A 70,460-nucleotide genomic window follows, 5' to 3' on the forward strand; every position below is an offset into this window, starting at 1 on the left:
GTGGGTGCTGCAATCAGACCCACAAACTTATGAAGAGGTTTCCACAGTGGTATTGAGGTTTTGTGCTCTATAGCAAATGACTAAAGAACTTACATTTGTACCAAAGCTGATGCCACGCAAAAGCCAGGTTTGACAATCCTTGCTACAGGGGCCCAAACTGCTACGGACAGAGGGCCAGTTACAAAGGTGTCTAATCTGAAGTGCTTCAAATGTGGTGAGACAGGCCACTTAAGGCAGAGTGTCCTAAACTACAGGAACCCATGAACTGTTCCGTGGCACATATTGGGCCTGCATTTCCAAGCTGTTTTACCATGAGTCCCACATCAGGACGTCCTTGTTTGTTCCGGATGACGGTGCTAATCAAACAAAACCTCGTCTTGGCCTTGGTTGACTCTGATAGTGAACTTTCCTTGATTTTCAGCTCTGCCTTACCCGAAATCATAACTAATTGGTTGCCCAAGATGAAGGTCCTTTGCGTACATGGGACGACAGAGGAGTATGAGAGAATACGTCTGCCAGTCACACTCAAAAACCAAACAGTTATGGTGGTAGCTGCCATTAGACCTAAACTGCCATATTCACTCATTTTGGGGTGAGATTTTCCACTGTTTAATGAGGTCCTCGGTGAGCGGGTCCGACTGGACATGCCAGCAACTGATGCAACGATCGGATGCCCAGTCATAAAGGAGCTGACTAAGAATCCTCAACATCTGGACCTCGATATTTGGGAACCGCCAAACCAGAATGCCATCCTGGGAGTCACAGCAGGAGTTCCACAAAAGTATCCACCTGCGGGGAAACATGGATAGACCAAGCTAGCATTGGCTGGTGATGTCGTGGATGAGCCCACCCCGCCTGTCAGTGAGGATACGGACTGGTCCACAATACTAATTTTGTTTCCCCCGCAGGACTTTGCTCGGGACCAACTTATCAATGCCACTTTGAAACATGCTTTTAAAAGTGTGACTGAGGTATTTTTATTGTCAAAAATAATTTTCTGCTATTGTACAGGGTGAAAAAGTAGAAAAATTAATGGTTCCTCAGATCCATATACCCCTAGTGTTAAAAGCAGCGCACACACGTTTGTGGGGGACATCTGGGAAAAATAAAACATGGGAACGAGTTCTGCTCAGGTTTTACTAGCCCGATGTACACATGGCAGTGAAAAAGTATTGCCGGTTCTGTCCCATTTGTCAGAGAACTTTTCCCAAACCCATATACAGGGCACATCTCATTCCAATACCCATAGTGGGCAACAATATATACTAGTGGTGCTTGACTATGCAACAAGATATCCAGAGGAAATTCCCGTATGATACATAAACTCCAGCACCACAGCTAGAGAACGTGTATAGGACTAGGTGGCAGAACCCCTTTTGGGAGGGCTTACCTTGGACGTCTGCGCTTGGTTTGTGTGTTGTGAGGGCTGTTGCTGCCGTTACGGGTTTTCGGGGTGTTCCAGTTCCCGTGATTCTTGGTTGTTTCTTTGTTTCTGCCGTGGCGCAACCTGTAATGGGAATAAAAATTGGGGGGGCGGAATACGAGACAGTGTACACGATACAACCAAAATATTAGGGCTGCTGGTGTGATTAATGTTTATAGCTTAGTTTGCTAATTTTGAGTCTATAGCTCTTTTGCTGCATCTATAGCTCTATTGTGGTGTATACTGTGGTGGTGGCGATTTTGTTATGGGTGTTTGTTATTTAAGGTGAGCAGGGGGTAAGCTGGCCCTGTTTATAGTTCAATGTTTATAGTTTTGCAGCATTTGGCTGCTTTTTGCTTTAAGGTTTTTCGTTTATAGCACACAAATGTTTATGCTCTCGCCCACAGGGGAGGGTGTATGCTGGTAGTAATGTCTATAGCTCAGGACAGTGGTCTATCGGCTTTCAGGTGATGGAGTGAATATTCTTGGTAGATATGTGTTTATCAGGTGGGGTTTTAAATGTAGGTTGAGAATGTATATGGGATAGGTGTTGTCAGTTAATGAAGGGATGTATTGCAGTCTATGTGGTGCAGTTATGTATATATGTATCTGCTGCTGATGGCTCTGAGGTGGTGTGTGTATCGATATGTATTGCTGTATACTAGGTATAGTTATCTTTGCTCTTTTGCTCCTAGAAGAGCAGTTGTGGGTATGGTTCCTTTAGGTAAATTGCCTGGGGAAAATACCTTGGTAGGATCGGTGGAGGCTTGGTTGTAGCGCTGGTCGAGCGGTCTGAGTGGCTGCAGCCGCGCGTTTTTTTCTCGCTGTGCCTCACTTCCGGTTTGTGACTTGGAATGCACAGGTGCCTGTGCGTTCCACTGCAGAGTCGGGGTTCTCCGCTTCTGTCTGTTTTGCCTCTGGGTGTGTGGAGCTTGGCGTGGGGTGGGTCGAGGCTTCGGTGAAAGCTTCTGCGTTCTTTACGTGTCTTTAGGGGGGATGTCTCCAACGCGTTTCGTCCGGAGACTTCGTCAGGGAGAACGTGTATTGATGTTTACACGCTTGGGAATACCCAAGGAAATTCTCATAGACCAGGGCACCCCGTTCATGTCCAAAGTGATGAAGGACATGTGTCAGTTGTTAGGGGTGATGGCTCTTCACACCTCCATGTACCATGCACAAACAGACGACTTGTTGGAATGCTTTAACCACACATTAAAGCACATGCTCAGGAAAGCTGTGGCTCTAGAGGAAAAAGATTGGGACACTCTTATTCCCTATTTGATGTTTGCCATCCGTGAGGTACCTCAAGCTTTGACAGGGTTTAGTCCCTTTGAGTTATTGTTTGGGAGACAGCCCAGGCGTATCTTGGATATGTTAAAGGAAGACTGGGAGCAGCAAGGTCCCAGGGAGCCAAATCTGGTACAAATTGTGTCCCACATGTATGAGAGACTAGGAAAGATAGGGCCCATTGTACAACAACATGTAAAAGAGGCTCAGAAACGACAGAAGAAAAGTTATGACAAAAGTGCTGTTGTTCGATCTTTCAAGCCTGGGGACAAGGTTCTAGTCCTGGTTCCTACCCAGGAAAGCAAACTTTTCGCCCATCGGCACAGTCCATATGAAGTTCTAAAGGCTGTTGATCCTGACAATTACAGGGTCCGCCAGTTAGGTAGGAGAAGGGGGGAGAAAATATACCATGTTAATATCTTTAAACCTTGGCATGATGAGGAAACCTCTCCTCGGGTAGTGAGTACTGCCATTGAAAAGTCTGAAGTGCCGATAGAGCCAGCTTTGTCTATTAAGCAGAGACAACAGACTGAAGAAATGATTCGCCGGAACAGGGAAATCTTCTCTTCCATTCCTGGGCGCACTACCTTAATCGAACACAACGTTGCCACTCTGCCAGGAGTCATTGTTATACAGAAGCCCAGGGCCGATGCAGGGGTTCTTGGCGCCCTAGACAAAATTTCAAAATACTACCCCCCACCCATCTCAATGTTCCCCAACAACACACCATCCCCCCGAATCACAATGTCCCTTCACCAGCACACTGCCACCCCCAGATCTCAATGACCCCCCCCAGCACATTGCCCCCCTGGATCTCAATGTCCCCCTTGGATCTCAATGTCCCCTCCCTGTAGCATACCAATGCCCCCCTCCATTCTTTTTCCTTACATGAAACTTGTCTTCATGAAGCTGCTCCTCTCTGCCGGGCTCCTCACTGAGGGGACGGAGAGACAATGCGCCCCATCGGCTGTTGGAGGGGAGGGCGGCGGTGGCAATCAATAGCCCCTCCCTGCAAATCTATCGAAAGCTGTGCGGCGGCCGTGTAAGGTATGCTCAGAGTGGTCACCATACAGTATTACTGAATGTATTTAACCTCTGTGGAGCTCACTAAAGCCCGGCGCCCTAATTAGCTGCCTAATGCTGCCTAATGGTAGCGCTGGGCCTGCAGAAGCCGTATCGCCATACGGACTTGAAGTGTCCATTAGTGAGTGGAATAGTCCCATTGTGCTTGTCCCAAAACCCAATGGGACAATTAGGTTCTGCAATGACTTTAGGCGCCTAAACAGTATGTCGCAGTTTGATGCCTATCCGATGCCACGTGTGGATGAACTAGTGGAAAATCTTGCTGCTAGTACTATATGAATACTCTTGATTTAATAAAGGGTTATTAGCAAGTTCCCCTGACTTCCACAGCCAAGCCAAAGACTGCATTTTCCACCCCTGATGGTAAAGTCCTACCATTTGGGCTGCAGGGGGCCCCTGCCACCTTCCAAAGGGCCTTCAATAAATTGCTATGACTTCACACAGTTTATGCAGCCACTTATTTGGACAATATAGTGATTTATACCCCAGACTGGGGATCACATCTAACCAAAGTCGAGGCAGTCTTAGCTTCATTAAGGTCTGCAGGACTAACAGCTAACCCAGAGAAATGTGCCATAGCCATGAGAGAAGCCAAGTATTTGGGGTATATTGTTGGGCGAGGGTGTGTAAAACCCCAGCTAGACAAAGTGGAGGCAGACAAAAATTGGCCAAAACCAGAGAAAATAAAATCACAGTTAAGAACCTTCCTAGGCTTAGTAGATTACTATAGGCTGTTCGTAAGCTCAGGGCCGTCTTTTCCACTGGGCCCGATGAGCAGGTGCAAGGGGGCCCCATAGACAGGGCTCTTAATTATCTGCAAAAAAAACGTACCTTTTGCGGCCACACGGTCAGGTCAGGTGGCGATCCGGCTCCCTCCCTGTCCCCTTCCTCCGTGCTGTGCTCGCACTGAATGTCATCACGCCCGACATTTTTATTGAGGAGTGCAGCATGGAAGAGCCACGACGCGAGAAGAAGCAACAGCAAGGATTCAAAGAAGCAGAAGACGCAGAATAAGAAAAAAGAAGAGAAGGAGGGGTTGCAATCGGAGAACAGGGTGATTGAAAAGTAAGTGAAGGGGGATTTGATTTTTTAGATGCTGTATTTCAAGGGTCACTGAGTGAGTACATTTAAAATATAAGTTATATATATATATATATATATATATATATATATATATATATATGTAGGAGCCTTGGTGCACTGCTTTGCCCGGTAGCCCATAATGTTGACTGTTGTTAAGATGGCCCTATGTAAGCCACTTTGCCACTAGAGCTGTTCCACTTACAGACATGTTAAAAAAAAAAAGTTGTCTGGATAGATTAATCTGGTCTGACTCTGCAGGAGCCGCCTGGTCAGATCTTTGCTTAGCTCTTTGTTCCTCTCCAATTCTACAAGCACCGGACTTTACCCGGAGGTTCTTTCTTCAAACTGATGCCTCTGATGTCGGCTTAGGTGCAGTCTTGTCACAGGAGAAGGATGGAGTAGAAAAGCCTGTCCTGTACCCAGTGTCGTACTGTGGGCATGAAGGGCCCACCGGGGGACTGCAATGCTAGCAGCCCACCAGAGGTGGTGTGGCCAGCCATAATAGAGGCGAGACCAGACACTAGAGGGGGAGTGGTCAGCCCACGCAGGACAGCTAGCACCATAGTGTAGTATATAAAGAATGCAGTGTGTATATAAAGAGTACACAGTCTTGACCTGCCCCTTAGATTGGTCAGAACAGTCACCAAAAATCGAGATTGTCCCACTAGAATCAAAACATTTGACAGACTATCCTGCTCTCTCTCCTACCTGTTCTTGCCACTTTCACCACCTGTGGCTGCTGGTTTCTTTAATTGTGGCTTGCCTGGAACGTTGGGGGCCCTATTTGGGAAACAAAATGGGTACATTTAAAAAATTCCAACCAGCCCCGGCGCTAATTCAATAGGACCCATGATAAATACTTAGGCCTGCCTCCGGCCACAACATTAAAATAATAGTATTCCCTTTCAATAAATAAACCTATTTCCCTCCCTCCAAACAGCCCAGCAATAAATTAATAGCATTTACGTATAATAAATATACCTATTTCCCACAACCGTCACTGCCATTAAATAATTCATATTCACATTTAATAAATAGACCTCATGCTCCTCATACTTAGCCTCACATTCAATTAATAGCCCCCAAACCACCTCATCTTAAATTAATAGTCCCCACTATAAAATTAAAGTGCCCCACCATCACCCCACAAACAAAATAGCACCCATTAGTTAGCCACCACCTACCACACACACACATTACATTGACATAAGCCTGAAGTGCCATCACACACACACATTACTGTGCTTCTTCATCACCATGCTGTGCCCCCTTATGATCACACTACGCCCTCCATGCTGCTTTTGCCCCCCCCTTCATCACTCTGTGCCATGCTGCTTTTGCTCACCTTCATCACACTCTGCCATGCTGCTTTGGCCCCTTTTCATCACACTCTGCAATGCTGCTTTGGCCCCTCTTCATCACACTCTGCCGTGCTGCTTTGGCACCCTTCACACTCTGCCATGCTGCCTTTGCAAGCCCTCCACACTCTGCCATGCTGCCTTTGCTCCCCCTTACTTCAGTTCCTTCACTTACCTTTTCTATCGGCTTCTTTCTTCTCTTTTTTTTCTTCTTTCTTGCTTTCTCCTCTCTGCACCGCTCCTCACTGAATGTTGGGCGTGGCGTGATGACATCACGCCCGACATTCAGTGTGAACGGAGCAGAGAGGAGGGGGAGGGGCGCGGGTGCCGCAATCACATGAGTATTTTTTATTATTATTATTTATTTATTTTTAAGCTTCCCCCACCAACGAAGAGGGGAGCCATCAGGGTCGGGGCCTACCGCTCCCTGGCAGAACAGTCCTACCTTGTCTGTACGACAGTCCAACCCTGTAAGTCGTAAGTTACTTCCAACGGAACAAAAATATGCCACCATGGAGAAAGAATATCTCACCATTAAATGGGCCATATAAGCTCTGTGTTATGATCTCCTAGGCAGAGAATTCACCTTAATAACAGACCATGCACATTGCGATGGATGCAGAACAACCGGGAAGTAAATGCCAAGGTAATCCGTTGGCACTGTAATCTTTTAAGTTCTCAGCAGAAGATAGACCCGGGATTCTGCATAAAAATGCAGATGCGGTGTCATGAAAGTTTTCACTCCTTGCGAAGTCCACATCCCCCTACTTGGGGAGGGGGGGGGGATACGTAATAAAGGGAGGCATTTAGGTGGCAAAATGCAGAGAAAACATAGAAGCAACAATGCACCTAGTTTAAAGACTTATGTGTGACAAATAATAGTTCAACTTACATAGTTTGAAATGTCCCACAGCAAAAGAGACAGGGTGTGTCTGTGTCAGAGCAATCAGAACCACTAATGGGCTGTGGGAGGAGTGTCATGTATAAAACCTTGCTTGTTTCATTGTTCAGGGAGACTAATGCTGGGGAATCTTGCTGGTTTTAGAGAGCTGGGTGTAAATGTATTAAGGTCCGATTTTTTCAATGTTTTAAAATCGTGGCAAATCGCGGATGATAACCCGCGATATTAGTCCCCAAGTCGCCAGATGTATTAACTTGCTAGTTAATTTTTACTCTGATCTTAAAAATCACTGGTCATCTCTGGCAATTTGCTGAGATGTCAAACACTCCCGTGTTTAGCTAACTCTCCTGTGCTTACTAATCTCGCAACTAGATGTGGAAAACATATCACTGTTACACTGCCCTGTCTATACAGCCGGAGGTCCGGCAGCTTTCAAATGTTTAAAAATAGATAAAAGTTGTTTTTTTTAAAAAAAAAGTGTGGAGTCCCCCCGCCTGACCACTATTAATGTTAGTGCTGCCACGGTAGTGCTGGTGATATGAAAATCGGGGAAATAACTTGTGTGGGGTCCCCCCGATTTTCACATAACCAGCACTAGGCAAAACAGCCAAGCTGGGTGGCACTATAGCAGGGGGACACGCGTCAGGGGTCCACCTGCCATAATGACAAATGAACCCCAGGCTGTTCAGCGCTGGGTGGGGTTTCCTAGGGAGTGGGGACCGCCGCAAAAAACGAGCTGGTCCCCCCTCTAGGAATAGCCAGCCCAGTGCTGAAAGCACTAGGGCTCTTCCTACCGCCATGGGCTGTGGGTAGTGGGGTAATAACGCCGAAAATAATGTAAAATAACAAACAGATGCCATTTTGTATTGTGGAACTACAAGTCCCAGCCAGTCTGGGCAAACCTAATCAGTCTGGGCATACCAATGGCAGCCAGGGCATGCTGGCACTTGCAGAGCCACAACTGCCAACATGCCCTGACACCCATGGGTGGCTGCAACCTGTAGTTCCACAAAAGAAAATGTTAAATAAACCACAACTCCCTGTTTACAACCAGACACTTTTAAAAAAATAATAAAACCCCAATAAAAACAATACACACCCTCATTCATACCACATACATTTATTAAAAATAAGAAAACCCCAAAATACTCACCAGATTTCTTCTTCTTTTATCAGCAGTTTTTAATCTAAAAATGTTTGAAAACCAAGTCCAAAATAAATTTGTATCCAAAGTCCCTTCTTGAAAAAATCTTCAGTTCTTCTGGCCAGGAGGGCCCCTTTGTTGAATGCAGTCTTCATATCTTCAGCCCAGGAGCTGCCCCATATTTGTATCCCACTCTGGAACATGCTTTCAGCACTGGGCTGGTTATTCCTAGAGGGGGGGGCCCGCTTGTTTTTTTGGGAATCCAGCCCAGCGCTGAACAGGATTGGTTTGTCGTTATGGCAGGTGGGCCCCTGCCGCGTGTTCCCCTGCTATAGTGCCACCTACCTCGGATGGATTGCCTAGTACTGTTTGCAGTGAAATTGGAGGGACCCACACTTTTTTTTTCAATTTCGCCATAACCAGCAGTAGGCTGGCAGCAATAGGGTTACAAGTATTTATAGGGGGGACCCCATGCTTTTTTTTTAATTCATCTGATTTTTACTAAATACAGCCGGCTTCTGTTTAGCCGCCAGACCTGCTCACATTGTCCCCTCAATGCCGGCAGTATGACTGTTGGAATTTTCAGTGTTAGCAATTACACTGTATATGTGTCAGCATTTCTTACATAGGTTTTTATGGTGTCAGGATTTATAGACTGTCACTGCTTCTAACGTTTGGTATTTCTTAATTGTCACTATTTTATGTGTCGGGATTTATCATTGTTACTGGTGTCTGCATTTTAGTTATAGCAATTATGACTGCCACCAATGGCCACGGCTGCCAGAAGGAAAACAATACTAGTCAGCTTTGGGCTGGTACTCTGTAGATAAAGTGACCAATCATTTTTTTCACACTCCTCCTGTGTGTAGGCTGGGCTGTTAGATAACCCAAGGGAGGGAACACAGTATGTGGTTTGAGCTATGTCGCCTGTCCTAACACTTCAGTATCTGCTACTTGACAAATGGGACAGTTAGTACAAGGTCTCTTAACCAAAAATGTGGCTGGAAACCTTGTGGTATTGTTTTTTGAGATATGTTGTGCAGTTTTCACTTTCGTAAAGTTAACAAATCAAATCTCATGAAAATCGGTGGCTTGGTTAAACCAGTCTTTAGTAATTCCCCCCCCCCCCCTACCCAGTCTCATATTGGTTACGAATAACAATAGTGACACCCTTTTCCACATATCTTCCATGTATTAAGTTAAATTTCTGATTTTATAATTAATATATCAAATTGGTATTATCATATCTGTGTACACATTTGGTCTTAAAGGGAAATTATTATAAAATCAGAGCCCACCATTGCATTAAACTGAATATATTTAAATAGTTGCCCCAAGACCCAAGGAATATATCTATGCCCCTAGGCTACCTCTGCAAGGCTAGAGCAAAAGGCTGCATTCCATTAAAACAAACTCTTACTAAGGAACAAAAATGTACTGCTCATTTAAATAAATTTGATATGTGTGTTAATTCTATGAGAATGCAGCAGACAAAAAAATTTAAATGGTTTACAAATCCTACAATTTAGCAAATGTGAGTTTTTTTTAAAAAAAAACTTTGTTGGGAATTTTTTTTTTTTTCAATCATCTATTACTATTTTTCTATTCATTTGGTACCATATCCTATAATAATACGTTTGTTTCTGTAACCACTGTGACATAACCTTTCCTAAATTGTTCAATGTTCTCTCAATAAGCAACTGCAGGTGGCATGCCTATCTGTACAACAATTATAAACATGTTACTAGCATAATGTCTAATGTTTTACTTTCCAGTCTCCTTTAAGTTCTTTCAAGCAAGGCCTACATAAACCTTTTACCATATACCTGTATTGTCTGTAATTGTTGTACAATTTTTATACTAGAACGATGTGACATGTTATTATAACAAAGAAAACATATATGATGCAAATACGTATGGTGCCCTCATGTGGTCAAATGTATTTAAGCATGTAAGAAGCATTACTTAACTTACAGCAGTACTACATCCCAAGAGCAAACAGCATTTCCAGTGGGGAAATCGACTCCACTACACCAGAGTGGGGGTATGACTATCGTTTTAGCCACTGGTAGCCATCTCTCCGCTTCAAATACACGGCAATGCTCCCTTCACTGTTAGGTGCACAAAGCTCCCATTTCACGAGCAGAGAAGTGTGAAATGGTATACTCCTCTCGATTATCCCTGCAGTTTGGACAGAGTCCTAACTGTGTAGAAATCGGGATTTCCCCACTAGAAAAAGTACAGTTGTAAGACCATCCTGCAGCTTTCACTAGCTGGTGCTGCTCGTATATTGAGCATTGAGCATATTAGCTGTGTGTGTGTGTATGTATATATATATATATATATATATATATATATACGCGCATACATATATATATATATATATATATATATATATATATATACATACATACATACATATTTATATATATATATATATATATTTTTATACATACATACACATACATATATATATATATATATTTATTTTTATATATATGTGCGCCGACGTCACGGACCCTAATGATGTCACTGCGCATGCACAGACCATCATCGGGCGCCGATATAATGAGAGTATATGTTCGTGGTGTGGTTCTTAAGTAATAAGTAGGCAATACTTGTGGGGCTTTCATAAAAGTGCCCTGGTGAAAGGAATAGTACAATAAACTATAGGTGGAAGTGAGAAGTGCAACTACAAATGTGGGCAATTATCACTATAGGGAAATATGCAGCGGCCATATTGGATGAGGGAAAACCTGAGTTGAACATTTAGAGGATTCCCTGAGCACATCATATGGAGAATACAATATACAAAATCATGGAATTAATAAATGACAGAAGGATATCACATGCAGTAGTATATAAACTAACTATAAAATATATATAAAAACAAAGATACAATGAATAAATATATATACCTTAACGATATGTCACATGATGATATAAAAATATATTAATATAAAAACATATATACATATATATGAATAAAAATATATATAATATGACATATAAAATAGGGAATATATAGACTCCAGATATACCACAAACAGACCACAAGATGAAAATATATCAAAGACAGACCATAGAATGAAAATGCAATGAGAGAGCAATTAACTGAGAACTAAAGGAATGGGGCTATTTCATAGTTGTCATTTAGACCTTGTGGTGTCAAGGTCCCTAGTTCAAAGATCCAAAACATCTCTCTTTTTGAGAGTTTTTTGTCTAGAGCTCTTCCTCTTGGACCTAGTGTAACATGTTCAATTGCTCTGAATTTTAATTCACTCGGATCAGAGTTTTGTTTGTGTAGAAAATGACGTGATACTGAGTGACTCTCTATTTTATTTTTAATATTCCTTATGTGTTCTTGTATTCTCAGCTTTAATGGTCGTTTGGTCTTCCCCACGTATTTAAGACCACAAGTACACTCCAGTAGATAGATCACCGAGGTAGTAAGGCAATTAATAAAATGTTTAGTCTGGTATTCTTTGCTGTTATTAAAATTGTTAAAAATTATTTTTTGCGGGATGGCAAATCTGCAGATATTGCAGTGGTTACATTTGTAAAATCCTTTTATATCTGAGAATGTGTTAGTAGCTGGTTTTTCATTTGTAAGCATACTCGGAGCTAAAATGTCTTTTACATTCTTATTTTTCTTAAAGATAACTACTGGTTAAGCCGGAAGGATATTTTTTAGTATAGGATCCTTTTTAAGAATATTCCAATGTTTATGGCTGGTGGATCTAATTTTTGTTTTGCCACTGTTATATTGGATAATGAATGAAACTGAATCCTTCTTATTCTCATTCTCATGATATTTTAAGAGATCCAGTCTATCAATTGTTTGAGTTTTTTCTATTGCTCCTTTAACCAACTCATCAGGGTAACCTCTCTTTTTGAATCTATCTGCGTAGATTGACAGCTGTTCTCTACAGTTTTCTTCATTACTACAGTTCCTTTTTATTCTTTGCGAGAAAGGGGTATTTGTCTTCCATTTCTTTAAGTGTCCACTTTTAAAATGTAGGTAGCTATTTGTGTCTACTGTTTTAATAAAGTTTTTAGTAGTGACTGTATTGCCTGTGTTCATTAGGATTAGATCTAGGTATTCAACTTGTGAAGTATCAAATTTTGCTGTGAATGTGAGATTGTATTTGTTAGTGTTTAAGTAGGAAAGGAATTGGTTGAGACATTCCGTGTTACCATTCCATACTAATATGATGTCATCAATGCACCTTTTATAAAGGACTATATTTTCTGAATATGGGTTGGGGCTGTAGATGTATTGTTTTTCCCAACTACCCATTACGAGATTCACAAAACTAGGTGTCATGTGCAAACTAATGTTTAGGCATAAATCTGCAAATATATGTTTGTGTATTACTTCCTAGAAATAGTGTGACCTGGTTCTCTTAGAAGCTGTTAGATCAATGGGTTTTGTGGATGTTAAACCACCCAGGGGGGCTGGTAGATAAGGATAGCACCTTATACCATTTATGGCAGGATGGCAAATGTGAATGCCTTTGAGGAGATCTCTTGCAAGACAATGAAATCTCACACATGTTTGGGAGGCCCCAGACAGGCCGACTGCAGAGACTGGGTTGTATGTTAATGACAGATTCAAGCTGAATAAGGGCACAGGAAAAGATCATATCATTTTCTCCAATATCATACATACCAGAGGCATGTGTGGTATGCAGATGAAGGGAAGCTTAGGACCTGTTGTGTGAAGGTAAAATCATGTTCGTAAACCATACTGTTGAAAAGTTAGGACGGTGTAAAGAAAACTTGACTTAGAGGTATTCAAACAGCAAAGTCATAAGACCCTAATTTGCATTCTCCCCTCCTGTTGGTTCTGACCTCACAGGGAAGGGGGCTGGGGGGCCCTGTAGCTTGACTTTAAAACTGTATTGAAAATGTAACTCTGGGTTCTTCTTCTGAGGGAGTAATTGAAGAGGTTCCATTTTTTCCTGCTCCTCCCGGCACCACAAACTTGATTCTAAGTGAGGTATCAATTCTGTGTTTTATCCTTTTTATTTTATAAGAAACAATTGCACTATATTTGTATGTCATTTTATTATCTTTCTATCTTAAGCATTGTGGATGTGTCTTCCATATTAAATTACACTTAATAAGTTCTAGTCTCTGTGTTCTTATGAATTCACGCGACAGTTTGGTCCAGACGCTACCTAATTGAAACTGTGCAAACCTTGTGGTTTAAGTGAACTCTGATTAAAGTAAATTGTGTTGGATTAATGCTAGGGAGAACCGAAGGCTTCCTAAATAAGAGTGTCAGCTCTTATCCGAAAAAACCTTGGTGGTGGTAATTAGTATCGCAAAGCTAGTGTGTGGCATAGATAGGGAAGTATTTAATCATTTTAGACATACCAAGTGGTTGTTGTGTGGTTAACCCTGTGTCACATACGCGTCACGCAGACTCAGGTGAGTGCTGTTCGTGACAAATTGGTGGCAAGCTTGTGGGATATATTTTTAAATTTTTTTTAAGAACTTAAGTGAATTAGGGTTGTGTGATCGCTGAGAGAGGAAATACAGACTAATTCACCAGAGACTGAACTCAATGCTTAAAACATTATAAGACATACAGCAATTGTTTCTTTCCCTCCCCTTCTCTTTTTTATCTTATCTTTTTTTATTTGGCATTAAACTGAGGAAATGGCTGCTGCATATAAACGCTTGACAAAGGAGGCGCTGATTTCAGACTGTGAGGATGGAGGAATTCCCACCAGTGGCAAAAGTAAGGAGCAATTGATTGAAGCTCTTGTGCAGAGGGATCAGCAACTCACAGCTGTGTCCGAGGAAGAGCATAGCCAGGACTCAGAAGCGGACCTGACTGTGGATATTCCTCAAAACCAGGGACTGTTAATTTCGGATGATTCTAATGGTTCATGTGTGGACACTGCTATGGATGTTTATTTGCAAACTGCCCTAAAATATTTGGGCCCAGCGGACATTACAACTAAAATGCAACTCATACAGCAGTTCCAGGAGAAGGAAGCTGCTGACCGTCAGGAGAGGCGTGCTGCTATGGAGGCAGCAGAGAGGCGCGCTGCTATGGAGGCAGCAGAGAGGCACGCTGCTATGGAGGCAGCAGAGAGGCGCGCTGCTATGGAGGCAGCGGAGCGCCAAGCAGAGCGACAGGCAGAAAGAGAATCTGCCGAGCGAGAGGCAGAGAGGAGATATGAGCTGGAGCTTGCCAAGCTCAAACGCCAGCCAGAAGCCAAAGACACTGGTATTAGCAGACCCCGTCCTGAGAATTTCCCTGTATTGGAAAAAGACGGGGATGTAGATGCTTTTTTGCGAGGATTTGAAAAGACTTGCCGACAGTATGGGCTGCCCAAAGATCAGTGGGCACAATATTTAACCCCTGGTTTGCGAGGTAAAGCATTAGAAGCCTTTGCAGATCTTCCACCTGAGATGGACAGAAATTATGAGCCAATCAAAAGTGCCCTGTTGCAACGTTTTAACATCACCCCAGAGGCGCATAGGCAGAAATTCAGAGATTTAAAACGCAGTGCCTCTGACACATATTCAGGACTTGTGGCCCAGCTGTGTGCTTCCTTCAAACAGTGGGTTGGAGGGCTACAGATCACCACCTTTGATGCTCTGCAAGATTTGATGATCCAGGAGCAGTTTCTAACTTTGTGCCCAGCTGATGTGAAGGAATGGGTAGTGGATCGTGACCCTACATCATCTGCGGAAGCAGCTAGACTGGCTGACAAGTACACTGTCACCCGGGCACCTGCAGCTAAAAGAGGAACTTTTGTGCCAGGGCAGTCAGCCTGGAAAGGGGGCCGGCCAGGAGGATCAACGCCACCCCCCTCAACGCCATCATCCACTGTTTCTTCATCTTTTGGGAGGGTTGGGGCAAAGCCTGCTGTGGGAGACACCCGCAGGTGTTTTGTGTGCAACCAGGTGGGGCACATTAGTACCGCTTGTCCAGAGAAGAAGACCAGTTCACCCTCCGCTGGGGGGGTACCTTCCCTGCAATCTTCACCAGCTGTCCTGTGTGTTGCGGGACCAGAAGGGGGCCGGAAGGACAACCTCCAAACAGTCACTGTGGGTGACAAGGTAACTGTGGGGTTAAGAGACACTGGTGCGGATGTTACATTAGTTCATTCAGAACTGGTAGGGTTAGAGGACTTCATTCCAGGAAAATGTATTTCTGTGAAAGGGGTTGGTGGAATTCACCTAACTGTACCTGTAGCCAAAGTTTACCTTGATTGGGGTGCTGGAAGAGGTATAAGGGATGTCGGGGTCTCAGATAATATGCCTATAGATGTGTTACTGGGGACAGATTTAGGAAGAATGTTGTCTCAGTATGTCTGTAATGACGATGTCAATGCCACCCCTGTTACTGTGTCAGAATCAACTGAAAGTACCAAAGTTTGTTCCCAGGTAGCAGGAGGTGACAAGGAAAAGGTCTGTTCAATTGCACCTAAAATGTGTAAACCAGGATGTGACAGGGACAGGGAATGTCTTATTATATCTGATGTAGGTAATGATGCTAATGTCACTGTGTTAGAATCAGCTGAGAATACCAACATTTGTTCCCAGGCAGCAGGGTGTGACAGGGAACGGAAATGCCATATTATACCTGAAGTGTGTAATGATTTTAATGCCGCCCATGTTACAGTACCAGAACCTGCTGAGAGTAACCATGTTTTTTCCCAGGCACCAGGAGGTGACAAGGAAAGAGAATGTATTATTGTACCTAATGCGAATAATGAGGATAATGCCAATAACAGTATTGTGTTAGAATCCAAACCTGTCTTCACACTGACATCTTGTCATGGGATAGGGACAGCGGACATTGTTATTGCAGATATTGGCATTAATACTGGTGTAAATATTATGCTTACTAGAAATGGGACAGATGCCCATGTGATTACTTCTGTTGTGCTAGAGAAAGACAATGTTTCTACCCAGGTAATATGCCCAGAAGATGCTGTACAAGGTAACTGGGAGGGCGGGCAGAGTGAAGATGTATATTCTGTGCCTGAACCAGCTGCACACAGAGCTGGTGAGCATGGGGGGGAGACACCTAGTCCTGACCAACGGGAAATAGCGAGTGTCAGCAATCCTTACCTTGCTGCTGGGACCTGTAGTTCGAATGTTCACGACTCAGATCTACATCTGAGTTCTGACCATTCACTTGAGTTTTCTATAGAGACAGGGGGGTCAGTGGCTAGCCCACTCTCACTTAGCCAGCCGTCTAACAGCTTAGAGGAGGTAGATGAGGGGCCCAAACTCCCTGTTACTCTACACCCCCAGATAGATGAGTCCAAGAGGGAGGGGAGCATCCTGTTCCGTAGCCCCCAAGATAAGAATTGCATAGTGTGTCCCCACCTAGAAGTGCAGTGTCAGGAATCCCAGGCCATTGTTCCCTCAGGCTTTAACTTAGAGGACATGAGAATTAGAGACAAAGTGCACACTGCAACAGGGTTGGTACATGAGAACATGACGCAGGCCCAGACAAGCCAGAAGCAGTGGTATGATCCCCCTGCCAGGATGATAGAGAGAAATTTTCATGATAATCTGTTGAAGGCTCCTAATGACAGTGATGCGTGTGCCCTGACAGTCTGTAGATTGCCAGATGAGGGGAAGAAGGACTTGCCATTGGATCTAGTAGCTGCAGCGCAAGGGATAGGACCCTTTAAGAATACAGAGGTTAGCCCACAGATATTGCCAGACCAGAATTCCCAGCTGTCTGAGATATGTAACCCCTTTTTAACCCTTCTCCCCAGAGAACCTATTGAGACCCGGCTAACAGCTATTCCATTTGAACCAGGTGGGATCTGTGGGAGATGGCTTGGGCTATGACCTGTCAGTCAATTCCTATGCCATCTCTTAAAAAGGGAAGGTGTCATGTGCAAGCTAATGTTTAGGCATAAATCTGCAAATATATGTTTGTGTATTACTTCCTAGAAATAGTGTGACCTGGTTCTCTTAGAAGCTGTTAGATCAATGGGTTTTGTGGATGTTAAACCACCCAGGGGGGCTGGTAGATAAGGATAGCACCTTATACCATTTATGGCAGGATGGCAAATGTGAATGCCTTTGAGGAGATCTCTTGCAAGACAATGAAATCTCACACATGTTTGGGAGGCCCCAGACAGGCCGACTGCAGAGACTGGGTTGTATGTTAATGACAGATTCAAGCTGAATAAGGGCACAGGAAAAGATCATATCATTTTCTCCAATATCATACATACCAGAGGCATGTGTGGTATGCAGATGAAGGGAAGCTTAGGACCTGTTGTGTGAAGGTAAAATCATGTTCGTAAACCATACTGTTGAAAAGTTAGGACGGTGTAAAGAAAACTTGACTTAGAGGTATTCAAACAGCAAAGTCATAAGACCCTAATTTGCATTCTCCCCTCCTGTTGGTTCTGACCTCACAGGGAAGGGGGCTGGGGGGCCCTGTAGCTTGACTTTAAAACTGTATTGAAAATGTAACTCTGGGTTCTTCTTCTGAGGGAGTAATTGAAGAGGTTCCATTTTTTCCTGCTCCTCCCGGCACCACAAACTTGATTCTAAGTGAGGTATCAATTCTGTGTTTTATCCTTTTTATTTTATAAGAAACAATTGCACTATATTTGTATGTCATTTTATTATCTTTCTATCTTAAGCATTGTGGATGTGTCTTCCATATTAAATTACACTTAATAAGTTCTAGTCTCTGTGTTCTTATGAATTCACGCGACAGTTTGGTCCAGACGCTACCTAATTGAAACTGTGCAAACCTTGTGGTTTAAGTGAACTCTGATTAAAGTAAATTGTGTTGGATTAATGCTAGGGAGAACCGAAGGCTTCCTAAATAAGAGTGTCAGCTCTTATACGAAAAAACCTTGGTGGTGGTAATTAGTATCGCAAAGCTAGTGTGTGGCATAGATAGGGAAGTATTTAATCATTTTAGACATACCAAGTGGTTGTTGTGTGGTTAACCCTGTGTCACATACGCGTCACGCAGACTCAGGTGAGTGCTGTTCGTGACACTAGGTGCGAAATTGTGCCCATAGCTGTCCCTACTGTCTGGAGATAGAATTTGTCTAGAATTTGTGTGAGGATGAAAGTCGTCAATTCACAGATCAAAATATTGCGTTCTGTACTAAGGTCAGGGTCTGAATTTAAGTATTCTTTGCAAGCTTCTACTCCTTTCTGGTGTTGGATGGAGGTATACAGGGATTGTACGTCTATTGTAACCCATATATAGTCAGGTTTCCAGTAGAAGGTTTCAGAAATTTGTAGAACACTTGTTGTATCTTTAAGAAAGGATCTAAGGTTATTTACGTACTTATGTAAAAAGATGTCAACATATTCTGATATGTGGGAGGTAAGGGAATCTATGCCCGCTATGATTGGTCTACCAGGAGGGTTTTCAAGATTTTTATGGATTTTGGGTAGAAAGTAGAATATAGGTTTAATCGGATTGTTAATCATGAGGTATTGAAATTCTTCTTTGTCCAGTAGTTTAGTGTAAAACCCTTTTAGTAAGACCTCCCTTAGAAGAGAAACGTATTCATCTGTTGGGTCGTGATTAAGTAATGTATAGGAAACTTGGTCATCAAGAAGTCTCTGTGCTTCTTTAATGTAATTGAATCTATTCGTAAGTACAATTCTCCCTCCCTTATCAGCCTGTTTGATAACCACATCTTTGTTAGTTTGTAAAGTTTTAAGGGCTAATTTTTTATTTTATTTTTTAAATTTTTATGTGTTATATCATTATGTTGATGATTACACAGGTCCTGTATCATAAGTTCCTAAAAAACATCTATGTAGCTACTTTTAGATTCTAGGGGGAAGAATTTCGAAGTAGGTTTTAAACAAGATTTAAATCTATTGTCAAAGTTTGTAATGATAGCCTGATCTTTTTTCGCAAAGTGTCTTTTGAGGGTTAGTTTCCGTGTGAACTTATGGATATCAATATGTAGCTGAAATTTGTTAGGTTTCTGTGTGGGAGCAAATGAAAGACCTTTGCCAAGGATAGATATTTCTGCTTGTGAGAGAGTATGGCCAGAGAGATTGAAAATCCCTTTTTCTTTTATGGTCTTATCATTTAATATACGTGCCTTCTTTTTTGATATGATAGTCCCCCCTCGTTTTCCTCGTCTTCTGTGTATCTTCGTTTTAAGGGGGATGCTCATCTTATATTTTCTCTTAAAGGGTGTTTTGTAGTATGGCAAATCTGTTTCTAGTCTGTGTTTCAAATTTTCTAGAGAGTTTAGGACTATTCCTATATTGGAATGTATTATTTCTCCAGGGGTGTGGAGGTGTGGCTCTATCTGCTGGATATGGGTGCATATATCTCTTTGTATTAGGAGCTTTCTTCCAATTTTTAATGTTTTCCTGTGCATAGTCTTTCTTATCCCTATAAAATGTCCTTTCTTTCCTTTCTGCGTCTACACATACACTCAAAAGAGCGTAAGATCACCTGCACCGCAAACTCCCCACGCAGGGACACATGTGAACTGGATCCCATATTATAGATATTTCCATGGTACAAGTTCGGTCATCTGCCTCTGACACCAGGAGAGGAGCGAAGCTTGGAGCAGATGATCAACCACAGGAGCAGGTAATTAATATGAATATTAATTACAGGTAACATTTAGGCTAGACTCTGTTTCTAGACCTGCAGAGGTGTGGTAATAGCTTCCCGGTATACTGTATATGGATATATATATATATATATATATATATATATATATATATATATACTCACAATTTATATTTGCTATGGCTAGATATCATGAAAGATAAAAGGGGGAACAGGAATAAGAATAAAAAAATAAGATCAAGTAAATCAGGATAGACAGATGAGGTTCCAGGCATCTGGAAAGACAGAATAGAAAGCAGGAATCAAGAATGACAGTAGAGAAAGCAGGAGGAAGAGAATTCAGGAATTTGGAAGAACAGAAGGGGACACAGGAATCAGGAAAGACTGAAGGGCCATGCAGGAATCTGGAAGGACAAAAGTTGTTGCAGGAATCGGGAAAGACACAAGGGGACACAGAAATCGGAAAAGGCAAAAGGGAAAAATAAATCATGAAAGACAGAAAGGCAATGCAGGAGTCCGGAAAGGCAGAAGGAAAGGCAGGAATTGGGAAAGTAACAAAGGAAAGCCGAAATAAGAAAAGAGAAAGGGGTCAAATAAATCAGAAAAAACAGACGAAGTTCCAGGTATCTGGAAAGACAGTATGGGAAGCAGGAATCGGGAAAAACAGCAAGGGACATAGAAATCTGGAAAGACAGAAGGGGACACAGAAATCGTGAATATTGGCCTCACCAAAATGGCTGCCATCACTTTTGTCTCTAGTGTATTATATTTGCAGTTTTCGTTCTTGTGCTCTAGTGTTTTCTGACATAGAAAATACCTGTTATAATCCGCAGTCTGATGTGCAGCACTGGGTAAGTAACTATAACACTCATTTTAATAGTTTTTATTTTAATTGAATGTGAGAGGAGATTAGTTTTGTAGCGTATTATTAATTTGGTTAAATGGTCAGATTTATTTATAGCAGTGTTCACATTAATATACAGCTCACTTTATGTCTCATTCTTTTTTATGTAACATTTTATTATATCTAGGTAGAATTTACTCTTCTAATTCTAGTTTTCATAGCTGAATACAGCACTACTGCCTAATTTCCATTTTGTATGCAATTCTGAATTGTTTTACTATGCTGAATGTGTGGACACTGCACAGTACCACTTCTCTTTATGTAATTTCCATGCTGTACATATATACACTGTACAGTACCACTTCTCTTTATGTCATTTTCAAACAATACATATATATACTGCTCAGTACTACTTCTATTTATGTGATTTTCATGCTATACATATAAACACTACACAGTACCACTTCACTTTATGTAATTTCCATGCTATACATATATACACTGCACAGTACCACTTCACTTTATGTAATTTCCATGCTATACATATATACACTGCACAGTACCACTTCTATTTATGTCATTGTCAAGCTGTACACATATGCACTGCATAGTACCACTTCTCTTTATGTAATTTTCATGTTATCCATATATACACTGCACAGTACCACTTATCTTTATGTCATTTCATGTTATCCATATATACACACTGCTCAGTGCCATTTCTATTTATGTCATATTCATGCTGTAAATATGGACATTCATTGTACCACTTCTCTTTATGCAATTTTTATGCAGACCATACAGACACTGCACATTACCACTCTACTTTACGCAATTTTCTACTGCACATATGAACTCTGCACAGTACCTCTTCTCTTTGCATAATTTTCATGCTGTACAAATGGACACTCCACAATACTACTTCTCTTTATGTCATTCTCATGCTGTACATTTGGGAAAATCTCCCCTGCCCGTGCCCAGCCAAAAGGTAGCCTTTTTTTTTTTTTTAAAAAGTTAAAGTTAAAATATTAAAATTAGATATTAAATTAAATTAGAAAGTTAGAATTATCGGTGTTTTATAAACATTTCCTGATCAGGGTCAAATTTTCAAATGACCTGGAATAAAACCGGCCAGTGGAAAGAGTGGAGCAAACACCTCTCAGTAGCTGCTTCTGCACCAGTTGCTATTAGAATACGTTTTACACTCTTTGAGGGGAATTCAATTGGCTGCGTTACTGCTGAAAGTAACGCAGCCTACACACTAGTACCGCAATAATAACCGTTAGTACGGAAATCTTTAACGCTGAAATCCGGGTTAAATTTACCGTATTAACGGTAATACGTTAATACAGCGTTATTCTGGGGGGAATTGAATTCTCCCTTTGACTCAACCAAAATTCTTATTTACAGTCTAACAATTTAACTACAAATTATTGTCTGTTGCTTCGTTTTGGCTTTTTTCCAAAATCAAACATTTGAAACCCCCCTTCTAGATATCCTGCGTTTGCCCCTGAACGTATCTAATAATTACCAGTTTATTGTTGTAGATTGGTGCTCCTATGAACATTAATATTCATGATTTTCGAAAGCAAAGGAAGGAAATGAAGAATGTTCACATCAGGCCACTCTGACGTCCACCAAAAAATGTTTAATAAAAATTCATAAGCTTTATTAGGAATGGTGAAAATAAATCTCTAACCTAAATACCATGTACAACAAAATACTAAAGACTCAACTGTGAAAAAAAATGTGTTAAGCTATTTCTACCAAATGGTTGTTGTGTGCATTAAAGGATTCAAATTAGTTTTGTATATATTTGTACTTAGTTATTTGGCTGATATATCATATTTGCCAACTCTCCCGCAATGTCCAGGAGACTTCCGAAATTCGGGTAGGTCTCCCGGACTCCCGGAAGAGCTGCAAGTATCCCGCATACTGGAACTTATACCCCAAAATTACGCGATTCGCAGTGAATCGCGTCATTTTGGACCCTCCACCACGCCAAAACGACGGTTTTGTTGTGGGGGTGGGGCCAAAATGACGCTATTCATCAAGCCCCACCCCCTCCCACCCTTCAACCATGCCCTCTGCTCGGGATCTCCCGGAATTCACGTTTTAAAGGGTGGCAAGTAGGTGATGCATTCTAATGGTGAATTCTACAATGGTCCAATTATTAGTTTTTCAAATTGTAGAGATAGGAGGCAGGTATTCACTCTCACATGTAAATAAAGATTTCATGAATGTGTTATATTTAGATTTTTCCCATTCCTAAAATGCATTCACATCCAGAAAAATTATTATAAGTGTAAAGGCCTCCTAGATACCACTAATATGGGACAAGAAGGTTATATCTGTATATTCAACCTAGACCTATTGTATAGGATCTCATGTAAAGTTGGATGTAATATCCCTATTTTACGGTACGCAAATGGACATGTTATAGCTCTAAATGAGGCACATTGGGCCTGATTCATTCAGGAAAGTGAAGCAAAAGTAAGTAGGTAAGACAAAACCATGTTTCATTGGAGGGGAAGGTAAATTTAAAATGTGATGACAAGATTTTTATTTGGGGCAGGGCATTCCCTAGATCAACTTTAAATTTCAATGTACAAATGGACATGTGGAAATATTTCCGCAGTTCCTTAACTAAGCTCTTTCATATTCACAGAGATTGAACATACTGTGGAATATATAACATTCTCTCATGTTCTGTTGCCCTTAATTACCAATCAGATTCTAGTTATCATTTATTTAGTGCATTCTACAAAATGACAGCTAGAATATGATTGGTTGCTATAATCAACATCTCCACTTTTCCAAACCCGCAGTTTAGTAAATATACCCCATACACTAAGGTCCATGCAATCATTGCTATGTTTTGTCAATAACGGTGTTGAGGTAATTCATATGGGCAGTAGTTCCACCCACAAAAAGTTGTAACCTCATATTATCATCTGAATGCATAAAGTTATCTGGCCATATACAAACATTGCTATTTCAATAACCTCACTACAGATGGGGCTGGGAGGGGATGAACCCGTCATGCGCTTTACTTATCAGAGGACTTAGACCCTGGGCGCTTGGCTGCACATGCCTTCTTTTCCCTTCTGCTCTCCTCAATTATTATTATCATTTATTTGTTAGGCGCCACAAGGCAAAGCATGCTGGGACTTGTAGTTTCACAACACCTGGAGTGTCATTGGTTAGCCAACACTGTGTTAGACAATGCTATGCTTCCAACAGTTTGGGAAAGGCCCTTTTCTATTTCAACATGACTGTGTCCCAGTGCACCAAGCAGACTACAAAGAGACGGTTTGATGAGTTCGGTGTGCAAGAACTTGACTGGCCCACGCAGAGCCCTGACCTCAACGCAATTGAACACCCTTTCTATGAACTGGAACGGAGATTGTGAGCCAGGCCTTCTCATCCAACATCAGTGCCTGACCTCATAAATGCTCTGCAGAATGTATGGGCATAAATTCCCACAGAAACACCCCAACATCTTGTGGAAAGCCTTCCAAGAAAAGTGGAAGCTGTTGTTGCTGCAAAAGGGGGACCAACTCCAAATTAAAATATATATATTTGAATAAAATTTCATTACAGGCCCTGTTGGTGTAATGGTCAAGCGTCCAAATACTTTTGTCCATATATACATATTGCAATAAAGGGAGTGGTTTTCCACAGGCCTGTAAGAGGGGAATTAGCTGAAGACTGGGTTACACAAACCGGTTTAGCAGTGCACCTAGGTTCAGAGATATACAGGTCTGAGACATGTGTGACAAATTAGAAGTATAAAACCTAATTTAACTTGCATGCTTTGGAAGTGTCTTTTCCACTACATAAGGCTGATGGGTTGTGTCTGCAGGAAGAAGTATTTACAGAGCAGCCGCAGGGAACTCCTTTGTGAAGGCAAAGTGGGAGTGGCGCCTGTCTGTCAAGCTAAGGCTGTGGGTGGAGTCTCAAGTATAAAAACCTCTATTGTGCACTGCGACCGACGTAAGCTAGTGGCCAGTGACCCGACAGGGAAACTGGGGTGTCACAGTCATTAGTGTTCTTGACCCAGTGCTCTGCTAGTTGTTGTCACTACTCTCGAGGCGCAGAGTCTTACACAGTAACTGGTCTTCTCCAGGGACCCCCGAAAGAGGGTTTGGGTTTCGCAGCGTCACTGTGCAGGTCGCGGTCCTCAAGAGAGTGCAGCAGAGCAACGGTATCCAGCTAAATATATAGTAGACAATAGTAGCAGAATGAAGATACTCAGGAGAGCGCAGATATATATATGATGATGGTAACAACACTTGTCCGGCCAGAGAAAATAATGAGACATAAACTATAGGATAAGCAAACCAATGTAATGTTATCCCAATGAGGCTAAAGTAAAAGGATCCAATGTAAGAAATATAATAATGAAAGATGGCCAACAGAGACGAGATAACAGTCACTACAGCCCACAGCAGGAAACAGGTTTACCACAGATGTGGCTAAGAAGTATCCGGCCAACAGGTGAGAAGCAGCAGTCACTACAGCATACAAAGGGAGGCAGGTTTACCACGGATGTGGCTAAGAAGTATACGGCCAACAGGTGAAAAGCAGCGGTCACTACAGCATACAACAGGAGGCAGGTTTACCACGGATGTGGCTAAGAAGTATACGGCCAACAGGTGAAAAGCAGCGGTCACTACAGCATACAACAGGAGGCAGGTTTACCACGGATGTGGCTAAGAAGTATCCGGCCACTAGGTGAGAAGCAGCAGTCTGTCACGGGCACTAGGAGTCTTTACCCAGGGATCACCAGGTGATAGGCTTACCAGAGCAATATAGGTGGTATTATGGAACTCTGGTAGCAGGGTGATCACGGAACAGGAAATAGCAGATGATGAGATGCTCAGGAAAGTCTATGACTAGCAGCACTGGTAATATGGAGGTAATAATACACGAGGAACTGTATGGACAAAGGACAAGTGAAGGTAGTCAGTGGTCTGCGGTAGCAAGTTGTACCACTGCTATAGTGAGGAGGAATGTCCAACAGAAACGAGGAGGTGATGAGAGTCAGCGGTCTGCGGATAGCAAGTTGTACCGCTGTCTTGAGTGAAGGAATGGAATCCAAGTGGAGATATCCGGGGAGTCAGTGGTCTGCGTTAGCAAGTTGTACCACTGCTATGTGAAAGGATACTGGAACAAGTGACACAGGGAACAGGGATCAGTGGTCTGCCTCTAGCAAGTTGTACCACTGAATATATATGTGAGGAGGAGCACGGGGAGAGACTGCAACACAGGAGATACACGGGCACCTTAAACTTGATCCACAATAATATGCACAATATATAAATGACTGAACAGCACTGTAATCATAGAAAGTCTCTTGAGGTAATCCGGCACAAGATAACACAGTCAATGATGGCAGTAGACTCAGCGGATAGCAAACTCCAGAGAAGAACCAACACAGTCCAGCAAGATATGCAATACACCAGCACAGTCAATGAGAAGTATGCATACCGTGGTTCAGAAGCAGGCTGTCAGACAGGAGTGCAGAGATACCTGAACGGCAGGAGGCCGGCAGGATGCGAAGTCCCTGGATGGGTGAAGCGGTAGTCAAGTAGGTGCAGCGCACAGGTAGGTAGACCAGCAGAGAAACGAATACACAGGAATCAGTAGAGTGTGGAACTGGACTCCTGGAGGACCCTGAAGAATAGCGATGGTCTAGCTGGGAGGTAAGTAGTGAGACACGAATCCAATGCTGAAAGGCGGGTAGAGACCAGCGGGAACACAGGAAAGCATGGAGAGTGGATCAGCAGTTGAAGGACGAGTAGAGATGAGGAGAAGCGGCAGCAGGACTCTGCGGACACACGGAGGTAGCCAATAGCAACCAGCAGGTGCAGTAACGATGGCACATGGGAGAGCAGAGTTGAGCTGGAACTGATGATCACGGAGAGTAGCGGATAGCAATAGTAGTGGCAGTCTCGAGGAAACACGGGAGAGTTGAGATGAGCTGAAGACTGAAGCGCACAGAGGCAGCGGATAGGAATCAGCCAACAGTCACGATGAAACACAGACGAGTTGCAGGTTGCAGACTGTAGTGCACGGAGGCAGCGGATAGGAATCAGCTAACAGTCATGATGGAACACAGACGAGTTGCAGGTTGAAGACTGTAGTGCACGGAGGCAGCGGATAGGAATCAGCTAACAGTCACGATGATGCACAGGTGAGTAGATGTAGATTGAAGACTGTAGTGCACGGAGGCAGCGGATAGGAATCAGCTAACAGTCACAATGATATATGATAGAGTTGAAGTGGCTTGAAGACTGTAGTGCACGGAGGCAGCGGATAGGAATCAGCTAACAGTCACGATGATACACAGGAAGGTAGAAGTGGTATGGGAACCACAGTAGTAGAAGTGGTTTGGAAACCACAGAGGTAGAAGTGGTTTGGAAACCACAGGAATCAGCAGCGCTGAATACACGAGGAAACACAGGAACACCTTCAGAGGCTCATGGGGAATGAGACTCCAAGATCAGGCAACGTGGTATTGACCACAGGTGCTTAATATAGGGAGTGTTGCCTGATCTGCCAATTAAGTTAAAGGAACATACACTGAAGGGTTAGAAAGGGCTGCGCATGCGCAGACCCTCAGGATGGAGGACGGCCACGGTTCCTAAATGTCCGGGAAGAAGCACTCACAGTCCGGTGAGTGACAGTACCCCCCCTTTTAAAGGTGGGCACAGAACGCCTGGAACCGGGCTTGTCCGGATTTTTGGAATAAAACTTCTTCAGAAGAGCTGGAGCATTAAGATCTTCAGCTTTGATCCATGAACGCTCTTCAGGACCAAAGCCCTTCCAATGAACGAGGAAACGGAGAACTCCTCGCGAAATTTTTGCATCCAATACCTCAGTAATCTCGAAATCTTCCTCCTGATGAACTTGAACTGGCTGAGGTGCTGAAGGAGGAGTCGAGAAACGGTTGATGATGAGAGGTTTGAGCAAGGACACATGGAAGGCATTGGAAATCCAAAGATTCTTAGGAAGAAGAAGTTTAACACACACTGGATTGATTACTTGAATGATCCTATATGGACCAATAAAACGAGGAGCGAATTTCATAGATGGAACCTTTAAACGAATATTTTTGGTAGATAACCAGACACGATCTCCAATTTTTAGTGGTGGAATAGCCCGCCTCTTCTTATCTGCGAAAGACTTATATTTGTTAGATGTCTTCTTTAAACAGGTTTTGACCTGAGACCAGATATTTTTGAAGGTCTGACAAGCAGTCTCCACAGCAGGAACTTGGGTGGGAGGGAGGGCAGGAAATTCCGGAAAAGACGGATGGTGACCGTAGACCACAAAGAATGGAGTTTTGGATGATGACTCATGGTACATGTTGTTATGGGCGAATTCAGCCCAAGGAAGCAATTCTACCCAGTTGCCTTGATTGGCTGAAGAGAACATCCTTATAAAGGTCTCGAGATCTTGATTGACCCGTTCAGTTTGTCCGTTAGATTGCGGATGGTAAGAAGATGAGAGTGCTAATCGTATGCCCAAGGTTTTACAAAGGGCCCGCCAGAATCTGGAAACGAATTGTACTCCTCTATCTGACACAATCTCAGACGGACATCCATGGATACGAAAGATTTCTTTAATGAAATGTTCAGCCAGAGTAGACGAGGAAGGCAAACCAGACAAAGGGACAAAATGAGCCATCTTCGAAAATCTGTCTACCACTACCCAAATAGTATTATAATTCTTACTAGGTGGCAAATCAGTAACGAAATCCATACTAATATGGGTCCAAGGCTTGGACGGAATGGGTAGTGGTCGCAGCAACCCTGCTGGGGTTCTGCGGGAGGATTTGAACTGAGAACATAAATCACAGGAAGCAATAAACTCTTTGACGTCTCTCCTCATTGAAGGCCACCAGTAACTTCGAGAGAGAATCTCAAGGGTCTTGTGTTCACCGGCGTGTCCAGAAAAACGAGAGGCATGGAACCACGAAAGGATTTTCCTCCTCAGAGTAGGAGGCACGAGGGTTTTCCCAAATGGTAGCATTTTGGTGGACGAAGCAGCCAGCGAGATACATTTGGGGTCTAGAATAGCATGGTTGGGAACCTCTTCAACGTCAGAGGACGTCACAAAAGCTCGAGATAGAGCGTCAGCTTTTTTGTTCTTAGCAGCTGGTTTGAAGGTTATAATTAATTCAAAACGGGAAAAGAAAAGAGACCATCTTGCTTGATGAGGGTTCAAGCATTGAGCAGACTGTAGATATGACAGGTTCTTATGATCCGTGAAAATCGTCACCGGATGGCGAGCTCCCTCCAATAAGTATCTCCACTCCTCTAATGCAGCTTTGATAGCCAGCAACTCCTTGTCCCCGATTGTATAATTTTTCTCTGCAGGCAGGAGACCCCGAGAGTAAAAGGCACAAGGATGGAATTTTTGTTGCTCCGAGCGTTGGGAGAGAATGGCTCCTAAGCCCACATTAGAGGCATCTACTTCAGGCTGTCGAAGAATGGGAGCAGAGGAGAAGGACTCTTTGAGAATTTGAAAGGCTTGGAGAGCCTCAGATGACCATTGCTTAGTATTAGCCCCTTTACGAGTCAGGGCCACAATAGGAGATGCAATGGATGAAAAGTCTTGAATGAAGCGTCTATAGTAATTGGCAAAACCTAAAAAACGCTGGATAGCACGAAGAGTAGTTGGCTGGGGCCAATGTAATACAGCATTCACCTTATCTGAATCCATCTTCAGGCCAACTCCGGAAACTATATACCCCAAGAATGGAATCTGGGGCAACTCGAATGAACATTTTTCTAATTTACAGAACAATGAATTTTTCCGTAGTCTGGAGAGGACCTCTGCCACATGTTGGTGATGAGAAGGCAGGTCCTGTGAAAAGATCAATATGTCGTCCAGGTAGACAACGACACATACATATAATAAGTCCCGAAAGAACTCATTGATGAAGCCTTGGAAAACAGCGGGGGCATTGCACAACCCGAAAGGCATTACTAGATACTCGTAATGCCCATCTCTGGTGTTGAACGCTGTCTTCCATTCGTCACCAGAACGGATTCTAATTAAATTGTAGGCACCACGAAGATCCAACTTAGTAAAAATCCGAGCTCCCTTGATGCGATCGAATAGCTCAGTGATCAGCGGAATGGGATACCGATTCTTGATAGTAATGGCGTTGAGTCCACGAAAATCTATGCAGGGGCGTAGTGATCCATCCTTCTTTTTAACGAAGAAGAACCCGGCTCCAGCGGGAGAGGTGGAAGGTCGAATAAACCCTCGCTGGAGATTCTCCTGTATGTACTCAGATGTGGCTTGAGTTTCAGGTAAAGAAAGTGGATAGACCCGACCCCTGGGAGGAGTCTTGCCAGGTAGAAGGTCGATCGGACAATCCCAAGAACGATGGGGAGGAAGACGTTCAGACTGAGCTTTATCAAACACATCGGCAAATGAAGCATACTGAGGAGGGAGTCCCGGTGAGGAAGATGAGATGGAAGATTGCTGTACTCTAAAAGGAATAACTTGGGAAAGGCAACGATGATGACATTCAGCTCCCCAAGACGTAACTTGAGGAGTGCGCCAGTCAATCTGGGGAGAGTGACACTGAAGCCATGGAAGGCCTAAGACAATCGGACTTGTCGTAACTGGAAGAATTAAAAACAAAATTTCTTCATGGTGTAGCACACCAATCTGAAGTGTTACTGGAGACGTACTCTGGGTGATGAGACCATTGATGAGACGTGATCCATCTATAGCAGTCACAGTAATCGGTGTTTTCAAAGTAATCACTGGTAGGGACCATTGATTCACTAGGGATTTAGAAATGAAATTTCCTGCTGCTCCAGAATCAATCAATGCCTGTGACTCAAAGGATTTGGTAGCAAAGGAAATCGTAACATCAAAAGCGCAGACTTTTAATTTCCCAAAAGATGGAGAGGACTCCAGGGACCCTAACTTCACCTCTCCAGAACTAGTTAGGGCCTGGCATTTCCCGATTTCTTAGGGCAAGAGCTGAGCATATGTGTGGAATCAGCACAATAGATACAGAGTCTATTCTTGACTCTTCGTTTCCTCTCTTCTAAAGATAATTTGGAACGTCCTATCTCCATGGGAATCACAGAAGGTGAAGCTGGACGAAATTGAGGGGTTGAACGAAGAGGTGCTTTAACAGAAGTTGTTTTCTCAGATTCTCTTTCACGAAATCTCATGTCTACACGATGGCAAAGAGAGATCAAATCTTCTAGTCACGAAGGAAGCTCTTGGGTAGTCAGTGCATCTTTAATTTTATCGGAGAGCCCCTGCCAGAAGGCGGCAATTAATGCTTCAGTGTTCCACTGAAGTTCAGAGGCTAAGATCCTAAATTGAATGACGTACTGGCCTACTGTATGAGGACCTTGTCGTAAACGAAGAATGCTGGAAGCAGCGGAGGTCACACGACCTGGTTCATCGAACACACTTCGGAACGTAGAAATGAATTTGGCACTATCTTGTAGTATTGGATCATTTCTCTCCCACAGAGGGGAGGCCCAAGCCAGAGCTTGTCCAGAAAACAATGAGATAAGATAGGCCACTCTGGAACGATGGGTAGAAAAATTTTGAGGTTGGAGCTCAAAATGAACTGAGCATTGGTTAAGGAAACCCCTACAAGTTTTGGGGTCTCCATCGTACTTTGACGGAGTAGGCAGGTGAAGCGTGGAAGCTGTAGACACCTGGGATGGCACTGGGGAAACGGAGGAAAGCACAGGAGCTTCAATATTAGCTGTAACAGTCTGTCCAGATGTTCCTTGGGAGGTTAACGATTGGTAACATTGAAGTAACAGCTGTTGGCGAGCATCCTGTTGCTCCACACGGCTGACCAGATGCTGCAGCATCTCCTTGGCTGTAGGTTCCGTATCTGGGTCTGTCATGGCCTAATCTTACTGTCACGGGCACTAGGAGTCTTTACCCAGGGATCACCAGGTGATAGGCTTACCAGAGCAATATAGGTGGTATTATGGTACTCTGGTAGCAGGGTGATCACGGAACAGGAAATAGCAGATGATGAGATGCTCAGGAAAGTCTATGACTAGCAGCACTGGTAATATGGAGGTAATAATACACGAGGAACTGTATGGACAAAGGACAAGTGAAGGTAGTCAGTGGTCTGCGGTAGCAAGTTGTACCACTGCTATAGTGAGGAGGAATGTCCAACAGAAACGAGGAGGTGATGAGAGTCAGCGGTCTGCGGATAGCAAGTTGTACCGCTGTCTTGAGTGAAGGAATGGAATCCAAGTGGAGATATCCGGGGAGTCAGTGGTCTGCGTTAGCAAGTTGTACCACTGCTATGTGAAAGGATACTGGAACAAGTGACACAGGGAACAGGGATCAGTGGTCTGCCTCTAGCAAGTTGTACCACTGAATATATATGTGAGGAGGAGCACGGGGAGAGACTGCAACACAGGAGATACACGGGCACCTTAAACTTGATCCACAATAATATGCACAATATATAAATGACTGAACAGCACTGTAATCATAGAAAGTCTCTTGAGGTAATCCGGCACAAGATAACACAGTCAATGATGGCAGTAGACTCAGCGGATAGCAAACTCCAGAGAAGAACCAACACAGTCCAGCAAGATATGCAATACACCAGCACAGTCAATGAGAAGTATGCATACCGTGGTTCAGAAGCAGGCTGTCAGACAGGAGTGCAGAGATACCTGAACGGCAGGAGGCCGGCAGGATGCGAAGTCCCTGGATGGGTGAAGCGGTAGTCAAGTAGGTGCAGCGCACAGGTAGGTAGACCAGCAGAGAAACGAATACACAGGAATCAGTAGAGTGTGGAACTGGACTCCTGGAGGACCCTGAAGAATAGCGATGGTCTAGCTGGGAGGTAAGTAGTGAGACACGAATCCAATGCTGAAAGGCGGGTAGAGACCAGCGGGAACACAGGAAAGCATGGAGAGTGGATCAGCAGTTGAAGGACGAGTAGAGATGAGGAGAAGCGGCAGCAGGACTCTGCGGACACACGGAGGTAGCCAATAGCAACCAGCAGGTGCAGTAACGATGGCACATGGGAGAGCAGAGTTGAGCTGGAACTGATGATCACGGAGAGTAGCGGATAGCAATAGTAGTGGCAGTCTCGAGGAAACACGGGAGAGTTGAGATGAGCTGAAGACTGAAGCGCACAGAGGCAGCGGATAGGAATCAGCCAACAGTCACGATGAAACACAGACGAGTTGCAGGTTGCAGACTGTAGTGCACGGAGGCAGCGGATAGGAATCAGCTAACAGTCATGATGGAACACAGACGAGTTGCAGGTTGAAGACTGTAGTGCACGGAGGCAGCGGATAGGAATCAGCTAACAGTCACGATGATGCACAGGTGAGTAGATGTAGATTGAAGACTGTAGTGCACGGAGGCAGCGGATAGGAATCAGCTAACAGTCACAATGATATATGATAGAGTTGAAGTGGCTTGAAGACTGTAGTGCACGGAGGCAGCGGATAGGAATCAGCTAACAGTCACGATGATACACAGGAAGGTAGAAGTGGTATGGGAACCACAGTAGTAGAAGTGGTTTGGAAACCACAGAGGTAGAAGTGGTTTGGAAACCACAGGAATCAGCAGCGCTGAATACACGAGGAAACACAGGAACACCTTCAGAGGCTCATGGGGAATGAGACTCCAAGATCAGGCAACGTGGTATTGACCACAGGTGCTTAATATAGGGAGTGTTGCCTGATCTGCCAATTAAGTTAAAGGAACATACACTGAAGGGTTAGAAAGGGCTGCGCATGCGCAGACCCTCAGGATGGAGGACGGCCACGGTTCCTAAATGTCCGGGAAGAAGCACTCACAGTCCGGTGAGTGACACAGTCACTACAGCACACAACAGAAGGCAGGTTTACCACGGATGTGGCTAAGATGTATCCGGCCAACAGGTGAGAAGCAGCAGTCACTATAGCATACAACAGGAGGCAGGTTTACCACGGATGTGGCCAAGATATATCCGGCCAACAAGTGAGAAGCAGCGGTCACTACAGCATACAATAGAAGGCAGGTTTACCACGGATGTGGCTAAGAAGTATCCGGCCAACAGGTGAGAAGCAGCGGTCACTACAGCATACAACAGGAGGCAGGTTTACCACGGATGTGGCTAAGAAGTATCCGGCCAACAGGTGAGAAGCAGCAGTCACTACAGCATACAACAGGAAGCATGTTTACCACAGATGTGGCTAAGATGTATCCGGCCAACAGGTGAGAAGCAGCGGTCACTACAGCATACAACAGGAGGTATAATTACCACAGATGTGGCTAAGAAGTATCCGGCCAACAGGTGAGAAGCAGCGGTCACTACAGCATACAACAGGAGGCAGGTTTACCACGGGTGTGGCTAAGATGTATCCGGCCAACAGGTGAGAAGCAGCGGTCACTACAGCATACAACAGGAGGAAGGTTTACCATGGATGTGGCTAAGATGTATCCGGCCAACAGGTGAGAAGCAGTAACAGACCAGTGCAATGAGGCTGGAACGCAGAGTAACGGCAGCCACAGGAACAGAGCACAGCTGACACGAGGAGGTGAGAATCAAAATCAGACAATTAAGGAGGGGTCAGGGATGCCTTAAATAGGGAAAGGGCTAATGAGTAGCCAATACCAATAAAGGAAAGGTTATAGAGTCCTTCTAATCTGCACATGCGCAGAAGGACAGTCAAGAAGGTGGACGGCCGCGGCGCAGCACAGGCGCCAGCAGAGTGACAACTGGCCCAACTCTAGGTCTAGAAGTCCGGTGAGTGACAAGGGGCTAGCCAGTGCTAGGTTTCCTGGAGTCGTCCGGATGGAGTATATGCTGTTCATTGCGATGGAACAATAAAAGTACAACTTATTTTAAGTAAAAAGTTGCCATGTATGAGGCGGAGGCTGCCCAGATCACTATATATATATATATATATATATATATATATATAAATATATATATGTATATGCACAAACACAGATGGGCGGGCTCGGTTTCCTGAAAACCGAACCCACCCGAACTTTGGGGTTCCGAGTACCGAGCCCTGTCTCTCGTGCCTATTCGGATTCCAAAACGAGGCAAAATGTCATTGTGACGTTGACGGATCTCGGATATCGCAAGTTTTCGACTCAATAAATACCGGCCTCCACAGCGATCTAGCGCCATTTGAGAGAGTGACAGAAGGGTTAGGTCAGAGTATTGAGCAGACAAAGTGATCAAATAGAAGGAGTTCTGAAATCCTAATATAGCAGTCATTGCACTGTATTTTTCTGAATTTGCACTAATAAGTGTAGGGTCTAATATTACACCCAAAGACGAGTGCTCAATTGCTAAGAGTCTTTGATGAAGAGGAAGACAAGCAGGCTTGTCTGTAGAATTTGCAGGCAAATTCTACTGCGTTATATAGATAACACCCAAAGAGAAGAGCTCTATTGCTAATTGTAATTGCTGAAATAGAAATTATAGGCCTGCCTGGCTTGGTCTAAATCTGCAGTTACATTTTATTGTACCAAAGCTCATACAGAAACAAGAGGGGTGGCAATGTTCTTGTCACTCTCCAGTCTCAGTCATGATGATACTAATCCTTCTACCACATATACTAAAGTCTATATTCAAGTCTATATGTTTTTAAGTCAGGGAAACAAAAATGTAATTAAAAATCTTGTACCTTTTTAAAGAAAAAAAACTCTCTAAAAAATGTGAAAGGTTACTGTAGAAAAACATAAAATTGCCAATGTGCCATCCTACCCAAAATATTACCAGGCATACCAGCATCAGGTAGATCCCTTCTCTTAGCTAGAATTCAGCCCCTGCTGCAATCTATACTGTCATTATAATCACCCTCATCATTGTGTACATCTTCCTCAAACAATAGTAATTCATCCCCGCTTAAATCCACCATCATAGAAGTCTGTGTGCTTTGATGTAATTGCCGATAATGGCCTTCCTCATTGAATTTGTAGTTCATTTTATGGCAAAGGTGTCACGATTTTTGGACAATTCTTTTAGAGCAGAGCAAATATCAAAATGTTGTGCTGACTCATCTGCATCACCACTGGGTGTCTTGGGAAAGCTAATTTTTTTCCGAGAAGCAGTTGCCAGAGAAACTGAAGGAGTAGACATCATTACAAGATGTTGATAGCTCTTGGATCCTGGCGAAGCAAATTAAGTATTTAATCTACAATTACAATATCTTTAGCAGATTTACTTAGTTTTATTTCATTCCGTAAAATTTCTCTAGCTGCTTCTCAAAAAGTATAATTAAGGCAATCACTTGACTCAAGCTAACCATGTCTGCACTCTCTTCACAGGTGACTACTTCACTGGACTAATGTACATTCCCCTCAAATGCCAGTCTTCTTGCAGCTGCTGCATTCTCCTACATGCTGTTGCAGAATCCCGAAAATTTCCCTAACTTTTTCGGGACACAAACAGCATCTCCTGCATGTCATTGTCATTTTTTTTAAAAGTTCTGTAACACCAAGTTGATTGTGTGAGCAAAACAAGAAATGTGATGGAATTCCCCCCCCCAGCTGCAATGCTCTAACAATACTGGTGTCGTTATCAGAAATCACATATCCTCTGGAGAGTCCAAGCAGGATTAGCTATGTCGCAATGACATCCCTTACTTTTTGTAACAGATTGTCAGATGTATGCCACTTAGTGAAGCAGAGTAGACTACTTCGGAAAAATGTGACGTACTTGGGTACATGCTGTTCGAGAATGGTGGTAAAGTCCAGAAATTTTTCCAGCCACAGACAGCATCTCTTGCACGTCCCTATCATCATCCTCATCAGCAGCAGCTAATTATATAGCACCAGTAAATGTGCTGCGCTGTACCGAGCAGATGAGAACTAAGCAGAAACTATAAGTTATGTTAGTTATGTAGATAGTTATAAGATATAGTTATAAGTTATGTTAGCTCACATCAGTCCCTACCCCATTTAACTTTGCCTTGATTACAGGTGTTTTTTAATTTACCAAGGAAAATTGTCTTTTTACACATTTTGGTTTCCCTCACTTTAAAATCACTATGCACCTCAGTCTTTAACATAGGCTTTAGCAGATGACATACAGGCATTCTTATCATCAGGACTGATGCCAGCAGCTGCTTGGTGCTCCTAGTCTGTTCTCGACTGATGTGAATCCACATTGATGGCACAATACAATGTCACTATACTTTAAAGTACACTGACAGGCCTATTAATAATGCTATGGCCCAATAGAATGTGAGTGGAGATTTTGAAAAATAAATTAAAGGCTGATTACTTCTGTTGAAGCACTGAACACTGGCAACTATTTGGGGGTGAGCTATGGCACAGACTTTTGGGCAAAAGTATATGAAATCATATTGTGACTTGTGAGGTGCTAAAAATTGACTGGAAATTAGTGTTATTGAGGTTAATAATAACGTAGGTACAAAATAGCTCAATTATATGATTTTTGCCCAAAAAGTGGCATTTTGTCAAAAAAGGCAAAACAAAACCAAAACCCGAAGGTAATCCAGATCCAAAACCAAAACACGGGGGTCAGTGAGCATATCTACTACTAACTGAGGGAGGTGGAGTTTGATGCTCATCAGCAGGCCCCATAGCACTGGGCTGAAGTCATCCATCCAGCATACCTGCAACAAAACTTACCTACGCTATCCCTCTCCCTCACCTAACTAACTTCGAGTTTGTTTGACCCCCACTTTCTGTTGGCACTGTAGATCAGTTCTTGATCCCAAGTGAGAGAGGCAGAACCTGACATCCTCAGATGCATCCCTCAGTTCCAGGCTGTAAATAAATTCACAAACTGTTCACACTACTCTTCTAACCTACACAGCCTCATTGCCGCATTTGCTGCACTGACATTGAGCCACAACTGAACCAAGCCGGCCACCTGCCTTTGTTACCAGCATAACGGACTTGTCTGTTGCTAAGACACTAGAAGTTACCTAGAGTTTGGGACCACAAACATGGTTCTGGTGCCAATATCTGGCTGAGGTGGTAAGGAACCTGTCACCAAAGAGCTCATGGCACAGAATGATAAGGAAGTGAGGGTCTTAATATATCTTTTAACAAATATAACTTCACCCAATCACTGCTAAATAAGTCTGTTATTACTATGCCATTGATTGCTAAAAAGGTAATAAGTTTCAGAAGTACCCTCAAGTAACACTCTAGTGCAGTGGTTCCCAAACTTTTGCAGTTCGCGGCACCCTTAGAGTCTCCATAATTTTTTCAAGGCACCCCTCCAAAATAATTACTGAGCAGTCCTGTTTTATAAGTAGTTGGGTCAAAAAAACGTAATAAGTATTTAGGTCAGGACAGAAATACTACACATAAACCCATGGGAAAAAAAATATTTTTATATATTTTTTTCAATTATATTTCTGTCAAAGAATAATTTACAGCTAACTCACACTGTGCCCCTTCATCCACACACCCTGTGCCCCTGCATCCCAGGAGCCAGGAAGAAAAAAAAAAAACCCTTTCCAAGCTGGGTGCCCAGGACCCAGCATCTCTCCTGTAGCTTGTCACTGAATGTTGGGCGTGATGACGTCACGCCCGACATTCAGTGAGGACGGAGGATACTGGGTTCCGGGCGCCTCCGGATTGGTAAGTTTTTTTGTTTTTTTCTCTTCCTGGCTGCCTGCACCCCGGGAGCCGCGGCGCACACTTTGTGAACCGCTGCTCTAGTGACATAGATGGTATCATCCTCATACTGCTAAATAGTATGAAAAACAAAATAAAGTCCATTCAATCACTTATTAATAAAGTGGACGACCTTGAAAACCGCCACAGATGGAATATTCTTTGTTTTATAGAGATCCCCGAAACAGTCATGGGCATCAACCTATTTGGTAATATTTACATAGAGGAAACCTGAGTCCTGTGCATACATACGGATGTTGATACACTTCATATACAGAGAAGAAAACAACACCTGGGACAAGAAATGAAAGGCAACACCAACAAACTACCCGTCTGCCCCATGGAAAAACAATTCATAGAGATATTGCCCTGTTCAACTCCATATTTCACTCGGAAAGGCTATAGGACCAGAATAACCATGACTAAGCTCCAATAATCAAAATCTAATACAGAAATCAAATTTCTTAATGTACATCAATACAACCATGCTTCTGTACTTTGAGATTTGTTCCACAGAGAGGATACTTTGTAAACACAACATTAGAACTCAATTTTTCTCACAAATAGTAATCTTTTGTCATCCCTACTTTTACATGATTAAAAAAATCCTACAACATACCTTAGACATGACTTAGACTCCTGGGGCTTGATTCATTAAGGAAAGTAAATTAAAAAAAACTGAGTAACTTTGCATCGTGGCAAAACCATGTTGCATTGAGGGGGGGGGGGTAAATTTAAAATATGGGGACAGGTTTATAGCTAGAGTAGGGCATGTTCTAGATCAACTTTGAATTTCAGTGTGAAAAAACAGCCAGTATTTAACTTGTGTGCAAAATAATAATCTAATTTTCACCCCAAGCATTTTAACATGGTTTTGTCCAGGAGAAAAGTTACTAATTTTTTTGCCTTACTTTTTTAATGAATCAGGCCCTTGATGTGCACATGAAAAATGTGGCACAATCGGAGACGCAAATACGGTTGAAAAATCCTGAATTACAAGATAGCAAGACATATCACTCCTTAACATTACGGAACAAAATAGAACTTAAAATCCATAACCTACTTGATCATACGTATAAAAAAAAAAACATATACTCAAGATACACTATTATACTCCTTAATAGATTCCCTTATTTATTTCAGCCAGCATATGTATGACAAAATGTTTCTGAATATCTAACGCAGAGCACACTGGTCACAATCGACCATGACCGAGTCTTAAGGGATCTCTGTCGAGCACACATAGCTACCCAAAATGTCAATACATGGAGGCTGATCTTTACCACTGGCTCTGGGATAGTCTCAGAATTAAAACCTTTTAAATTCACTTCAAAATATATACAACTGACTATCTAGCAAATTACCTTTCCAAGCCTGGGAATCTTTACATTTAACCAATTACAGTAAAAAAAATACTGCTCACCAGATAGATGTTATTTCACATTTTTCAAAAGGACAGTTTGCAAGCCACACTCCATAAAGAAAGACAAACACAAACATTTTTTAATGCTGGAAAGTGTTATTCATTTCCTTACAGTTTCTACCTACAAACAATTTAAAAAAAATGTAAATTATCATGCATAATTAGCATAAAGTGGGTCAGTTGCTTTTAGCCAAATTTGTAATAGTTACGTGCGTCAGTCTCTACATTCTAAGTGGCTTTATAGTATCCAAAGGGTTTTCTTTTGTAGCTTCTCTCCTAATCCAGGTATGCAAATCTATCTTAAAACTACTTACTATTAGTGGCATTTCTTTTTTCATATACATGGAGTGAGCTGATCTTAAGCCAAATATTTGCAATATCCCTTTAAGAAGATGACACCTCTTTGATTACAATTAATATTCTGTGAGTGCATTCACAATAGGGGTGTTGAGTTGCTCACCTGGTGGTATTGATTACTGTTACTAATCACCTAAGAGAAGAAGATTACTTTGGGAACATATCTATGTGAATAATTATTATTTACAGTTTTACACTGTTGTTTTCTTTTGTTTCATTTTTTATATCTGTCACGTGGGAAGATTTAAGAAAAATTGATGTCACAGACTTTTTGATCAATTAGAAATTGGACTACACAAATGGTTGTACATTTTGGATATGTAGATTTGAAGTTTTGCTGTTTTTGTAGTTCCAATACTTTTCATGGAAAGTTTGATTTTAGTTCACATTATTACACTTTAATTTGTGTATATTTTTTTAGAGTATAAGATTGTTGATCGGCAGCACCATCTGTTTTCGAATTTTATGAATATTGTTTGATTTTCGGGCAGCTACTAATTGTCAGTGCTAATACACCAATGTATTTTAATCTCTCTAAAAACATCTATCCGAATTGCCAAGCACATGATTTGGATAAATACATTTTTTTCTTTGTTAGCAGCACTGTAATTTAAAACAGAATTGTTTTATTTCACTTTATGGTTTAAACCACTGTATTCTTCAATAAAACATTAACAATCTGAGAACATTACTGTGGAATTTTCTTCTCCCTCACACCACAGTACTGTTCAGTAGGAGCGCGATAATCATTCTCAGAGTCAGAGAAGCGGGACAGTAACTAACTCATGGAAGTCATCATTGAGCCCATTTATTCTTTTCTATGGTTAAATACATGGCTCTTGCACAAAATGTTAAAGTTTTCCTTTCTTTATACTCTGTCTATATTGTTTTGTATTAAAAGGAAAATCAGTTAATTATTTACCATTAATAAAAAACTGTTCAAGAATGAAACTGCATTTTCCACTCCATTAAAATCATGAATTATAAAGTGTTTCAACATGACACACTGACAAAGGTTAGCGTAATTATCTTTGCTGTAAATTGACAGCTCATTTATAACATACTAATAATAAAGACAGCGGTTATTGAAAATAAGTTTGAAATGCGCCTTGACAATTTTATGTTGACGCAAGTACTTTCAGTGTGGTAAAGATGCATGCTGTTGTCATTGCTGTTACCCGAGACACTACTCCAAGGGATCGTCATGAACCTGCTGTCCCATGTAAGGATAATCACAGCAAGCAAGTCATAATGTACAGATCCCCAATACAGAACTACCACCCTCAACAAACACAAAGCAACCGCTGCCATAAATTTACAAAGTAGGTAGCTCTGAGCAATCCATAAGTAAGAGAATGTTAACAGAGTGAATAAAGCAGCATATAACAAGCAACATTGGATACAATTCAAATGCAAATATGGTGCTCACATCTATATAAGCCAAATGCATTCATCTACTGGTCAGTAACCACTGCTAATCAGTTACAATTATATGGCAAAAGACCAGCAGTATAGTAGGTGCAGCTTGTCCGCTTTTATTTAAATACAACTCACAATAATCGATGATCACAGGATCAGCAATGACTAATTGAGAATCATCATCATCAACATTTACTTATATAGCACCAGAAGATTCCGTAGCGCTTTACAATTGGGGAATATGTTGGAATTGGGGAAAAAGATACCAATTGTTCAAAATGTGAGTGAGAAACGAAAAATACAAACGATGGATGTGGCTTCTCATGTTCTGTACACCCATGAGTAATCCATTTTACTAGATGACAGTGTAGGCAATACAAAATGTACAAGAAAAACAACAATTTCACTTTCTTCTTAGAGTCTACAAAAAGTTTGTAGATGATAAAAATATACAATTGTTTTGGAGTTTCTCTGTGGCCTGCCTGGCCATTGCAAGATATTGCTAGACAAACATTTTCAAAATGTTAGAGGCCTTTAAGTCTAGATTTTGATTTTTTGGCTCAGATATTCCACATGTACTTGGTCAAAGGCCCATCCAATAAAATATAATTTGTCCTTCCTCATACAGCTCAGGGCTGCTCCAGCATCTGTTCACATGTCCTGCACAGTTCTGCTAGCTTCACTCGAGCATAGTCAATTCTGTTGAGTGCCATAGTGCCATCCTTGCGAGAACTGTAGCTGGAGCCTTCATGTGGCTGCCCTGTGGCCACCTGCATAAGGAGGTCACAAAAATAGAGAAAGTCTTAGAATTGTGCAATGTCACAACAACATAATAATTACATAAAATAAATAATAAACCTATTCTCTACACTGCAGAGCATCTCAACCAGATTCACTGACACCTTCATGTTCTTCCCATTGAATGTTATTCTCCTTAGAGGTCTTACCTGTGTGAGATAACGAATTTGCCCAGAGAGCTCAGATTCCACTTTCTGCATTGAGGCGGTGAACTGTACAGCCTGCCTGTCTACCAGACGTTCATTTGGCTTCTCTTTGGAGAGCTCCAAAATGACATTCCCTTGAAGAGACATAGAAACATAATATATTCATTAAATCTCTCTCCATATTCTTTTTCATCTTGGGACCCACGCTAAATTGGGGGGGTCAGCTTTGGGACCCATTATTCAATTTACAAATAATACATTTTATTTTTAAGTCGTTTATTTCTAGTTACAAATTAAAGCATATCACATATATTAAAATAAGATTGCAGGGATATCTGGTACACATATAAAATAATATTTTATACGATTAAAGGGATTTTCCAACTTATCATCATCACCATGTATTTATATAGCACCACTAATTCCACAGTGCTGTATAGAGAACTCACTCACATCAGTCCCTGCCCCATTAGAGCTTACAGTCTAAATTCCCTAACACACACACACACAGACAGACAGATACACAGACTAGGGTCAACCTACCAGTATGTTTTTGGAGTGTGGGAGGAAACCGGAGCACCCGGAGGAAACCCACGCAATTATAAACATTGTGGCTGCCTTCCTGCAGTTTTCACTAAATATATTACTTTATTTGACTTGCTTCTATATTTTCTTTTACCAAGGGCAGCTCCTGCTTTTGGTAATTTAAAAACCTTTACAAAAAAAGCAAGGAGGGAAATCAAAAAGATAAAGCAATGTGTTTAGTAAAATCTGCAAGAGGGCATGTACAAAACAAAACAAAAAAAACTAAATCACCCAAAGTTGGAAACTCACTTAATATCTACTTCATCTATTGATAATATATTTCAAACCAGCCTCTGACTGGTTAACATACAATGCAGAAGTAACTTAAGAGCAAAATAATTAATCCGGTTTCAGATTCAACTTGTCTTGGCACCAAGAAGGCTGGTGTTCCAAGTCAGAATTCTGAAAGAGATGGAGTTAATGGGCTCAATCAGGAAGTCAGAAAGCATAGGTAATACATGGGTTAAATCTCAAAACAGAATGATGCTCATAATGGGAGGTCACAGTGTTTTAAGAGCTTGTACTAAATCCAAGAATAAATTAGAATAATTAGAAAGCACAGATATCTACATCTTGGGAATAATGGCACTAAGACCCTACTCCAGGAATGTCCGAAGAAATTCCACAATGGACTTGGCTGTGGTGCATTTGAACACTGTTCTTCAAATTTTGGCCAGACTATATAGCCTTATGCAGGGAAGTTCTTACCACTAACCAGATATTGATAAATAAATGTTGATGATGGTTCTAGGCACTGTATATGCTTCAAGAGCCAAGTCATCAATAGTAGCCTGCTGGAACATAGGTTGTGCACTGGGCCCTGTTGAAGGTGGTCTGGATGGATTGGTAGCATCCTATGCAATTCTTATTAGGTGTCGAAACCATTACCCATGCCTTCTTTTCTCCAATCTTCATGAAGACAATAGAGAATAATATTAGAAATGAAAACAGATAGGCCAAATTGAAACTCCATCTGATCGAGAAGGAATCCACTACATAGGTTCAGCAGAAGATTGCTATTTTGAGTTAGCTGCTATTACCATGAGGTCTGAATTAAAGTGAAGATTTTTGGATGTATTGTAGGCTCCATTCATTTGAAGAAATTATTCAGCAGATTTTCCATCCAGGCAACTACATTTTCCATCAGGGAGAGCAGGCAACTGGACAGAGTATGTTTTAGTTGTACAATGAACCAATGACATATTGTCTGACTGAATGAAGATAATCTGAACCTGCGTTTACTTTGCGAAATGCAGGGCTAGCTGCTCTGCTTTAAACTGTGAGAGAAGGATGTCATCTTCTGTTCAGGTTAACAAAGTCGCTCAGATAGTCAACCCAGTATATGTACTTGCATCTGTCATAATATTGATTCAACTGGGAGCTTTGAGAGATGTCCCCCTCTGCAAGTTGGAGTCATCCTCTAGCATAAGTTGTGCATGGTTTCCTGTTTAAGAAGAACTGACCGATTCTGATACTGAGTGAAGAATTTGAACAGGTCCCATATGGATCTTATCAACATGAAGGGAAGGACGCAACGCTCAGCAAGTGGACTAATCAATTAAAATCATTAGAAAAAGACATATGATAATATCACTCACTAAGATGTATTAACACAGAAAAAAAAACACAGAAGAAATTAGCACCAAATATATATTAGGCATATAGAGAGAAATATCGTCCAGGTGGTAAGAAGGCCATATGTACAATATTGATCATTTCATTTTTCAGTATGGAACACAGAATCTTAAAATTGTCAAACACGACTCAATTAGCAGGAAACCCAGATAGTTTAAACGGATCTGTGCGGGTTCATTCACCAAATATCCAGATAGAAACAAACTAGTGGCATATCCTATTGAATACAGAATTTGAATGAATTCCCCAGTTGTCTTAGCTTGAACAATTAAACTGATTACTTTACGCAATCTATTTTAACCAAATACGCTCATTTTTCAACAGGGCATTTCTGCTTGCATAGACAAAGCATTCATGCCCAATAATGGGGACTTCCACTGCCATCCAAGATATGGCTATAATAACTGCAGTCAGTAAGAGCAAATTTACCATGTATCTTATCTGCTACGGGTAGAGGGACGTACCTTTCCCACTCTAAAATCATTTGTAGAGAAAGGATCCACATTCTACAAGCAAAATTACAATTTATCCACACATGACAAACTCTTGAAGATCAATATCTCAATCAGCTAATTTTGCATAGAAGACAAGTAACCATAGGAGACCTGGAGAGATTTTGCACATGATTGGTCTAAATTAAGCACTACATCACATTAGATACCATAAATTATGTGGAGTTCAGACACTCTTCATAGCATTCATTCAGGCAGATATCTGCTGAATTGATGAGAAGTTGGATGATAAATTAGCAAGACTGGCACATCTCCCGTTGAAGAATTAAAACGTGCAAAACACTCCTGCCTAGAAGATTTGTGGTGGGAACTGTCCACATGTCTCCAGGCAGGAAAAGACTCTCTAGTCTATATGAATTGCAAGCAAAATAAAGCCAAGTAGCCATACATTTACAATATATATTTGTTAAAAGTATCTCTAATGTTTAAACTGTATTAAGATTTTACTTATATTTTTACTTATATTGCCCTTCAATTTGTACTTTGGGTATCTTGTATTTGATTGTATTATTTTTTGTAATCGTCGCCCAATCCCATCCGCATCTCGTTAAATAATCAATAACATTTTATTTAAATAAATAAATTGGCAGGACTCTCCCAAGCAGCAGTTAAAATCAAGGCTCACTTGGAGCTTCACCAAAGGCAGAGGTTGAGCAGCTTCTTGCATACAAAGACAGTACAGAGGTCAGTAGGGACTTTGTAGGACACCAATTGTTCAAATTACTGTTGTCCAAAGGCTGTGATTCATCTGTTGTTCAGCAATCCTCCGATGGCTGGCACAGGGATTAAACAATTTGAGGCATATTGCTGTATAATTGTCCAGAAATGTGTTGTGCAAAATAGGGTCCTGACCAACATGTTAAGAACTCCTGCTCTAAACATATCCATTCCTTAACATGTTTACCTGCATTCAGCAAGATGGCAGCAATTTCCTTCTCGATTTCTTCTAAGACACGAAGTCTCTCATTTGCCAGGCTATATGTAGCCATGGTAGAACTTGGTAACACAACTTCTGGAACGGAACCTATAGTTCACAGAAGACAACAAACAAATATTATACACACCCCGGTTGATGACATCTGAAAAATCCACTGCAAGACAAAAATATGTCACTATGCTAAAGTAAAAAAACTAGATCATTGGATATTAAGGTAAATTAAATACATGTCAATTGGTGAAGCACTTTCAAAACTGTGTGTGAATTTATACCTCCTAGCCTATCCACTTTACCTAACAATCTCTTATAAGAACGATTGTTTGTTCCTATTCACTGAAAGCTACAGCACCAACTCTATTGAAAGATTTTGTACCAATGTGCCCCATTCTCTATTAGGTTTGAAAAAGCTGTTGCCCTGGCAATTTTTCGCCAGGACTCTTCAAGTTCTGTAATAACGAACCAGCAAATGAATTGAGCTTGCCACTTTAAAATGGAGATAGATGCGTGAGCGGTAGGACCATTCACAAGCCACAAATTTTCAATTGTGGTTAAGCCTCCAGACCCCTCTCCCCCATTTGCAACCATGGCTGTAAGAGGACAGAACAGAACCAAAAAAAACAACTGTATTTGCAGCCCCTGGGGTTTTAGGATAAATGGTTGGGCACACTAGTAAAAATCTTCTCCATAGGTTGCAACGCAAGTTTAAGGTGTCCATACACCATATGATTTTCACAGCCAATTAGGCAGTTTTAGATTTAAGTGGCCAAAAACAGTGTTTAAGAAACAGCTCCCAATCAGCATCTGATGGAGCATCATGAGATGTCTGTCAGGACAGACTGTAAATGAAGTCTGACAAAGAGGTGACTGCATATACCATGTTAATGATGCCATGTAAGATCCAGCTACAAGGTCTGAGCCCCAATCTGAGCCAAATTTCCAACTAGTTGCAAATATTCTCAATCTTCAAGATTTGGCCTTGCACGTGTTGATCTGCCAAATCTGACAGAGATCCAACTGCTGAACAGTAGGGAAGTGTATAGGTAACTTTACACTTAGCTCTCTTGTTTCATACCACAACAGGCACTTCAAAGTGCATTGTGATTGTGTACTTACTGCTATTATATTAATATGTATATTGCTATGAATAACACCAATAATGCTGAAAGTTAGTAATTGTTGAAGTCAGATTTGAAATTCAAATGAACACAGTGGTCATATCAAAACCTTTAGAAGACAAAAGTATTTTGAAAACTTTGCCAATACCACTAAAGAAATGGTTATCAAATGGCAAACATTTTCCATTTTACATCAGAGAGCCAACAGTGGAGAACACTGTTACATAGTAAGGTGTAGAATCATTAATTGAAAGAATTATTGTTGTTATTTGAATCTCAAGCCAGCTCAAAGGGATCATGGGTGGACAGAGGAGATGAAGTTAGAGTGAAAGAGTAGGTGACTGAGGGGGTGGAGGATGTGATCAAAACTTTGAACAGTGAGGGCTATTTCCCAAGATCCCTAAAGGACCAAGGGCTAGATTTACTAAGCTGCGGGTTTGAAAAAGTGGAGATGTTGCCTATAGCAACCAATCAGATTCTAGCTGTCATTTTGTAGAAGGTACTAAATAAATGAAAGCTAAAATCTGATTGGTTGCTATAGGCAACATCCCCACTTTTTCAAACCCGCAGCTTAGTAAATCTAGCCCCAAGACTGCATTAAAACCATAACAAGCACTAGCGTTGCTTTAGTGTTTTTCTTTTTTTAAAAAAAAACTAGTGAAAAATAGAGTGAAATTGCATGTCAAATGTCTTTAACTTGCATTTATTACAAATATTTTCACTAGCGTTTAGAGCTTACTGCATACTTCCAATGTGTTCACACATCTGGATAAAAACGATTCCTTCCAAAAGATTATCAAAAAAAACACTACCTCTAAGCTAGCAAAAGCTACAACAGCAGTAGTGGGAATTGTGGCACTGGAAAGAATGGCTAAAAAAAAACAAAAACACACATGTAATTAAAGCTAGTATGAGACTCAACTGTACTAGACAGATAAAAGTTAATTTCCAACTAGTTGCAAATATTCTCAATATTATGTTTGAAAAACTATATATATTTATTTACACAATGATATTCAATAGCTATATGGAAAGACTGACATTTGTTGCAATTATTTTGAAAAAGTTTACATTTAATAGGTCTGTTTTACTGAAAATAAGCAAAAATTCTACTCAAATTAAATGTTGTTATACTAATAATTCTGCATCTTGGATAAAGGTTAGTAATAAAAGTGGCAGTGGACAAATCCACATGGAAAGAGAAACAGTGATTGCCTTGCATATATGAAAAAGCATAAATTGCATTGTATAAATAAAAAAAACACCAATAGACACAGCCCATAATAATGGTTGGGAAAAAAAGAGATTTCATAAGATTATGTTTTGCAGGGTCATTTTATACATATATGTACTTTGCATTTAGTGCCCCAGTCTCATTTAATACTTGAGGAACACCACATATTCAAATGGGTGGTATACAGCGCTATGTCACTTTTAAGGCAGCAGAATCATTTGGTTTTAATTGTATTGACCACAGGGCAAATGGAAGGAAATATATAAGAATTTGGTAATTTAATCCTTAAAAACACTTATTTTAGAAAGAGACATGATGAATATAACAAATTAGCCTTGTCTGAACTATTCCATACAATTCCCTACATATATGTTTGCATGGAATGTCACGTTGTGGCAAGAGGAACGTACAAACAAAATATAATAATGGGTGAAGAATACTGGTAATCAGGAACTTTAGGCACGTATGTAAAACTTCATATTATAAACACAATTGCTAGAATCCACAGCTAAACAAAAGTAGCATCCTACGTACAATACTTTTCTCAAAAATGCCGTTTTCCCGGTATAAAGATGGTGATGGCTAGATCCTGCTCATCGGAAGGACCTTCTGACATCACCAGGTCATGTGACTGCTGTGGTCACATGGTACACAGGGGAGAAGGCTGCAGCTGCTACCGCAAGTGTTCCTGTGTAGCTACCGACAGTGATGGAGCATCAGGTGGAGCAGGGTTCTAGCAACAAACATTGTATTATTTTTACTGAATTCACATAGAACAATCGTTTTCCTGTCATTATTCACATGTGAGATGCATCTCAGGCATTAATCCTAGAGAAGAGTCTTAAAAACAGGCTAGTTTACATCTCAGCAATTTAAATATTCCAACATTGTGAATGAGTATTCCCAAATATGTTTCTTTTAGTGCTAACACCAAATGAGATGTACTTAATAATGGACAGTGAACGGTTCTAATTGTGCTTTGACTTTGCTGTAGTCCTGTTATGAAGCCCAGTGAATTTCACAGTGGGTTCTATCACAACAATGGAGCGAGGCAAAATTACTTAATGATGTCTGTTTGCAGTACTTTAAAAGCAATACAAATTAGGGGAGGGGAGAAATAGAGCAAATTTAACAAGGGCTTTCTGAGAGCTTTGAGGGTCATATGTGAGTACTGCTTATTTTTCATGCTGATGAAATAGTATATATAGGCCTTTCATAGTTCTCTATGGTAAACAGAGGGGTTATGTTTCTTTACTTGACAGGTAACATTACTGGTAAAGACGAAAAGTAAAAGATATGTATTGTGGAAAAATAACTGCTATGGGGTAAACTCATTCTTAAAAGGAATGGTTCAGATGTAGAGTGTTTGTTAAAGTCAATACATGCATTGCAGTTAATGTTTGGTAACATTAGAGATCCACAGAAAGAATGTCTCTAATGCTTTGGAGAAATGTAAATTACTTTGATAACAACCATGTTGGTTTGTAACAGGAAAACACAGAGAAAATAAGAAAATCTTGTCTTGTTGGCACATAATGGATAATTATTATTATCCTTTATTTGTTAGGTGCCACAAGATTTCCGCAGCGCCGTACACCATACAAACAGTACACTATACAGGGTGAAACAGTACAAAACAATAAACAGAGATACCAGTACTTCAGGAGCTCCAGGCAGGTTAAAGCAATAAACACAGATCAGAAGAACAGGTGAGGAGACAGGAGGAAAGAGGGCCCTGCTCAAGTGAGCTTACATCCTAAGGGAGGGAAAACAGAACAGGCACAAGGGGAGCCAGATGAGGCAAGGGACATAATACAGTATCCTCCATTACATTTATTTCCCTTTAAGGTTATGCAGACAGGCATTGCTTAACAAAGGTCTGCCATCCACAGCCCTCATGATCATTTTGTGGTCTCGGGTTACCTGTAGTTCATTGGATGACATATTTAAGAGCCTGCAAACATAGATATGACCTTCCATTCCAGTTCCTTTGCTCATTAAAAGGAAAACACACAATTTTCTTAGAGTTTAGAGGTAGACCCTATGGTTTATTTTGCAAATGTAGCCGCTATGTGTAAGCTATATTATGCATAGCACTAACGTGCTCTGCAACTCCCGCCATCTTCAAGTGGGTGGCCTCTACGAGTTCTTGTATGGCTGGTCCCTCCACTACATCATCTTGTCAGCATAATACAGTCAAGAAAGTAACTTGTGTCACTCAGTTCAAACCTGATGACATCAAGTTAGTGACAAGGGGGCGAGGGACCATCATAGACAAAGTACTTACTACTATGTCTAAAAATGGCAGGAGAGGAAGGTACTAATATTCACTTCTGCCCACCAGCCTCTGTCGCACACGTGCCCTCTTGACCCACCAGATTTTCCCAAACATGAACCCCCCTCCTGCCCCCCCTGCAGCTTATTCCCCAGTATCCCATTCGACTCATTGCTCACCAGCCCGTTTTCAGTTGCATTGTCACTTTGTATTGGAGCTTAATACCATTATCAATGCCTAGGAAAGCTGCTGCAACCTCCATCTTGCTGCAATGAAAATGTCCCATACAATGTTTTCAAAATTGCTGCCATGAGAATAACCTCTTTCCTCTTTATCAATATCTGCCTTTGTCTTACTAAAATCACATCTTGCTGCAGCACCTGCTGTGGGCTGGCTGGTACCTCTAACCACTTACTATGGTTCAGGACAGCTGGGTAGCAGGCAGTGCATTGACACAGAAACGCTGGGTTCAACACAGGAGGAATGGATTAGAGCAGTGGTTCCCAAACTTTTGCAGTTTGCGGCACCCTTAGAGTCTCCATAATTTTTTCAAGGCACCCCTCCAAAATAATTACTGAGCAGTCCTGTTTTAGAAGTAGTTGGGTCAAAAAAACGTAATAAGTATTTAGGTCAGGACAAAAATACTTATTTAGTTGTATGCAAAAATAATACACATAAATCCAAGGAAAAATAATATTTTTATATATTTTTTTCAATTATATTTCTGTCAAAGAATAATTCACAGCTAATTCATACTGTGACCTCCTTCATCTCCACACACTCTGTGCCCTCTCTGCATCCAGTCACGCTGCCCCCTCTCACTCTGCCCTCTCTCTCTGCCACGGCCAGCAACAGAGAAAAAAACTAAAACTTACCAATCCGCGCGGCGCCCGGGACCCAGCATCCTCCTCTCTCCCGCAGCTTGTCACTGAATGTCGGGCGCGCTGCGGGAGAGAGGAGGATGCTGGGTCGTGGGCACCGCGCGGATCGGGAATTTGTTTTTTTGTTTTGTTTTTTTTCCTCTGGCTGGTCGCGGCACCCGTGACAGCGCCACGGCACAACTGGGAACCGCTGATCTATGTGCCAGCTTAGCTCTGCTGGAGAAAAAAAAGATATGAGATGTACTGGCCCCATATATTTATCAACTAGAGATTGTACTGCACTACTCTGCCTGTGTCTGCATACTTCTAACCTGGCATAGGACAAGTACCAATTCATGTGCATTGGATCTGAACTTGTAAATATGCCTTTTTTTGGGATAAGGAGAACTGGGCAAGACCTAAATGGTGAGAGTATGCACCTACACCACCCACAGGCAGAGGGCTACATAGTTTATGTATAGATGCCTACCCTTAAACATTGTCACCAGAGATATTGTAAACACATAACTTAAAAGGTTCATTCAGAGTAGTACTTACAAGCTATACATAATATAGCAAATATGAAGTGAATGGTTACAGTTGTTTTAAAATTACATTTGACTGTACCTGTGAATATTACCCATCCCTTGTGTCTATCCTTCAACCCTCCACCATTAACCCCGCCCTTCAATTACAATTCAACAACCTGGATTACCAAAACCCAGTTATACCACTTTCACATTGCCGCCTTGGCAATATCCGGGGTGTATGAACCCGGGATATTGGCGGGGAACAAAGCCTCCCACCCCGGCAAATTACCGGGTCGACCGGGTTCACACTGAACCCGGGTCTGCAAAAAAAAAAGAATGAAAAATGTCTACTTACCAGAAGACAGGTAGTATTTCCTCCGCTCTAATGTCCAGCAGCTGTGGTACTAATTACCCGGGCCCAAACATGCCAACGTTTTGTTTCATTATTATTTATATTTTTAACGTATATTTTCTTTTCCACCCCGTTCATTGTTGGGGGGAGGGGGTTGTTGGTTGGCAGGGTAGTTAAATAATTTATATATACACTCATGTGATCGCCGTGCCGGCGTCTGTCTTCCCTCCCTGCTCCGTTCACACTGAATGTCCGCGTCACGCCCGACATTCAGTGAGGAACGGCGTAGAGAGGGCCCAGCAAGAGGACAGAAGAAAAGAAACAAGATGAAATAAAGAAGCTAATACAAAGGTAAGTAAAGGAACAGAGACAAGGGGAGAAAAACAGAAAAGCAGTCTGATGAAAAGGGGGGTGGCGGGCTTGAGGCACAGTGTGATGAACAAGGGGGGGGGGCATAGTGTGATGAAAAAGGGGGGGAGCAGCATGGAGGGCACAGTGTGGTGATGAGGGGGCACAGTAATGTGTGTGTGTGATGGCACAGGGGCCTTGTGGCAATGTAGAGTGTGTGAGGTAGGTGGTGGCTAATTAATGGGTGTTATTTTGTTTGTGGGGCAATTTAATAGTGGGGACTATTAATTTAAGATGGGGTGGTTTGGGGGCTATTGAACGTGAGGGTGAGTTTGGGGAGAATGAGGTCTCTATTAAATTTGACTATGAATTATTTAATGGCAGTGATGGTTGCGGGAAATAGGTATATTTATGAAATGTAAATACTACTAATTTATTGCTGGGGCTGTTTGCAGGGAGGGAAATAGGTTTATTAAATGGGAATATAATCATTTTAATGTTGGGGCTGGAGGAAGGCCTAATTATTAATCGTGGGTGCTATTGATTTAACACCTGGGCTGGTTGGAATTTTCTCAATATACCCTTTTATTTCCCCCAAGTAGGACCTCCAACATTCCAGGATCCAGACAAGCCGCAACTAAAGAAATCAGCAGCCACAACTGGTGAAAGTGACAAGAACAGGTAGGAGAGAAGACAGTCTGTGAAATGTTGCGAGTCTAGTGGGACACACCCAATTTTTGGTGACTGTTCTGCCCAATGTAAGGGGCAGGCCAAGACTGAACTCTTTATATACACACTGCATTCTTTATATACTACACTATGGTGCTAGATGTCCTGAAAGTCAGGAGGGCACCACAATGCAGGTTCTTTTTCTGTAAGAGGGTCAACTGCTAGACACGCCCCCAATCATATGAACAGAGTTCCACTTGTGCGCAGCGCAATATTTTGACATCCTCAACTATAAGGGGGGCCCCTCATGAAGTTGTTGTACTGGGGCCCTGAATTCCTCTTGGCAGCCCTGAACGTACATACTTTTTAAGAGTGGAAAAATTAGGCAGCACTGCTTTTACTATTCTTGATCAGGTCAAATGCTATTTACATTTGGCCACGTTGTGCAAGAAAATCACTATGTCTTAGTAACCTTTTTCTGTACAGTCATCTTACATGTTGATGAAATGAGATTAAGTTTATGATGAATCTGCCAGTATAGTACTGCAAAAAGAAAAACAAACTTATAGTTCTGATGAATCTTGCATGTGACAGTTTTTGCACAAGTTTTTGTAGTGAAATTATAAGTAATTATTTTAGTATGGACAGCTGCACAGCAGAACTTCATGTAATTTTCATTAAGTTGCAGTTATTGATAAGCACACAAAGTTGAAATACAATATCAAAGTGTGGTCACATCCAGCCAAGGAGCAAAAAAAACACAAAAAGGATAAGTAGTACATTTAAGAAATGTAGCCATACTCAGAAGCTGAAATGTGTATGAAATAAAGGCATCTTGCATTTATTAAGGGGTGCAGGTGTCCCATAAAAGTCAGTGTTTAAGGCTGTGCCATGTCCAACATGGGAAGGGCAGGACACCTAGTAAACTGCCTATTCATTGTATACAATGTCGCCTCTTTACACCATATATACAGGCCCGGCGCTCCCATTAGGCAAGGTTAGGCACTTGCCTAGGGCGCCAGGCTCTGGAGGGCGCCTGGAGGTCGCCACAGAATGAAAATGACTTTAAAACTGTGCGGCGACCGCTGACCTTCCACGGGCGCTGCACAGCATTCAGATACATCCACAGAGAGGGGGGGGGGGGGGGGGGGGAGGAAGAGGCTACTGCTCACCACCGCCGCCTCTCTGCTCTGTCTCCTCCCCTCCACTCACTGACAGTGTCAGTGTGTGGAGGGGAGCAGAGAGGCGGCGGCGTTGAGCCAAGGTAAGGAAAGACGTGGGGAGGGAGGAGGGAGGCGATTTTCAAAGTGTTCCTGCGGAGCGGGGCGCCGATTTTTGAGGGGGGGGGGGGCGCCAATTTTGACAAAGCGCCTAGGGCGCCATGGACCCTAGCACCGGCCCTGCATATATTGTATGTCATTTATAAATACAAGATTGTGAATATGCTAGAATGGTACTCAGCAGAGGACAATATGTAGAAATCCAGGTGAGCAGTGTGTTTTTTATCCCCTGCACTTAGAAGCTGGAACTACACTGGGAGCCAATGGGGAAATTTACCAATAGCATTCAATGCATTAAGTAGGGGCTATGTTTTTTTTTTTTTTTTTGTTAAAACACAACATAGGGCAAAATGCTTTCACAAACATGTCTTTTATGCACACTGTGCCATCACTGTACAGTATGTGTTACTTAGACTGTAGGCCAATCGCTGCACTGCTACACACTATCCTCCATATTCTAGCATGATGAACCAGAGAGGCACCACCACAAGCAGGGTTTTGTGATTTCAAAAGGTCTGACAAGGTATGAGACCAATATCTGAACAGGTGGCCAGAAAAATATCTCTAAAAAGTTCCAAAAAACAGAAATAAAAGTAAATCGTGACTGCTAATGATCTGTGATAATGTCCTACACACAGGCATAATCAAGTACCTCCTCCTATGGTAACGGAGAAGCACTTTTAAAATTTAATGAGGTGTTTTGGTGCATTTTAGGCAGGTGCTTCCAATTTCCAAACATTTGGATTAAGATATCAGAGTATATATTTGAGTTATTTAACTTACTTGCTCTTTAAACCAGAACTTTTTTCTTCAAACAGATATTTGAAAATAATTACAGGCTTGCAAAGGCAGCAAGAGTTAAATCATACACATAATTTATTTTTAGCAGTAATTTCACAAACAGGAAAAAAGTTTCAGAGTTTCGGTTCAGATGGAATAAATTCCCAGTCATCTCTTTTTGAGCTCTTGGCTAGAGCAGCCAAGACACCAAGTGCTACACATGCAGAGGTCCCAGTGGCGTAGCTGTGAGCTGTTGATAGTAAGAGCACAGTTAGTGAGGTCACATCAAATTACATTCTAACCTTGTATGTTTCACATGAATTCTATCACATTCTTCATATAAATACAAGTTTTTCCATATACCATCACTTGTCAGGTAAAATATACATGCATCACTGTCATTGAGTTGCAGTTCCATTTATCTCAATTCAAAATCATATACAATAAGGTTATCATTCAAAACTGCAATTGAGAAAGGAAAAGCTCCAATAGCAGCCTTAGTATCAAGTGTCTTACTTAATCATTAATTCAAATGCTCATTAACAAGGTAAAAAGGTGCAAATAATGCAGTACCATCTGCAATATGTAATTATAATAACCAGCATTAGCTTTACTCATAGTATGGCCTTTCCTTCAGAGAGCTCCCACTTGTCCTGTTTTACTTCAACTCAGAATGCTTATACTCCTGCAACTCAGTCTCCTGATAACATGGATTAGCTAAATTATTAATAGAAAAATACTAATAAAATACTCATATTTTACTGCACTATTTTACTATACCTGGCACCAATGGTCAAAGTAAAAACCACTTGAAGTGGTGGTATGGAAAATGGAATTTTGTAGGTTTAAAATGAAAGCAGTATAAGAAGGGGGGGCATGGAATAACAACCCACTTCCAGTAATATTTGGTGCCCAAAGAACCAAAACAAAAAAGGACACCAGTATGACATGACATTTGTTTAAACAAATGAAAGTCCAATAGATGCATGTGCTAGATGTGGGTAAGACACTTGCAAATAAAACACTACCTACAAACTATTACACTACAGGTACGGGATATCTTATGCAGAATTTTCAGACTGCCAAAAAAAGAAAAGAAATGATGGTGCTGTTCTGGATCATGCGACTATGACGTTATCATCTGGTGCCTCCTAATGTAATCACTGTCAGGAGCACTGCTGAACAATTTCATGAGGAGAATAATACCTAGAGCATTGTGGGAAAAGATCTAAAAAACCCCAAGCACTGCAGATAATAGATCCCATATCTGTACTGTCTTCACCATTGTCCTCTTTTATGAACTGAATTTAATACAAAATCAGATATAATTAAGGTGTGCCGCATAAATGTATATGTAGTACAAGTGAACTTACTCTTGACCCCTAGGAAAGCACCAGAAGCACAACCCCCTACAAAATAGTTGACCAAGTCATCTGGCTTCTCCCTAATCTGGGCTGTGACACAGGTGGTGATGCCAAAGATTGCAGCAAGTGAAGCTGAGAGAAAGATACAGGACACAGTAAAAATAATAGCACATATTGATTAATACAACATAAATGATCCCAATACCTCAACCCCTTCTGTATTTCTCAATCTACCCAGGTTTGTACATTGCGCCCCCCCCAAAAAAAACCAATATGATAGCATATTAATATACATATAATTTCTACTTTTCAATAACCTTAGTTTGACCCACTGTAGAGAGAAGGATCTGACAGATCTCCCGTGTGCACCTAAGCTGTCTAATTTTTGTGCATGCCTGAAAACCCAGTTATACAGTAGTAAAAGTTAAATTCAAAATCCAATGAATTCCCCTTCCATGAAGACGCTGTGCCCTCTGTGTAGTCACACACCAATATATTGTGGTAGGTACATGTTGAGAAAGGAACCTGGAGCCCAGAAACAAGAAACAGATCACAGAAAACGTGCCCATCATAACACAGCAGTCACTTCCTGCAAAGCCCATAGAGCGCTGTGGTTTGTGAACCACTAAGGCAGCATCTTCCCATTCCATCAGCCTACCTACCACAATAAATTGGTTCCAGACAGCTTAGAAGGCTCAATCCCTTCAATGAAGGACAGATCAGCTTCAGTTATTTTTCTCATGCAATATAAGGATTTCCCAAGTCAAAGGTGCTTTCACGTTTTCCAGACAGCCAAAGAATAGTTATGATATGAAAATATAAGGCAGCTGGCCAGTGAAAATGTGGAAGGAGGGAAGTATGGAGGTGACAAATTAACATTTTAGTAAATTGAACATGATAAATTGTGCCCTTCAATAATTCCTGTTGTGGGTCAATCATTAAGCCTACTGAATGACTGATTGGTTATAACTTAAGGGGAGATTCAATGGATGGCGATTTGGCCTGGATATTGTTGCCAGTTATGGTAGAAATCTACTCTCATTTTCCCCTCACACCCCAAACGACCGGAGACTTCTGTCAAATCTCCTCTATGAGGTGCCTTGCGGACACTCCAGAGACACCTCTCGTCTAACAGAATCTCTGTGTCTGTGACAATCAGCCACAGGTCCATTCAATAGGCAGTGGTACTAAATGACTGGATCGCAGCACGCGTGACCAGCATTACTGTAAGCCATCGGTATCAAATTAATTTACCTTTATTCACAAATGGATCAATTTTTATTAACATTACCCATGGTTAACGTTGCTCCTCCTGCTCGTTGAACACCCTCCAGTAGAGTCTTAGGCTGAAATGCAACTATGTGATATGCAGACCCAACTAGACCTAATGGGAAAAAAAAAGGAGTACTATATTAATCAACAGATTTAAAAGTAAGTGGAAAGAATAAGAATACTGAAGCCTGAATTTCAGAAATGCCGTTCAGCTGCAATATTTTAAAACAGAACTTAGACATGCTTTATCCCCAGCAAATACAAGGGAGAAGTGTACAAGTCAGACAATTGCTGATCAAGACCGGAGGGACTGACTAAGTTGTGATTTAAGACTCCACTACACCTGCAGAGAATCCACAGATTTCATGCATGGGATTTGACATATTTGGCTGCCAAGTATAATTTATACACAGTGCTAGGAAATGTCCAGTCCAGTTTTTAGATGACAGGCGATTATTTAAATGTTATCTTACGATTATTCATTTATTTTAAATAACGTGTTTACTTTAAGATACTGGTAGTATTTTTAGTACTTATATTTTGGAATAAGGGGTAGATTTAGTATAGTTCTGACCAGCTCAACACCTGCTGATTAGGCAGCACACACAATAAGAGACACACCCAGTAACTCCCCTTAAAGACATGCACAGTCCGCACTTTAGCCACTCTTGCTCTAAACCAGGCGTGTCCAACCTGCGGCCCTCCAGGTGTTGTGAAACTACAAGCCCCAGCATGCTCTGCCAGTAGACAACCTGTTGATAGCTGGAAGGGCATGCTGGGACTTGTAGTTTCACAACATCTGGAGGGCTGCAGGTTGGACAAGCCTGCTCTAAACGGTATACTGTACGGTTGTATCTTCTTTTGGGTGTTGCTAAACAAAAGCTGACATAAATGGTATGGCTAATTAACATGCTCTATTAGTAGCACGGTTTACTAAGCCTTTTTTTTATTTATTTAAACCTTCACCCATTTACAAGTCACACATTTTAAAAACAGACATGAGCAAATTATTTCAGTAACACAATTTACTTATTCCTCACTAAATATAGCATATTTCTTCTACCTACTTTATAGGCATCATCATGAAGCTTCCAGTTACCAAAAGCTACGCCATTGTATAAACTGACATCCGTTTTAATAGAAGGATGTTGTTTTGGGCATTTTTAAGATGTTTGTCTGAGACACCATTTTCCTTTGCTGGGATGTGATCTACTGAGATAAGATGGAAGATCACTTTTCAATTCTCACAAAGTTCAGAAATTATCTATTCCAGGGCTGTCTTATGGAATACCTGAGCAGAAGTCTAGGATTTAGTTTGGGATTTGTATTATTTATCTTGACATCATTCTTCCATGACAATATTGTCACCTGAAGTTTAACGCTGCCAACACACAAGGTACAAACCATGAGCTTTGTACCTGAAGAGATCCAACTTGTGTAATACCAATCAGGAATGGACATAGATTTTAATAGGGAATTATAGATATTAAATTACTTTTATTTTACCTACTAAACACTGCAGTTTTGTGACTCATGACACCAATCTTAAGTCAAAGACACAGGTATTTTTTATCCATATTTCTGTACTTTTCTCATAAAAATACCAACTCTGTTGCATCTTCTTTTGTTGAATGTTCAAGTTTTGTTTTGTTTTGTTTTTCCTGTAGAATATTATAATCATGAAAGAGTTTAAAAAAAGTAAACAGGTAGTTAATTATTCCAACAACGTGGACAGTGTGTAAGTGATTTATATAATGCTTGGATACATTCCTGGGACATAAAAGTAACTAATTGGTTTACATTATGTGAAATGGAAATAATGTATACCCAGTAACATAATGATCAACTTTACCACTTGCTTTAAAGGTTATCTTCAGACCTCTCAAAAAGATAGCCACAAATCAGAGCAATAATAATGTGGAATTAACAAAAATCCTGTCTAGACAGCAGAAAGACAGTGTGTCCGTATCCTAGACACCAATACTTATAACACCAATACACACACCTGTAGGTCTACCTTTCCCCCGGACTATCTCCTCTGCACCCCGATATACACATCAGGGGCCTCCTATCAGCATGTACTCACTTACAGATGTTTACACCTAATTCAAGTCTGTGCCACATACCCACAACTACAGCCATTCTTGTTGCAAGCCATGTCTTCTGTACACAGTCTGTCCCATCCGGAATGTCCCAATACCCCATTTTCTTACCAAGTACAAGGACATTCGGCTTGTTACGTCGCTACGTCAAGCCGTTTCAGCTCTCACGCAGTACATAAGCGTGCAGCCATCTTGTGGAGGTCTCACTTCCTCTTGCACGCTGTTTTATTTCGTGTGACGCCATGTTACGGTTGGCTGTGGGATGGAAATAAATAATAATGAGTCTCGCCAATGATTGCTGTAAGGAAAATTGACAATTACATTTTACAACTGTGTGGATACCAGAGGTCCAATTAGCAGCATCTACTAATAACGTAACTTAGGACAGACTGTTAAAATGTAGCACAAATTAAAGGAACATTTGACCTGGCTGCCATTCATTTACTACCATCATTATTTGATGCAAAACTTGCATTGACTCATACGAACCAGATACTTGTGTTCAATATCTAACTTGCACTAGATACATAAATGCCAGCTGATGATTGGTTGCTGTGGCTCAGTGCAAATTATGCACTTAAATGCAATTTTAGTAAATAAGCAATAAAGTTGTCTGTATTTTAATTTATATACACACTATGCTGTATCGGTTAAACATGATTAACTTAATGATTGCGTGGACTGTATTCTAAGCTGTTGTGCAGGAGTGAAAGCTACTGAGTCTTATAACAATTACAATAGCAAGAGAAAAAAGTGCCATATCTGTTTGCATTATATTTCACAGGAGTTACTATGGGGCACATTTATCATTATTCACATAAAGTGAAAAGTAGTTTTCAATCCTTATCGCAATGATAAGGATTGAACTACTTCTCACATTTATGTACAGCCGTGCACAAAAACAGCAGTTCCGAAAAACTGCTGTTTCAGTGATAAAAAAAAACATACTTACCCCCCTCTTCGGAAGCGCTGTCTTCGGGTCTTCTCTTCACTCTTCAAATGCGCATGTCCAGTTCCAAGAACTGGACATGCGCACACAGATCCCCTCTCTGTCTCTGCAACGATAGTTGCAGAGAGAGAGCGCTGAGTGACAGGGAGGGATCATGTGATCCCTCCACACATGCGCTGTACAGCTCTGCTCTCCGGAGCAGAGCTGACAGCATTAGATTTCCTCAATTCGGATGATGTACGCCAGCAGCTGGCGTACATTAACATGACAAGTTCCCGAAAAAAATGTTTTTTCGGGACTTGTTAGATTGCGGCTAGGAGCAGTCACCATTCTGTTGAATGGTGACTGCTCCCAAAAACGAAGAGGAGTGCAAAGCAGCAGATATCCATGATATCTGCTGCGATGCCCCCTTAATAAATTTGCGGAGGACACTGTGGGACCTTAATGACCCGTTAAAAGCACTATCGTGCTTTATTAAATATGCCCCTATGTAAGCTCTAGTTTAAACATAACAAATAAAATAGAAATGTGGTTCCCTAACCCTCACTATTGCTTAGTCTGATCCATTGCAATGAAAATGTTTCAAATATTATCATTTATTTTATATAGTGCCACTTATTCATATCAATTCCTGCCCTGTTGGAGCTTACAATCAAAAGTCCCTACTATACACATACGCAGACAGTAGAGCTGTTCACTGATCCCGTCTTTTGGTTTTGGATCTGGATTAAGTTTGTGTTTTGGTTTTGGCAAAACCGCCCTTGCGTGTTTTGGCTTTGTTTTTGAATCTGTATTTTTTAGAAAAATTTCTAAAATATGCTAAAATCACATAATTTTGCTCTTTTTTGTTCCTACATTATTATTAACTTCAATAACACTAATTTACAGTAATTTACAGTCAATTTTGACCACCTCACAGGTCACAATATTATTTTCATACACTTTTGGGCAAAGACTGCAGTGAGCTGGCTGGATGCTAAGCGAAAGAGGCACAACACAAACAGACAGCAGTTTATAGCACATCTAGGAAACATTGCCACACAGCAGTGGCAGAAAAGAAAAGTTGTGCAAGACGGAATTGTCCTTGGGCCCTTCCACCCACCGTTATGTAAGATATTGAAAAGGACATGTACAGTTTAACAAACCAAGCACTCCAGTGAGTGCCTATTTTGTGGCTCAACTGCTTGGTTTGTTTGAGTCCACACACCCTACCAATAGCTTAGTTGCCTTAAGCCCAACAGTGCTGTAAAAGAACTCTACAGTAGCAAGATGTTGTTGTCAGCATCCTCACCCTCATCAGTGTGTACATCATCCTCGCACAATATTAAATCATCTCTAGTGGAATGCACCATTACAGCAGTCTCTGTACTTTGATGTAATTGCTGGTAAAGGCCTTCTTCGTGGAATTTGTAGTTCATTTTGATGAATATCATCTTTTACACATCTTTAGGAAGTAGCCTCCTACGCCGATCGCTGACAAAGTTCCCTGCTGTGCTGAAAACTCTTTTAGTGCATACTGGAGGGTGCGCAGCTTAGGTATTGCAAAGTGAGTTTGTACATGGGTCCCCCCCTCCCCCTCTCCCTCCCCCCTCCCCTAGTATGTAAAGGGACTGTGAGACATGACTATTTGTACACTGTCATTAAAATAATCCTCCACCAGTCTTTGGATGTTGATAGTAGGATCAGGTGAAGTTACGGCAGCGGTTTCATATTTATTAACCTGCTTATATTATTAGTTGTGAAATAATACTAATTTGCCTTCAAAAAGTGGTCACCAGACATATTTGTTAGCTGTACGACTTTTTTCCTACTAGATAGCACAAGAATGATCTTTGCCCTGCCACTGCTTGCAGGTTAAAGTCTGCTTCATACTCCAGATACTGAGTGTACAGAGACGGGAAACCTTCAGCAGAGTTCCAGTGACAGTGATATGTTTTGCTCCAAAAGTAAGGTGAGACCTAGTAATTACTAAGCCAAGTAACCGTCTATGTGGGTGCATGAGTATCTAGAATGAGGCAGAACAGTGGAAATTTTAGTTGTGGTTTACATTTTTCAAATAAAACCTATTTATTGGTATGTATGGTTTCTCCAGTTCTATATTAGAGACAGCTATAAAAACTGTCAAAATAATCAGTGCATTATATTACAAAACATAGAAGTTAAATGTGTTCGTTTACAATATACCTTTCTGCTACACGGTTTTAATTTAATGTTTTTAAATATATATACTTTGTTTCCATCATTATACATCTATTGATACATCACAGACAGAAACATTGATTTCCCTGTTTCTACAAATGATTTTATTCACATATTTTACTGGAAATATACTTATTTAAAAGTCAACAAGTTAGATATACCAACTTCATTTCTACAGCGGTGCATTTGACAGCACAATCTTTTCCGCTACAGTTTTAAGAGGAGTCACACATTTTTCTGTTGGGCTATTGGAAAACCCTGCTCCTGCCTCTAGCTAACTGGCTTTCTGCTTGCCTCTATTCCTCTTACCTCGTTGACACCGACCCTTCATACCTCTCAACAATTAAAAGTGCAAAATAGATACAAAATGATCCTTGCCCTTACCACAATTTACACAACCATGCTCACATTTAGTCAAGTCCTCACCCGTTTTGGACTCCATAAATCTGGACTATTGGGTAGAATGCCCCATTTAGACTGACCACACACTCCTATATTAAGCAAGCAACTCGATTGCAGCATGTTTGGTCCCAAACAACCACGATTCCAGATGGTCCAATATATAAATGGGTCTATTAGCTACTAAACCACATAATTATTTATTTGCAGCCCAGTTTAAGGTGACTGATGTACAAAAATACATAATAGCTAGTGTACCATTATTCCACCCATAAAAAAAACTTAAAATATAAAAAATGTTTTTTACTTTACAGGTAAAGTGTAGGCTTCAGGCATTCCAAACTATGCCTAGGCTGTTCTTAAGTCAAAAGTATGAATTAAAAATATTCAATGAAAAACAGGGTGACTACACACAAAAAATGGAATCCAGAGTATCACCCATTTGTATGCATACTCCCACACCACTCTCCCCACACACAAGTGCACTCTTTTCACCCTATTTTCCTAGGTGGCCACTCCCTTTAGAGGAACAAAAAAATGCAGCGCTAAAAATATCTATAAATATTAAAGTCCTGGAGAATTAATCAAGGGATAGTCTCACACAGTCGAATAAATATAAAAATGATAATATTTATTGTATCAAATGAATACATGAATGAATATTACAAATCAAAACTAAAAGAACCTTAAAAAATAAATAATAACATGTAAAAACAGTCTGGAGATATTATAATAAAATAGATAGGAATGAACGCTACTAAATAATTTAGAGAATACCTAAGAAATCCTTATTAGTATGTTGCTATGGGCCCACAGAAAAAAAGGCATTCGGTTCAAACAAAGTAGCGACAATTTTTATCCCAAACGGAAGTTGATATAAATGTATCAAACTAGACAAAAAGATAGGAGTAGATAAATCCAATAAATAGAAGCGTATAACACAGGCAATGGAAGAAACTTATATAAATGTAAACTTCTCCAGAAATTAATAGTATTGTAAATACGCTGTCCATGCCCACCAATAACCGATCCAAAATAGGCAGTCTGTTGGTAAATAAATAAGACAGGAGCAATGGTCCTAAAGTGCATATGGACGGTAGTAAGCAAAGATGTATAAAACAACTCGAAAAAAAAACGGCTGGCATTTCTTACCCGTCGTGCTGGTACATTCACTCGGATCCCGATTACGCCAATATCCAATGCAAATAAACCTTTGAGTCACAGATAGACCCGTTGTGTAGACTCTGTCCTCACTGAAAAATGCTCCCCGCGCTGATAAAATCCACGCACATATTTGGAATGGTGAGACTAGATTTCCCTCTGAAGTTACTTTGTTGTAATGAAATGCGTCAGTGTATCTGACTATCTTGGTGAACCCTATTTGAATTGCCATCTGCAAGCGATTCCACGAGGCAATTGGAATGCCATTATATACAGCTTTTGAAACCTACTTCTGATTTGAATGGATGTATGTTATCCGGGTAATTTTACATTGTGAGCCTGACACTCCATTGGAGTTACAAACAGAGGTTACATCTCGTTGTTGCTGGCCAGCTAGTCACACCATTCCAAATTATTTAGTAGCGTTCATTCCTATTTATTTTATTATAATATCTCCAGACTGTTTTTACATGTTATTAATGATTTTATAAGGTTATTTTACTTTTGATTTGTAATATATCTTTGTATTCATTTGATACAATAAATATTATCATTTTTATTCGACTGTGTGCAACTATCCCTTAATTAATCCTCCAGGACTGATATTTATAGATATTTTTAGCGCTGCATTTTTTGTTAGTGTTTTGCCATTGCATGTGAGGAGGGTAGCAGCCTCCTATGCAGATTCTGTAATTATTATATTATTGTTAATTTAATTTGGGCTCTATTAGAAGGTTTCTCCTTTTTGTCTTTTCACTCCCTTTAGCGTCCTGCTCCTGCTGAAAAATGCCTGGGAAAGACCAATCCAGTGCTCTGACTAGGGAAAGGGTCCACCTTAGGTGAGATTGCAGCTTCAAGTGTGTGGCTGTGCAGAGAACAGAGGCAGGGACTCAATCCAGTGGGTCCAAATTTTCAGGTCTTGTTTTTAATCCATACTTGCCTAAAAACAAACCAGGCATTTTATAGAAGGCTAGGTATTTTACCGATTTCTTAGGCTTTATATAGAATACCTGGATTCTACACATTGCCTAGAACACTTACACAAAATCCTTAATAAAAACATCCACAATTATAGTGTCATACATATTTATTGTCTGCTTTTAAATACCAGATAAATGCCAAAATATGACCCAGTCATTTTGCTGTGTGTAGTGAAAAGAAAACATTTTCATAGTTTGTAAATGGTTAATAAAACAGCCATCGCTATTTTTTTTTTTTTTAAAAAAGCAAACAAAACTAAAGATACATGGGCCAATACAGTTATATTAGAATAAAATTTAAAAAAATATATAACAGATGCATATACAAAATAACACTATTATATATGTTAAATGCAAATAAACATACATCCATTTCTAAAAACGGGTTTTCCTCTCTGTCATAATAGCTAGATAATACAACCATATGCAACAATAGCACTGTGACAACACTCACGAGTGTGCGTCCATAGTTGTCATCCATCAGGACTAACTGTCAGTAAAATAACAGGCCAAAATGTCATTGTCAGGAAAAAATAAAATAGGCATAATCAGTAAAAATAAAATAATAGCCTTCTGACACTACTAAACTATACAACACATGCATCAGTGACTTTGATCCCAATAGTGTGGTAATCTCATACTTCTAAATACTGAGGTTTCCTTTTAGATGCCAATAGTTAAATTTTTTAATAAATAAGTAATGTGTCACTATAAAATGCTGGTCATCAGGAACTTTTATGAAAATGGTTTGTAAAAGCAAACATTTTGAAGTAATCGGTCATTTAAAATCCTCATATCCTCAACATGAATGTAGACTTGTCTACAGGGCATTCTTATTAGTTGAATCTTACAAGTGAAATATTCTGCTAATATGGCACTATATACATATCCCCATATATATAATATACATAGCAAGCACAATCCTTGCATACAGTATTCACGGTAATAGGAACGTTTTTTTGCTGTAAAACTACAGCAAATGCTTTGTTTACCCGCACCACTAATTAATATATATATATATATATATATATATATATATATATATATATATATAAATATATATATATATATGAAAACAGGGATACTCTGCACTCTCCAAACACATAATCAATGCTATATCAAGTACTGTTCTATATTAAAAACGGGGAATGTTAGTTCCACATATTGCAATATATGTTTAAGCTGACCAACTCACGCCAAAGTCTAACATTCCCTGTTTTTAATATAGAACAGTACTTGATATAGCATTGATTATGTGTTTGGAGAGTGCAGAGTATCCCTGTTTTCTTGTCTATACAATGTGGGCAACACCCTCTTGCACCCCAGTCTGTACATGGTGAGTGCAGAGGACCGATGTCTGTTTTTGTTTATATATATATCTAATATATAAATGCTTAGTGGCGTCTGTGTGTGTGTGTGGAAAAAAAAAACAAGTTGCAGCGCCACCTGCTGGGCAGAGTTATACACTGACCTACTAAATTCTTAGTGTGTGTGGGGAAAAAAATTCAAAAAGGGCTAAAATTTGGTAGGGCTCAAACTCATTAATTTTACCTCATGAACACACATGTGTAGAGGCGTGCGTTAGTGTGTGTGTGTGTGTGTGTGGAAAAAACTATTTTCTCAGAAAGGGCTCATCCAATTGACCTGAAATTTGGTATACTGACATTATTTGACAAAAAAATTAGAATAGTCAAGTCAGTTAACTTCCATCATCCCCCCTTCCCCCCGTGGGAGGGGGAGTAAAGGCTAAATTTACGAGTCGAGGGGTCAAACTCATTTTCGTGAGGTAATTTTACCTCATGAACACACATTAAAAAGGGCGCTTGCGTCGGGAAGTAACGATCTTCCCCTGAGGAGGCCTGGTCTAGGCCCAAATGCATGACAAGAACCTTTTTAAGACCTTAAGTATCTTGATTTGACTAGAATGCATGAGTATCATGCACGGGTTAACATATATATATATATATATATATATATATACACACAATTTAGAATATACAACAGAGTGTGCATGTACTTAGAATATGAATATTGTGGTTGAAGACAAAAGGCAGAACGGGCATGCTATCGCTACTAATGGAGTCCTAATGTGCAATATAGTTCTCTTTTTACACCTTAAAAGGAATATTTTGTGTTTTTACAATTCAAAATAATTCTAAATGTAACTGAAATTCACTGCTATAACAGTACCTGAGCCACAAGTAAACACTCTGTAGAGTCATAGGCTTATAGTTTTTGCATATAAAATTAAACAGCAATAGTTTTCAATATAAAACCAATATAAGAGAATCCCATACAACGCACTATCATTTCTTATTCATGCTTGGCTTTAGGTCATATAACAAAAACAATACTCTCTGACGAAAAGTCGTCATACTTTGGGAATGTGATGCTGTTTTTAAAGCCCATTTTTCTTTTGTAACTTCTCCCTAACAGTAGGTATTACTCCCTTGCAATAAAAGCACCGATTAGTCACAAGTGTTTTGTAACATATGTAAATCACTTATTGCTCTTTCACAGTCTGCCAGTAATGTAGAAGGCAGACAAATGTGAATGGAGGTGAAGAGCGAGAGTATTCAAGGGAAACAAAGACAAACATTGTAATGAAAATAATAAGAAACCACAGACAAGGGAATATAAAAATGGGAATGTGGGGTTCCAGTGAAAATTGAAAGCAAAAAAAAATAAAGTACATTGATGGTAACTGAGTAAGATAAAATAGATATAAACTTTATCCAGTATTTTTCAAGATGAAAGATCTTTAGAACACTATGACACAAGATAGCCAAGATATGAATGTAGAATTAGAGAAACCCTACTTGTAGTTGGTATGTATACTTATAAAAAATATATTCATATATATATATATTGGTCATTAAAATATATAATTTTTAAAAGTAAATAACATTCTTTTCTCTTTAGACAGTTGTCCCAAAAAGTGTTCTGTCCACATCTGAGTCTTCAAGGTCTTCCTCACTTTGAGGGTAGTCTGGTACATTTGGTAGGCCATTGTGTTGTTCCAGGGTAGGCAAACGAGGAATTCCTTCAGCCTCTGCCATAAGAGAAACTAAAGCATCCAAGAGGGGCCGGCTGTGACACATCTGGGCCAGAAGATGACTGTGGTGTCGAAGACGTTCCAATTCTCTGTCCTTATCCTTTATGGAGGCCATCAGTCTTTGTGTTTCCTCTTCAGATTGTGCCAACCTCTTCTGAAATTCAGCAATCTCCCTAGCAACATGGGAACAGAAAAAGTGAGTCTAGCATATAAACCTCAGTTTCTTATAGCAAAGCTGTCCACATGCTATTTCAGTGGCAAAATCTTATCACACCATGACCACATTGGTGATAGCTGTCAGGAAATTGTTCAAGAATTACCACACCTTTTCAATTTAGCCATTCACAGATGTCCTCAAAATGGAAATATAGCTGGTTGTTTGGCAGAAATTGCGCAAATTTAAATTGTGCATGCTCACATATAGAACGGGTGCATATGTGCCAATGCAGACTTGGCGTATCTGGCACTTGCGCCTCCTTATGACTGGTGAGGCAAAAAGTAAGAGGGAAGGGATCTGTAAATGCAGGCTGAGGACAGTAAGGCCGTGTGCATACAAATGCAGCTCATGCAGAAACACGCATATACACCTGTTAGGAGGCGTATCTCTTGCACCTGCTAGAGGGTAGGTGCCAATACATGCTGATGATGACTTGGCGTAAACCAGGTGCATATGCTGTCAATGTGGAGTCAGACACATGTCAAGATGTGTACAGTTCTGCATATGGGCGGAAATAAGCAATTTTTAAAAAATGTACACCCATTTTGCGACCAACTCTGTATCAGCCCCATTGCATCTCTTTTATGGTTTTCTTTTCAAATGCAAAATGTTTGCTTTAGAGCAAGTATTGTTATGTAATGATAGAATTATGTTGTATTTGATAGCTAATCATTGTATCAAATCAACAGACAATGTTTATTTTTTACTTTATATTTACTTTATTTTTTACATTGTCACTAATTACTGGTCAGGTAAAGCGCTGTATTTTTGTGCTTTGATTGTAATAAGAAGTTATAAAAATAGGGTATTCCTGATGCAGTTCAGAGTAGTAGAAAATGGGCTAAAATGAGACCTATTGAGCAGGTGAGAGGTAAAATGTTTAAAATTGATTTTAAAAAGTTATTTTTCTGGCTGCAAAAGTGTGACAATATGAATAAAGTTCCATTTATTTACCATCTGCTGTGTGTGTATTTTATTTTATTTAACTACAGGAGGATTGTGTTACTGATAAACCATACACACCTTAAATGTACGAGCACTTAAAACTAAACAAGTTTCTTGGAGCAGAACCAAAACTTCAACTTAAATTAATTTAATGTACTGAAAGCTGTATCCGACATACAGAGAGATCGATAAGCAGGAGCTTACAATTTGTCAGGTGTTACTGTACA

At 40.9% G+C, this 70,460-nt stretch overlaps 3 protein-coding genes and 1 long non-coding RNA gene across 4 annotated transcripts in view; 1 reads left to right on the forward strand and 3 right to left on the reverse strand.

Moving 5' to 3' along the window:
* Positions 1–40,901: 40,901 nt before the first annotated feature.
* MED11 (mediator complex subunit 11) lies at positions 40,902–49,133 on the reverse strand. The gene is made up of 4 exons (XM_075204652.1): positions 49,031–49,133; positions 46,115–46,234; positions 42,482–42,612; positions 40,902–42,304 (listed from the first exon to the last, which is right to left on the reverse strand). The coding sequence occupies exons 2-4, from the start codon at positions 46,197–46,199 to the stop codon at positions 42,164–42,166; spliced, it is 357 nt and encodes a 118-aa protein (XP_075060753.1). The 5' UTR covers positions 46,200–46,234; positions 49,031–49,133; the 3' UTR covers positions 40,902–42,163.
* Positions 49,134–55,663: 6,530 nt separating this feature from the next.
* Positions 55,664–60,492, reverse strand: NDUFA11 (NADH:ubiquinone oxidoreductase subunit A11). The gene is made up of 4 exons (XM_075204656.1): positions 60,353–60,492; positions 58,246–58,338; positions 56,964–57,086; positions 55,664–55,840 (listed from the first exon to the last, which is right to left on the reverse strand). The coding sequence occupies exons 1-4, from the start codon at positions 60,429–60,431 to the stop codon at positions 55,725–55,727; spliced, it is 411 nt and encodes a 136-aa protein (XP_075060757.1). The 5' UTR covers positions 60,432–60,492; the 3' UTR covers positions 55,664–55,724.
* Positions 60,493–63,136: 2,644 nt separating this feature from the next.
* Positions 63,137–69,010, forward strand: LOC142146568 (uncharacterized). Its single transcript, XR_012689988.1, has 3 exons — positions 63,137–63,228; positions 65,803–65,875; positions 68,939–69,010. It is a non-coding gene; the product is annotated as an uncharacterized LOC142146568 (long non-coding RNA).
* The window catches only part of VMAC (vimentin type intermediate filament associated coiled-coil protein), a 4,324-nt gene continuing 915 nt past the window's right edge, over positions 67,052–70,460 (reverse strand). Inside the window, exon 2 of the mRNA XM_075204653.1 lies at positions 67,052–69,244. Within this exon, the coding sequence (XP_075060754.1) occupies positions 68,935–69,244 (310 nt within the window). The 3' untranslated portion in view covers positions 67,052–68,934. The remainder of the gene's footprint in view (positions 69,245–70,460) is intronic.

This window comes from Mixophyes fleayi, chromosome 1 (assembly GCF_038048845.1).
Source record: "Mixophyes fleayi isolate aMixFle1 chromosome 1, aMixFle1.hap1, whole genome shotgun sequence".
In the NCBI taxonomy this organism is placed as follows: domain Eukaryota; kingdom Metazoa; phylum Chordata; class Amphibia; order Anura; family Limnodynastidae; genus Mixophyes; species Mixophyes fleayi.

Coding starts and splice junctions, on each gene's coding strand:
- NDUFA11 (XM_075204656.1), bottom strand. CDS start 60,431: ATGGGGTATTGGGACATTCCGGATGGGACAGACTGTGTACAGAAGACA. Junction 57,087..58,245: donor AGGAGCAACGTTAACCATGG/GTAATGTTAATA, acceptor TCTTTCTCTCAG/CTTCACTTGCTGCAATCTTT. Junction 55,841..56,963: donor TGCTTTCCTAGGGGTCAAGA/GTAAGTTCACTT, acceptor TACTATCAACAG/CTCACAGCTACGCCACTGGG.
- MED11 (XM_075204652.1), bottom strand. CDS start 46,199: ATGGCTACATATAGCCTGGCAAATGAGAGACTTCGTGTCTTAGAAGAA. Junction 42,613..46,114: donor TGCCATCTTGCTGAATGCAG/GTAAACATGTTA, acceptor TGTCTCTTCAAG/GGAATGTCATTTTGGAGCTC. Junction 42,305..42,481: donor AAATTCGTTATCTCACACAG/GTAAGACCTCTA, acceptor CTCCTTATGCAG/GTGGCCACAGGGCAGCCACA.